Below are 65,339 nucleotides of genomic sequence, written 5' to 3'. Positions count from 1 at the left end.
TACAATTTTCAAAGGTCCCCTTTAGTGCCTAGGAATGGCCAGGGTCAGCAATATCATCAGGGTGGGCTGCCCATAGTACAGAATAAGGTTGGTGGGAGACCAGATCCATGTTTTTCCCCTTCAAGAGACACTTTGAACCTCTAGACCCTTACCACCCCTTCATGCTTGGGGCCCACCAGATACCCCAAGGAACTTCAGGATTCTTACCTATGGGATCATCTATGGGACTCTCATGCTTGGGACCTGGTTCCAGGAGGGCAGCATGGCAAGTGGATTGATCCACTAGCCAATGCAGTATTTCTTTGACACAACTGCATGAAACTGGGCGATCAGAATGGTACCGACACACTGGTTTTGGATGATTCAAATAGTGTCTCTAGACAGGGGCCATGCAAAATGTATTTACCTAGGCTCTGAGCTCCCTAGGAGTGGCCACTGTAAAACCACCACTGCAATCAGGATTTACAACATTTTCCTCCTGGTAAAAAAATTTTCTTGAAGACCTTTGCAATGAATCTCACTCCCACTGTCCATCCCTGATACCACTGTCTTGCTTTCCGTCACTACAGGTTAGTTTTTCCTATTCTAGGATTTCAAATAAATGGAATCATACACTGTTTAGCCTTTTGTGTCTGGCTTCTTTCAGTTAGCATAATACTTTTGAGGTTTTCCATGTTGTAGCACATATCAGTAGTTTGTTCCTTTTTATTGCTGACTATCCATTGTATTAATATACCATTGTATCGATATACCATTGGTCCATTGTATAGATATACCACAATTTATCTATTTACCTGTTGCTGGGCACCTGGGCTGTTTCTAGTTCAGGTTTTTATTTTTTTGATAAATAAAGCTACTTTGAACAAGGCTTTTTGTGGGCATATATTTTAATTTCTCTTGGACAAATACCTAGGAATGGAATTACTGGGCCAAAGGATTGGCTTATGTTTAATTTTATGACAGACTACTGAATTGATTTCCACCATGGTTGTACCATTTTATACTCAATCAGCAATGTAAGAGAGTTCCCATTGCTTCCACTTGCTATTGTTATTTTTTAAAAAAATTTCAGCCATTCTAATGGGTGTGTATTAGTATCTCATGGTGGCTTTAATTTGCATGTCACTGATAACTAATGATGTTGAGCATCTTTTCATGTGTTTATTGGTCATTTGTATATCATCCTTTGTGAAGTGTCTGTTCTTTAGGTATAATGCACAGACAATAAAATTCACCCATTAAAAGTGTGCAATTCAATGAGTTTTGACAAATGAATACAACCACATAACTAGTACTACCTATCTAGAAGTTTATCAATAGTACTGATCTTTTCAAAGCACCAGCTTTTGGTTTCATTGATTTTCTCTGGGTTTTTTTTTTGGCTATTTCATTGATTTCTGCACTTACCTTTATTATTTCCTTCCTTCTACTTACTTTGGGCTTAATTTTCTCTTCGTTTTCTAGCTTCTTAAATTTGAAGCTGAGGTCATTGATGTGAGGCTTTTTCCTTTCTAATATAGGTATCGAGTACTATAAACATCCCGCTAAGTACTGCTTTAGCGGCGTCTCACAAATTTTTATATGTTATTTTCATTTCTTTCATTTAAAAATACCTTTCAATTCCCTTTTGATTTATACTTTGACCCATGGATTACTTAGAAGTGTGTCATCTAATTGCCAAATAGTTAAGGATTTTCTGACATCTTTTTGTTATTGATTTCTAATTTAATTATGTTGAGGTCAGAGAACATGTTCTCTTTGATTTCAATCCTTTAAAATTTATTGAGACTCATTTCATGGCCCAGCATGTGGTCTAGTCTAGATAATGTTCCATGTGTGCTTGGAGAGGAATGTGGGTGAAGAAGGCAGATGTTGGGTGTAGTCTTCCATTCATGTCTATTAGGTCAATTTGATTGATAGATAGTGTTGTTCAAGTCTTTTACATCGTCATTGGTTTTCTGTTTACTTGTTTTATCAGTTACTGAGAGAGAACTGTTGGACTCTCCAACTATAATTATGATTTTATATATTGTTTCAGTTCTTCAGTTTTGGATTCATGTATTTTGAAACTTGTTATTAGGTACTTACACATTTAAGATTGTTGTATTGTCCTGATGAGGTGACCCTTTTATCATTATAAATGTCTTTATTCTTGGTAATATTCTGTGTCTTGAAGCTTACTTTGAAATTAATATAGCCATCATTAATATATCTTTATTCATCATTTTAGTTTTTTTTAATAAATTTATTTATTTATTTATTTCTGGCTCCATTAGGTCTTCATTGTTGGGTCTTCGTTGCTGTGTGTGGGCTTTCTCTAGTTGTGGTGAGCGGGGCTACTCTTCGTTGTGGTGCCCGAGCTTCTCATTGCGGTGGCTTCTCTTGTTGCAGAACTTGGGCTCTAGGCGTGTGGGCTTCAGTAGCTGTGGCACACGGGCTCAGTAGTTGTGGCTCACGGGCTCTAGAGTGCAGGCTCAATAGTTGTGGTGCACGGGCTTAGTTGCTCTGTGTGCATGTGGGATCTTCCTGGACCAGGGCTCAAACCCGTGTCCCCTGCATCGGCCAACCACTGTGCCACCAGGGAATTCCCCATCATTTTAGTTTTAACCTGTGTCTTTATACTTAAAAGATGTTTCTTATAGACAGCAAGAAAAAGGCCAATTTTATTTTTAATACAGTAGGATGATCTCTGACTTTTAATTGTCTTGCTTAGAGTACATTTACATTTAATGTAGTTGTTGATATCGCTGGGTTTAGGTCATCCATTTCTCTAATTGTTTTCTATTCTTCCCAACAACTTCATCAACTTTTCCCTTTTTTTCTGCCCTGTTTTGGATTGAGTATTTTCTTTATTTTCAAGTAATTTTAGATTTACAGAAGAGTTGCAAAGATAGTACAGAGTGTTCCTGAATACTTTTTATCCAACCTTCTTTACTGTTAACATCTTGCATGAACATGGTAGTGTATTTATCAAAACTAAGAAATTCACATTGGTACAGTATGATAAACTAGACTACAGACTTTATTTGGATTTTTCCATTAATGCTTTTTCTGTTCCAGGATCCCATCCAGATACCACATTTCAGTTAGTCATCATGTCTCCTTAGGTTCCTCCTGGCTGTGGCAGTTTCTTAGACTTTTCTGGGGTTTGATGACCCGGACAATTTTTAAGAGTACTGGTCAGGTATTTTGTAGACTGTCCCTCAATTTGGGTTTGTCTGATGTTTTCTCTTGATTAGTCTGTGGTTATGGATCTTGGGGAAGAATACCATTGAGGTGGTGTGCCCTTGTTATCCCATTATATCAGGGGGTATGTGACATCAACATGACTTACTGGTGGTGTTAACTTTGATTACTTGGTTTAGGTGGTATTTGTCAGATTTCTCAACTATAAAGCTACTGTTTTTCCCTTTTCAAATTTTATTCATTATATGCAAGTCACTAATTTCAGCCTACACCCAAAGGGAGGGGAGTTAAGCTCCACCTCCTGGAGGGACAAGTATCTAGGAATAATTGAAACCTTTTATATTCTGTGTTATCTACACCATGGGCTGATTAGCTATAGCTGTATTTTTTGCTTTGTTTTTGTTTTGTTTTGTTTGCAGTTGCTCTAGGGTTTAAAGCAAACATTTTTATCTGAAAAAAACCCCAAAATAATAATTCAAAAAGACACATGCACCCCAATGTTCATAGCAGCATTACTTACAATTGCTAAGATATGGAAGCAACCTAAGTGTCCATCAAGAAATGAATGGATAAAGAAGATGTGGTGTATATATATACAATGGAATACTACTCAGCCATAAAAAATGAAATTTTGCCATTTGCAGCAACATGGGTGCACTTGGAGGGCATCATGCTAAGTGAAATGAGTCAAAGACAAATACTGTATGATATCACATATGTGGAATCTAAAAAATACAACTAAAAAAATACAACTAACCAGTGAATATAACAAAAAAGAAGCAGACTCACAGATATAGAAAAAAAACTAGTGGTTACCAGTGGGGAGAGAGAAGGAGGCAGGGGCAATACAGGGGTAGGGAAGTAAGAGGTGCAAATTATTAAGTGTAGAATAAGCTACAAGGATATATTGTATAACATGGGGAATATAGCTAATATTTCATAATAACTATAAGTGGAACATAACCTTTAAAAATTGTGAATCACTATATTGTACAGTTGTAACTTATATAATATTGTACAACTATACTTCGACCAAAAAATAAAATAAAATAAAACAAGCATTTTTTGCTGGAGAGGGTGTGGAGAAAAGAAAACTCTCTTGCCCTGTTGGTGGGAATGTAAATTGATACAGCCACTATGGAGAGCAGTATGAAGGTTCCTTAAAAAACTAAAAATAGAGCTACCATACGACCTGGCAATCCCACTACTGGGCATATACCCTGAGAAAACCATAATTCAAAAAGAGTCATGTACCACAATGTTCATTGAAGCACTGTTTACAATAGCCAGGACATGGAAGCAACCTAAGTGTCCATCAACAGATGAATGGATAAAGAAGATGTGGCACATATATACAATGGAATATTCCTCAGCCATAAAAAGGAACGAAATTGAGTTATTTGTAGTAAGGTGGATGGGCCTAGAGACTGTCTTACAGAGTGAAGTAAGTCAGAAAGAGAAAAACAAATACCATCTGCTAACACATATATATGGAATCTAAAAAAAAGAAAAAAAATGATCGGAAGAACCTAGGGGCAAAACGGGAATAAAGGTGCACACCTACTAGAGAATGGACTTGAGGATACGGGGTGGGGGAACGGTAAGCTGGGACAAAGTGAGACAGTAGCATGGACATATATACACTACTAAATGTAAAATAGATAGCTAAGTGGGAAGCAGCCGCATAGCACAGGGAGATCAGCTCAGTGCTTTGTGACCACCTAGAGGGGTGGGATGAGGAGGGTGGGAGGGAGGGAGATGCAAGAGGGAAGAGATATGGGGACATATGTATATGTATAGCTGATTCACTTTGTTGCGGAGCAGAAACTAACACACCATTGTAAAGCAATTATACTCCAATGAAGATGTTAAAAAAACAAAACCAAACCAAAAAATAAGCATTTTTAACTTACCACAATCTATCTTCAAATTGCATTATATGACTTTATGTACAAGTAAGAACCTTAAAACAGCATACTTTGATTTCTCCTATCCTTTGTAGTATTGTTGTAATACATTTTGCTTCTACATGTATTATAAGCCTCCAAATCCATTATTATTTTTGCTTTAAATAGTCATTTATCTTTTTCAAAATAATTTATTCAGGTGAAATTCACAGAACATAAGATTAACCATTTTAAAGTGAACAATTCAGTAGCATTTAGCAATTATCTTTTTTTAAAATTAATTTATCTATTTATTTTGGCTGCGTTGGGTCTTCATTGCTGCGCGCGGGCTTTCTCTAGTTGCGGCAAGCGGGGGCTACTCTTCGTTGTGGTGCGGGGGCTTCTCATTGCGGTGGCTTCTCTTGTTGCAGAGCACGGGCTCTAGGAGCGCAGGCTTCAGTAGTTGTGGCATGCGAGCTCAGTAGTTGTGGCTCGCAGGCTCTAGAGCGCAGGTTTCAGTAGTTGTGGTGCACAGGCTTAGTTGCTCCGCGGCATGTGGGATCTTCCTGGACCTGGGCTCGAACCACGTCCCTTGCGTTGGTAGGTGGATTCTTAACCCCTGCGCCACCAGGGAAGTCCTTTTTTCCTTTTTTTAAAGGAGTATATTGTTTGGCGGCTGGGTAGAGTGGAGTTGCTGAGTTCAGTTGTGGACATGTGGACCTTGACTTGTCTGTGAGCTGTCCTACTGTAAAGGGCACTTGGATACGTAAACCTGGGGTTCAGAGGAGAGCTGGTGGCTGAAAAAATAAATGTGGAGTTTATGGCATATACATGGTAAGTAAGGCCATGGGAATGGGTGAGACTGTCCGGGAAGAGTGTGTCCTAAGGGAGAAGAAGGCAGCCCCAGACAGAGTGAACATCCTCATTTCCAGCAGAGAGGTTGGTACTGAGAGAATGGGCCACAGTTCAGGGAAGTCATGATGGGGGAAGAGATAGCAGAGAGTGGGAGCCCTGTTTGTCCTGTCCATGGCAGATAAGCCCTGGGAGGGACTGCCTGGAGGCTCAGGCCCCAGGGATAGGAGTAGGGGGTGCTAGGAGAGAAGTCACCAAGCCCCAGGGCACATTCTGCTGACTTCACTGTTCTTTTGGCTTCTGCCCTGCCCTGCCTGTCTCACCTCCGGGCACTACCACTACCACTAGTACAAAAAAAAGGCAAACTAGGGCAAGCAAAGGCCTAATTGAAATAGAAATAGTTTCTAAACCCCAAAGTAGGAGAAAACCTCAACTGGTATTTTGGAGGCGACAGGCAGCAGTTGCCCCTCCGTCTCTGCAGGCCAGCGCTGTCAACTTGGCCCTGCACCCTGCCACTGGGCCCTGCAGGCTGGCCACACTCCAACCAGCCCACACATCTTCACCCCCCGCCTCTGGCACTGGGAACCATGCCAGTGCCTCCCCAGGCGGCCAACCATGTGGCCAAGCCTAGGGAGCAGAGTAGGAGGACTCCGAAGCAACTGGGACATGCAAGGAGAGTCAGGAAGGGGACGACTCTGTGTGGTGGTGCAGGGGATGCCTGAGCCCAGTCCTGGGTGCCCACACTCAGTGGCCTCCCTGACTCTTCTTGCCTAACCTCACTCGTGCTTCTCAGAACTAGTGAACTAGCAATGGTGTCACCACCCAACTATTACCCGAATCCATTCTCTGGGACCTATTGTTCTTCCATTGGCTCCTGTCTGTCTCCTCAATGGGCTCTCCCAGGCCAGGGACCTGCTGCAGTCACTGTTTGCTTGGCTTCTCCCCAGTCAACCCATCTTGGGAAAATGCCCCGGGGTACGTTGAAGGGGACCCTTCATCAGCTTCACTGTCAACTTTGCTGTCTACTCAGATACACAGCGTGCTGACTGACTTTTTTTTTTTTTTTTTTTGCGGTACACGGGCCTCTCACTGCTGTGGCCTCTCCCATTGCGGAGCACAGGCTCCGGACGCGCAGGCTCAGTGGCCATGGCTCACGGGCCCAGCTGCTCCGCGGCATGTGGGATCCTCCCGGACTGGGGCACGGACCCGTGTCCCCTGCATCGGCAGGCGAACCCCCAACCACTGCGCCACCAGGGAAGCCCCTGACTGACTTTCGATGTACTGCTGAGTTCTTTTTAACTGGGAGCCTCTTGGGGCATATAAAGTAGGCTCTGGTTCCCCCCAGTGTCGTTTGCATTCAACTTCTCAAGGACACAGCTTTTGGGTAGAGTGAGGTAAAGCTGGATTTCTTTTTTTGAATTAAGATGAATAGCTGGGAGTCCTTCCAGACCATCAGCAATGAGCCCATGCTCAGCCCCTCCCCCAGACTTTCTGGGCTTCAGGGGGCATGTACATCTCTTAGGCTACTCATCTTGACCCACTGGACCTTTGCCTTCTGTCAGTGGGGGTCCTCTGAGAAGCAGACATCAAGATGAGGTTAGGGACTTCCCTGGTGGCACAGTGGTTAAGAATCCACCTGCCAATGCAGGGTACACGGGTTCGAGCCCTGGTCTGGGAAGATGCCACATGCCACAGAGTAACGAAGTCCGTGCGCCACAACTACTGAGCCTGATCTCTAGAGCCCATGAGCCACAACTACTGAAGCCCGCGCGCCTCGAGCCCATGCTCCGCAACAAGAGAAGCCACCACAATGAGAAGCCCGTGCACCGCAACGAAGAGTAGCCCCCGCTTGCTGCAACTAGAGAAAGCCTGCGTGCAGCAACAAAGACCCAATGTAGCCAAAAATAAATAAAGAAAGATCTTCGTGAAAATGAAAAATGTTTCTAAAAAAAATAAAGATGAAATTAAATGTACAAGCGATGTATTGGGAGAGACACCTGTGAAGGATGCAGGGAAAGAAGTAAAAGCAGGCAGGGAGTATCTTCCCACTGCAGTGCAGGACTGACACCTGAGAAAGGAGAGGAGGAAGGAAGGAGGCGTGGGTGGGAAATGTCTCAGATCACAGCACAGTTCTGAGAAAATCTAGATTGACGGGAAATCCCTCAGCAAGGTTTGCCTGTTGGAGGAGTCCCATGTCCCAGGGATGGGCTGGGATTGGTGTCCTTGCTGGACTTAGTCCTTGGCTGGGAGTAGCCTGGGGGAAACATGGCCTTGATGTGAACACCACCCATGGATCCCAAAGTGGAGCCCCTTGGGCTGTCGGTGAACGCTGCTCCCTGCAGCAGGTTCTCTCGAAGGGAGCTCTGAGCTGTGCAGTGCATCTCCACGCCCGCCACACCCTCCCTGCAGTCTCCTGGCTTCCCTGCTCTGCCACCTTGCCTGGGACGAGTCCTCACTGGTTTGTTCCCAAGGCAATCATTTCTCCCCTTCCAGCCGAACTCCAGGCCAGACGATCTGCCTGGGCCTCGTAAGGCTCCGCAGCAGGGCCCAGGTCCCCGACCCCTGCCTCGCTGGAGTGCCGCTTGGAGCAGGCTGGGAGTGGGGGCCGCTGGGGAGGGGCTGCGCACTTTGATTCACTCACCGGCCAGGTGGTCAGTGCAGGTGGCAGAGACGTTAACAACAGCTCCCAAAGGAAGGCTGCTGCTGCTTCTCTCCTACCTCTGGAAGGGTAGCCACAATGCCGGCCTGGCTGGTGGTTCCTCCTGGCCCAAGCACCAGGTCTGCTTTGGTGGTGTGCCTCCACGACCTGGTCTAAAGCCTGGGACACAGTGGGTGCCCAATATCTGTTGGTGGAACAAGTGCCTTCTCCTGGTTTTCGCTCCCAGTGATCCCCTTTGCCCTCCACTAGAATCTCAGGTTCGTGAGGGCAGGAACTTTGTTTTGTTCCCTGCAATATCCTAGTTCAGAGCCTGCACTCAGCAAAGAGCATCCATTGGGTGCCACAGTCCTATTCCCAGGAGCACAAGAAGGAGGAAAGTGTAGGCCTGGCCCATGAGAGCTCACAGCCTTCTGGGGAAACGCAGCCCCTTAGGCAGCAGATGCGAAGCCAGGATTTACTCTGAAATAGCTAGACATAAGGACCGATTGAAAAGAAAGCTCTAAGCAAGAACATAGGTGACCACAGCTGGTTGGAGAAGACTTTGGCATGGAGGGGGACACTGGAATGACTGAGGTGACAAGAGCTGGCTGGAGACAGCTGCTGCACGTTTCCTTTCTAGGCTTCTTGTTTATGGGGAACACATGTTCTGACTCAGAACTCTGGACACATGGTGTGACCAGGGGCCTGGATGTGGGAAAGTGGGATTGGCCTGGAAAATCCAACAGGACACTTCCTAGTCTCATGCTGGAACTGCTCATGGTAAGGAACAGCCCAGATGGAGGCCAGTCTCTCTGCTGGGAGCGGGGCCAAGTTCCCAGGCAGTGGGTCTTACCAGTAGGCCTATCTTTGGCTCTCTTGCTGGAGGTTGGCAAAAGCCAAGTGTATCGAGGAAGGAGAAAGACTTCTTGGACGCATGAGAGAGCAGCAGTACACTCTCTGTGCCCAGCTCAGCCTGGCACCCCCAGAGGCACATCCTCGCCATGGCAACACACCCCTCCAGGTCCTTGAGTCTTGGTCCAACGAGAGAGAACACCTTTACCCATTCATGCATTGCCTTTGGACTCCTAGCCGTCCTCACTGCCAGCTTAAGAGTGTAAGTGCTCAGAGGCGGGTTCCAAGAACCTATCATTCTTTGGGGGAGATTATTCTGTGCAACTTCAGATTTATTGAAGGCTCATAATTGAGAGAGAAGGAATCAATACACAAAAGCTATTCCCCTGAGACGTCTTCAGGGTGTTCTCCCCACTCGAGGAATGTGATTGGCCTGAGCCTTTCACATTCCATCTTAAGAAGGCAGACTAGGGTTGGGGTTCAGGTTGAGGCCAGGGTTATTGTTCAATTAGGGCTTAGTCCATGGCTAGGGCTAGAATAAAAGAAAGTGGTCTGCACCGGGGTGAAATCCACAGTCTTGGCCCCCAATGGATCCAATCAACCAAAGTTAACCAGCCCAGACATTTAGATATTGTCTGTTGCTCATAAATGACGCACTAGGACCTGCTTTACAAATCTTTGAGGAAAAGCTCAAAGTTCAAAATTTTAGTTGGAACTAAAGGTATAGCGGTCTCCATGCATGCAAGAGTTATGGGTGGACAGGATTCAGCCATGACTGGCCATGAACGTGGCAGTGGTAATTCTTTCAGGAACTGAGGCTTGGCAGAGAGCAATGTTTGGAAAGACTAGTTACTTTTAAGCTGAGGAAAGAATGGGTTGGTCTGGAGACCCCTAGGGGGTAGGTTCTGAGGGGAACGGATGTGTAGGGACACCACGGTGAGGGTTCCAGCAGACAGTCTTTGGTTTCCTCCTCCTCTTCCTGTTGGCTGACACTGTGTGCTAATTGTGCTTATTCCTTCACAAGCATTATCTTATTTTGTCCACAGGACACCGTACAAGGAAAGTCTGATATCATCCCATTTTACAGATGAGGAAACTGAGGCTGAAGAATGTTAGATAACTAGTCTACAAGTTCAGAATGGGGTAGGAGTGGGACCCAGGTCTGTCTGACTCCAGAGACTGTATTACTGCCATCTTCTGCTGACTCAAGTTTCTCCTGGGGTCCAGGCTTGCTGTGGGTGCCCAGGGGACAGGTGGGCACCCGAGATCTCGATTCTCCTAATGCAAAACTGCCCCAAGCATGACTCATTCATAACACCCTTCTGTCCAGTGCCCCTACAGCTCTGCTCCCCTGGAACCCTTTGGTTCTCCTGGACCTCCTCGGAATTCTGCCAGGCCCGCGTGGGCAGGAGCTCGCTCCTTGGGGCATGTGCTGTCTCTACAGACTCACCCCCAAATGACTGGGGTGAGGCCATCCCCCAAGCCCAGCCGCTTCCCGCCCCTCTGCCTCCCTCAGCCCTACTGTTCTCTGCAGCCTTCCTGCCTCCTGATAACTGTGGGAGGATCTGCAGCTTGTGTATGAGGTTAGCTGGCCGCTGTCCAGGCTGAGTTTCACTTGGTTATTTCCTAGCCATATTCCTAACCTCGCAGGCCCTCTAGAGACTCGATCTCAGTCTTGGCTCACTCTGAGCGGTCAGTTTTTAGCTTATCTGTGGATTTCATTAGTGTGCTGTTTATCGGCATCTTACAAAGTTTCTAATGAAGGTGTTCCTGGAGACTGAGCCTGGGGTTGGTCACTCGGGGTGGTCAGAGTTTGGTGTTAATGAGGCCGAGCACGTGGGTCCGGGCTGCATCAAGCCCAGTAAGCCACAGGCTGGGGCTGATCCCAGACCCCGTTTCAGATTCAGGTTGAGTCCTACCCACAGGCCGGCTCTGGGGGTCTGAACTCGGGGTGGCAGTGGGCATGGAAAGTCATACGAATAAATAAGCCAAGGTACTTGCAGAGACGCTGGCTTAGAAGTTTGTCCCAGGTGTCTACCTCCTCCCTCACCTCCCTGACATCCTCAGCACAGGCTTTAACTCAGACCTGTGCCCTCCTGCACTGGGAAGATGGGGTAGTAATGGCGTGCGGAAGGGAGCTGGCCCGGACCCCCCTCCCCACCCTTGCACTGGCCCGGGCCTGGACACAGTGTCATGGTGTCTCATTGCAGGTGGTGCAGGTGAGGGGTGCAGGCAGGCCTGCATGGGAGCTTTCTTCTCTGCACCTCCTTCTCCTCATCCCACCTGAACTGACCCAAACTGGTCCCTCGAGGAGTACAGATGGCTAACCTGTTGTGTCGCTGGCTCCTCTGGTTGGAAAGGGTCACGTTTGCCTCATATCCAAGACGGCACAGGAAAGAGGGACTGAAACCAGGTGACTGTGTTGCCCCGTGGGCCCAGCCATCTCTGCTCCAGTGGTGGAAATGGCTGCGCCGGCACTGAGGGGCCACAAACCCTCTCCTGGACCCTCTGGGCTGATTTACAAGGCCCTGAAGGGTGAAGCCTGTGGCTGGAAAACAGTGACAAGCACCCGGGCTGCTGGAGGGCTGGGTCCACACTGTTGCCCTCGTTAGCCTGGGGTTCTCTGCTAACTAATCAAAGGGACCTTGCATTCTGGGATGGTAACTCTATTTTGCAGCCTCTGCAAGTGTGTAGACTATGCCTTCTATTCTGCTGATGATTTTTCTATTATTTTTCCTCTCTGCCTCCTCCCTCTGCCCATAGCAGGGGCTGAGTATAAGGGAGACAGATACCAGAGGCCGAAGGCCACTCCACCAAGGGCCGGTCAGTCTCGCCTTTGCCTCATCTGTGCTGCCAGGCTGCTGCATCACAGGTGGGGGTAGTGCCTATGTGCAGCATGATGAGTGCTATGGACTGCATGTTTGTGTCCCCTTGAAATTCATACGTTAAAACTCTAATCCCCAGTGTGATGTTATTAGGAGGTGGGGCCTTTTGGTGATGATTAGGTCATGCGGATGAAGCCCTCATGAATGGGATTAGTGCCCTTATAAGAGACAGAAGGGAGCTTGCTTCTTGTTTCTCTCTCTGCTCTCTGCTATGCGAGGGTACAGCGAGAAGACAGCCAACTGCAAACTAGGGACGAGACCTTCACCAAGAACTAGACCATGATGGCGCCGTGACCTTGATTTCCAGCCTCCAGAACTGTGAGGAAAAAATATTGTTGTTTAAGCCACCCAGCCTCTGGTGTTCTGTAATAGTAGCCTGTACTGATTAAACTAGAAGTCTTCACAAAGGAAGTGATTCCTGGCCAGGGGTTGAAGGGCCAATAGTTTTTCCAGATGGGCAAAAGGAGGAGGGCGATGCTGGGGGATGCATGAAGAGCACGAGGAGAGGCACAAAAGCAAGAGTAGCTGAATGGGCTTGGGAACCTGCAGCTATTTCAGCATAGCTGTTTGACTTTTGCCTCGCAGTGCCTGGCACCTGGCTGGTGCTCAGGAGACGTTAGGTGAATGAATCCACCTCCATGACCCTGGGGTACCATATGCATCTGTAGGACTTCTGGTCCTGTGTCCCCTGCTAGACTGCAAGCTGGTTGAGGGTGGGTCTGTGAGAGAAAAGTGAACGCTCAGGGTGATGCAGAGGGTTGAGCAATGAATTGGTCTAGAACCCAGCTCTCCTGACCCCCAGCTCACTGCTCTTTTCACTCCACCTACTTCCCTCTCAGTCAACACCCATCTCTCCCTTCCGCAGCCCCTTCAGCGCTTTCAGGCAGAGCCATGCACTCTCACATGACTCCTCACCTCTCTTGTCTTGCACATGAGCTGTTTCTAGTGTGTTCCACCTGTCTCTCTTCTTTTCTGTGTTCTCTACTGCGAGCTACATATTTCCCAAGCCACACTCTTTCCTCTTTCCCCAAGAGCTTTGTGGGCTCATTTTTCAAGGGCTGGCTGACCCGAACTTAGGAGTTCCTTAACTTTCCATGTACACACCTGTGGCCCTGTCCATGCCATGTGCAGGGAAATCACCATAGTAAAGAACCTCCACCATCCCCTCCTTTGGGAAGTTTGCAGCCGGGTCAGAGAGGGAAAATGGCCCCAAACATAGTATAAAGGTGGATCTCTGTTATTTTGTTAGTGTGTTCCTAAAATGTGCGTGGGAGTGGAATACCCCATTTGATGCACTGGGAAAAAATCACTAGTTGAGGAAGCCTGATGGTGAAATTTTTTAAACTAATGACATTGAATTTATTTATTTCATTTCTCCATGGCATCTTTTGCTTATTAGGGTCTGAGTCTATTCACTTACCAATTATCTAAGAAAAATCCGTCCATCCTAATGAATCCGTACATCTAAGTGAATTCCAATATGGAGAAAAGTAAATACACACTAATTTATAAAAAGGGATACATGTATTTTATTTGCAGTAACTTCTTTTTCAAAATGAAAGACTCACACCCTAACAAACCCAATGTGTTATACTAGGACTAGAAGCTGAATACGATTAAAGGAAGTTCTTACAGTTCTCGTCCAACAGATGGTTATGGAAGTGTGTTTAGATTTGTATTTAAATGTCATTGGGGCCCACCACCTAGTTTCTCCAATGGAATCCATCCATAGGGTGCAGGGAATCAGATAGGCTGTCTTTTGAATCCACTTCTTCTTCTTACTGAGTGACCTCAGGCAAGTGACCTAGCTTCTCTTTTCTTTTTTTTTTTTTAATATTTATTTATTGATTGATTGGCTGTGCTGGGTCTTAGTCACGGCATGCGGGATCTTCGTTGCCGAGTATGGGATCTTTAGTTGTGGCATGTGGAATCTAGTTCCCTGACCAGGGATCAAACCTGGGCCCCCTGCATTGGGAGCACAGAGTCTTAGCCACTGGACCACCAGGGAAGTCCCAGTGACCTAGCTTTTCTGGTCCTCAATTTCCTTAGCTATAAAATGGGGACAATCAAAGCAAGTGCCTTGTAGGGTTGTGATTCAGATGAAATGTGATGAACATCAAGAGTGTGGATCATCTGAACTAGGTGAAGGAAGGGACTGTGAGAGAGGGAAGCAGCTCCCTCCTAAGGTGACCCTGAAGCATAAATCCATTACGCTAAGGGCGAGTTCTCCCCACCATGCACCCACAGTGGAAATGATTTTACCATTCCGAGGCAGGGTGGGGGTGGGGAGCCAGCAAGGCACATGTGGGTTTCAGCAGGTCATCGACAGATTCTCCCATGACACCTCTATGGGCAAGGTGTCCATTGGGGCTGGATGATAAGCATAATCATAAGTATTAGCAAGAGCTTGCTTGAGGAGCTCATGCACTTAAGGTAGATGGGACTCCCCTGGTCACGCAGTGGTTAAGAATCCGCCTGCCAATGCAGGGGACATGGGTTCGATCCCTGGGCCAGGAAGATCCCACGTGTCGCGGAGCAACTAAGCCCGTGCGCCACAACTTCTGAGCCCGCGTGCCACGACTACTGAGCCTGCGTGCCACAGCTGCTGGGGCCCGCGCACCTAGAGCCCGTGCTCCGCAACAAGAGACGCCACCAAAGTGAGAAGCCCGTGCACCGCAACAAAGAGTAGCCCCCGCTTGCCGCAACTAGAGAAAGCCCACACACAGCAATGAAGACCCAATGCAGCCAAAAAAAAAAAAAAAAAAGGAATGGTAAAGACACAGATGACATTCAAACCTGGAAGGCTTCTAGAGTAGATGATGATGACCTCCCTCCTTTCCCCATCCCGGCCTAGCTGAGGTCACCTGCAGCTGTACCGGAAGGTTCTTTCCAACGTGCCCGGCTTCCGACTTCCAGCGCCTGAATCTTCTCTGCTGGAGGGAGGGAGGGCTTTTCTCCAGCACCGGGGCACTTGCCCAGCCCTGACACTGGAACCTGACCCCAGGGCAACCTTCAAATGATGGGGAATGTGAATTGGTGGGAAAATGCTCTAGCCGCCCCCCCATCCCAGCTATCCAGTGGGACAGTTCTGAGGAGTGTCCCCACCCTTTCTCAGCCAGTCCCCAGCAGGATGGAGCCCTGGTTATGCCTGGGACCACCTGCTGTTTAATGCCCTCTTCATGGCTTCTCGTCCTTTCCTTACTTTCCCTATTTCTGCATGAGTTCTTCTCGTGACCACCTCTCCAGTAAACTCCCTAAGCCCCAGTACTTGTCTCTGGGTCTGCTTTTGAGGGAAGCCCAAACTAAAACACTTTTTCTATCTTCTACAGTTCACAAGAGAGCCAGGTGGGCAGGGAGACAGGAGCGTGAGAAAAGCTCACTACAAAAGAAATAGAATAAGCCTACCGGACATTTGTTTTCCAAGCACTTTCTTTCACCTACATCCTTGTTATTCAAAGCACAGAGGAGCGGCCAAGGCATCACCTGGGAGCTCTGGAGAAATGCAGACCCACCCCAGGCTGGCTGAATCCGAATCTGCATTTTAACGAGATCCCCAGGTGGTTTGTGTGCCCAGTACAGTTTGAGAAGCCGTGTACATTATCTTCCTCGACTCTCATGAAGACCCTATGACAAAGTGTTACCATTTGTAGTAAGTTCAATAGTGTCCCCCAAAATTCATGTCCACCCAGAACTTTAGAATGTGATCTTATTTGGACTTAGGGTCTTTGCAGATGTAATTAGTTAAGATGAGGTCATACTAGAGCAGGTGGACCCTGAATTCGATGACTGGTGTCCACATAAGTAGAGGAAAGGACGCACAGAGACACACACTCAGAAGAAGGGCAAGTGGCAGAGATTGGAGTTTCGCTGCCAGAAGCTAAGGAACACCAGGAGCTACTGGGAGCTGGAAGAGGCAAGGAAGGATCGTCACTAGAGCCTCTGGAGGGAGTTGTCTGCCCAGCAGACAACTCGATTTTGAACTTCTAGCCTCCAGAGCTGTAAGAGAATACGTTTCTGTTATTTTAAGCCACCAAGTTTATGGTACGTCATTACAGCAGCCCTAGGAAACCAATAGAATATTATTCCCGATTTCACAGCCACGAAAGTGGCTAAGTCAGGACTTGACCTAGGCACAGTTTGTGTTGCTGCTTCAACGCCCCGCGGTGGGTGCCGGGCCTGGGGGGACTCCGGGAGCATTTCCAGGGCCCTGTTCTTAGCCCTGCCCTATGTTGGTATCCAGGACTTGGAAGCAGGCACGGGGACACGTGGCTCAGGTGTGCAGGTGACGCGAGGCTGGGAGAGATGGCTGAATGGGGACTCAGGAAGATTTAGACAGGTTTAGAACAAGGGCCCCGACACCAGATGATGGAACCCCACCGGGTTGAGAGGAAAGCTCAACGCTTAGGTTACAAAGAACAACCGTACAGAAACAGGATGGGGCGAGCTAACTTGACAGATGTTCTGATGGAAACAAAAATTAGGGCAGGCGTGTTGGGTGGTTTAAGTGACCTCAAGCTCAGCTGGAGCTGAGAGTGTGATGCACTTAGTGGAGCAGGACCATGGCCTTCGGCTGCATCAGTAGAAGTGGGATGCCTTCCCTTCCCCCAACGAGCAGGGACAGCATCTTCTGCTTCTGCTTTGTGCTGCTCTCACCACCCCTGGAGGACTGGGTCAAGGCAGGGGTACCACTTTTTTTTTTTTTTTTTTTTTTTTTTGCGGTACGAGGGCCTCTCACGGCCGTGGCCTCTCCCACTGTGGAGCACAGGCTCTGGACGTGCAGGCTCAGTGGCCATGGCTCACGGGTCCAGCCGCTCCGCGGCATGTGGGATCTTCCCGGACCGGGGCACGAACCCGTGTCCCCTGCATCGGCAGGCGGACTCTCAACCACTGCGCCACCAGGGAAGCCCAGGGGTATCACTTTTTAAAGAGGACTTCAAACTAGAGAGTGTTTGTGGGGCAACCAGAATGGTGGAGATTCAAAAATAAAACGGTGATAAGAGCTGCCATATATTGAATGCTCCCTATGTGCCAGACACTGGGCTAGGTGAGTAAGACAGACACTATCCCTGCCCCGGGGAAGCTTACAGCCTGCTGGCCAATAAACCCGGATAAATACATGTATTTATTTAGAAACCTACACATGCTGCAGAGGAGTGTGGGGTGCTCTGAGACCACTAACCCAGAGAACCTGACCCAGACTGGGGATCCGGGTTTTCATCCTTGGACCAATATATGAAGGCTGACTAAGTGTTACCCAGGGGACCATGATACCTTTGAAATAGAGCACAGCAGCTTCAAAGACCCTGGAGCATATTTGAAGAATAGGGAGAAGGGACGTGACTTGCTTAGGTGAGGGTCTTGGAAACATCATTTTGGCTGCATTGTGAGGAACGGATTGGAGAGAGGCAAGAGTGGAGACCAGCCAGGAGAGGGTTGGGGCCAGCCTGTGTTAGTTTCCTATTGCCGCTGTAACAAATCACCACAAACTTAGTGGCTTACAGCAACACAAATGTCTCCTCTTACAGTTCTGGAGGCCAGAAGTCTGAAATGGGTCTCACTGGGCTAAAATCAAGGTGTCAGCAGGGCTGTGTTCTTCCGGAGGTTCCAGGGAGAATCCGTTTCCTGTGCCTTTTCTTGCTTCTAGAGGCTCATGATGCTTTTCCATCTTCTAAGTCAGCAATGGCCGATCGAGACTTTCTTATGTCCCATCAATTCTGAATCTAACTCTTCTGCCTCCCTCTTTCACTTCTAAGGATCCTCATTATATTAGGACCATCCACATAATCTGGGATAATTCTCTAACCTCCCTGTTTTTTTTTTTTTAACATCTTTATTGGAGTATAATTGCTTTCCAATGTTGTGTTAGTTTCTGTTGTATAACAAAGTGAATCAGCTATACATATACATACATCCCCATATCCCCTCCCTCTTGTGTTTCCCTCCCTCTCACCCTCCTTATCCCACCCCTCTAGGCGGTCACAAAGTAGCGAGCTGATCTCCCCGTGCTATGCGGCTGCTTCCCACTAGCTATCTACTTTACATTTGGTAGTGTATATATGTCCATGCCTCTCTCTCACTTCGTACCAGCTTACCCTTCCCCCTCCCCATGTCCTCAAGTTCATTCTCTACGTCTGTGTCTTTATACCTGTCCTGCCCCTAGTTTCATTAGAACCGCTATTTTTTTTTTTTAGATTCCATATATATGTGTTAGCATACGTTATTTGTTTTTCTTTTTCTGACTTACTTCACTCTGTATGACAGACTCTAGGTCCATCCACCTCACTACAAATGACTCAATTTTGTTTCTTTTTATGGCTGAGTAATATTCCATTGTATATATGTGCCACATCTTCTTTATCCATTCATCTGTTGATGGACACTTAGGTTGCTTCCATGTCCTGGCTATTGTAAATAGAGCTGCAATGAACATTTTGGTACATGACTCTTTTTGAATTTTGGTTTTCTCAGGGTATATGCCTAGTAGTGGGATTGCTGGGTCATATGGTAGTTCTATCTGTAGTTTTTTAAGAAACCTCCATACTGTTCTCCATAGTGGCTGTACCAATTCACATTCCCGCCAGCAGTGCAAGAGTGTTCCCTTTTCTCCACACCCTCTCCAGCATTCATCGTTTCTAGATTTTTTGATGATGGCCCTACTGACCAGTGTGAGATGATATCTCATTGTAGTTTTGATTTGCATTTCTCTAATGATTAGTGATGTTGAGCATTCTTTCATGTGTTTGTTGGCAATCTGTATATCTTCTTTGGAGAAATGTCTATTTAGGTCTTCTGCCCATTTTTGGACTGGGTTGTTTGTTTTTTTGATATTGAGCTGCATGAGCTGCTTGTATATTTTGGAGATTAATCCTTTGTCAGTTGCTTTGTTTGCAAATATTTTCTCCCATTCTGAGGGTTGTCTTTTTGTTTATGGTTTCCTTTGCTGTGCAAAAGCTTTTAAATTTCATTAGGTCCCATTTGTTTATTTTTGTTTTTATTTCCATGTTTCTATGAGGTGGGTCAAAAAGGATCTTGCTGTGATTTATGTCATAGAGTGTTCTGCCTATGTTTTCCTCTAAGAACTTGTCTTGTTTAACATACAGTATGTACAGTTTTGAAGCATATTTTAAATTAATAATTACATTGTGAGTTTTTATTTCTATTATGAATTATTGGAAGTCTCAAGCCACTTATTTAATGCTTAGATATACATTGTAATTCCTTGAGGCAGTAAACAGTCAATGATCTTAATTTTTATTATGTAACATTTTACCTACAACTTATAAGATAGAATTTGGACTCAATTTTCAATCAAAATAAACTTATAAAATGTTTCTCTTTAATAGTTTCAGGATCTAAGACATTGATAAATGTTACGGACTAGGTCTAAGACCTACCTCCAAATTACTACTGTATTATCTGGCCACACACTTTAGGTTCAGCCCTCAAATTATTTATCAAAAGCTCCTTCTCAGTTTTATTGATCACTTTTCTAGGTTTTGGTTTCTTACATATGACTTTCGTGGATATAGAGCCACCTAGTTTCTTTGGTGGCAGACTCTTTTCTCTACCATCCCTCTGTGCCATGCTTCCCAATAAAGTGTCCTTTCTAATTTATTGGCTTCTAGAAGCTTGGGAAGGTTCAGTGGAACTCTCATTTGACTGAGACTCAAAAGTTTTCTCTGGGACTCTTGGATTTTTAAAATGTGTCTGGAGCTACTGCCCAGGGTGATAACCTCCCTGTTTTAAAGTCAGCTGATTAGCAACTGTAATTCCCCCTTGCCACATGACATAACACATTCACAGGTTCTGGGGATGAGGGTGTGGATACCTTCAGGGGGCCATTATTCTGCCGACCACACATCCTGATTTACATATATCACCTCATTCATCCCCCATGCCCCCTCCTGTGAGGTTGGTACTATCAGTCCCTTTTTATGGACAGGACACTGAAGCTCACAGAGGTGATCTGCATAAAGTCACACAGCTGGGAAGTGGCAGAGTCCAGAGTCAGATTCCAGGCTGATACTGCAGATCCTGTGATCTTAGCCCCTGCGCCGTGTTGCCTGTCCATGTGGAGGGCACAGGGGAGCCGACTTCCAGTGTGTAATGGACTGGCTCTTACTGCGACACAGAGCCAAGTTCTGGGTGACTCTGGAATGCAGAACCAGATCAATAGTTACAAGGAGGTAAGTTCTAAGTTTTAGTGACTCAGAATGTTCGAACTGGAGGGGACCTGAAAGGTCATGGTGTCCATTTTCTTCTAAGGAAACCAAAGCCCAGAGAAGGGAAGTAATCCACCCAAGGCCACACAGCTAATTAGTTGCCTAATAAGGAACTTTCTATCACAGTTCTCCCAGCAGTGGTATGGGCTGCAGTATTAAGTGAGGGGATCCTTGTCACCAGAGGGGGCTGAGCCTCTGACGGGGGCCCTGTGCTGGGCACAGGCATTGCTGGCTATTGTGAAGCATGTGAGAGTAATTGGTTAACCACAAAATGCAAAGGTTTGTGAATAATTTACTCCTTTTAATAAGTTAGAGCAGTTCTTCCTACAAGAGTATCAGTCTCACCCATTTGTCCTCTGGTATAAGGTTTATTAAAAGTTGGGCTTTTATTTTTTTTCTTTTTGCGGTACGTGGGCCTCTCACTGTTGTGGCTTCTCCCGCTGCGGAGCACAGGCTCCGGTCGCGCAGGCTCAGCGGCCATGGCTCATGGGCCCAGCCACTCCGCGGCATGTGGGATCTTCCCGGACGAGGGCACGAACCCGCGTCCCCTGCATCGGCAGGCAGACTCTCAACCACTGCGCCACCAGGGAAACCCTAAAAGTTGGGCTTATCAAGGCACAATCTACATACATTAAGAGTCACCCTTTTAAGAGTATCACTCAATGAGTTTTAGCAAATATATACAGTCATACAACCACCACAGCATTCCACATAGGAAAGGTTTCCATCACCTCAAGAAGTCCAAATGTTTCTGTGCCTCCCCTTTCGTTTTTCTCCACTTTGTTCTTTATCTTTTTTTTTTAATTGAAGTATAGTGGATTTACAATGTTGTGTTAGTTTCAGGTGTACAGCAAAGTGATTCATATATATATATATATATATATATATATATATATATATATATACACATTCTTTTTATAGATATATATATAGATATATCTATATATCTATATATCTATATATCTATATATATATCTATAAAATCTATATATATATATATACATATATACATATAAATAAAAAATTTATATGTATATATATATTTATATGTATATATATTTATATGTATATGTATATATCTATATATATACACATATATACATAATAAATAAAAAATTTATTTATATACATATAAATAAATATATATATACATATATACATATAAATAAATAAATAAATATATACATATAAATCTATATATATATATATATATATATATACACATTCTTTTTCAGATTCTTTTCCCTTATAGGTTATTACAAAATATTGAGTATAGGTCCTTGTACTATACAGTAGCCCTTGTTGGTTATGTTTTATATGCCTCCCCTTTCTTGTTTATTTTCAAATAAACAAAGTTATTTTCAAACAATCGCAGACTCACAAGAAGTTGCAAAAACAGGACATGTATCCTTCACGCAGCTGTCCCCAGCGACAACATCTTACATAACCATAGCACAACATCAAGTCCAGGGAAATGATATCAGTACAACATCATCAGCTGGACTGCAGACCTAACTCAGATTTCAGGAGTGTTTCCATGCACGCATTTGTGTGTGCATGTTTTTGTGTATAGTTCGATTCAGTTTTATCACCTGTATAGTTTTGCATAACCACCACCAGAAAGGAGCTGCCTGGTGCCACTTCCTCAGAGTCGTATGCAACCCCTGCCCCTGGCGATCATGAATCGGTTTCTGTGCCCCTTTTCATAAGCTTTTTGTTAAATTGCATTTTTCATTAGAAATGAAATTGGCAAATGAATTCACATTGGAAAAGTCCAAACTCTGCAGGTATTGTGGAAGATCTCCTTGAGACTTCCTTTTCATACCAGACCCTTTCTGGACGGTAAGCACTGTTAGGGTTTTGGGTATCCTAAGCTTTCGTCTCTGCAGTTGCACACCATGATGGTTAATTTCACGTGTCAACTGGACTGGGCCACTGGGTGCCCAGATTAAATATGATTTCTGAGTGTGTCTGTGAGGGTGTCTCAGGATAAGATTGGCATTTGAATCGATGGACTCAATAAAGCAGATCACACTCCCCAGTGTGGATGGGCACCACCCAATCTGTAGAAGACCTGAATAGAACAAAAAGCAGAGGAAGAGACAATTTGTCCTCTTCCTGCCTGCCCGCTTGAGCTGGGACATTGTTTTTCTTCTGTCCTGGGACTTGGACTTAGGCCATCAGCTCCCCTAGTTCCTCAGGTCTTCTAGCTCGGCCTGGAATTACACCACTAGCTTTCCTGGGCCCCCAGCTTGCAGATGGCAGGTCGCGGGGCTTCTCGGCCTCTGTGATTGTATGAGCCAATTCCTCACAAGAAACATATATCTACATCCAGATAGGTAGATAGATAGATAGGTAGGTATCTGCTATTGGTTCTATTTCTCTGGAAAACGCTAACACACGTGCAGAATACACATTACATGCACATGTACTATACCATAAAAATATAGAGTTGTATGTGTGTGTTTAACCTATATATTGCATCATACACGTTATATGAAAAATATATATTGTATGAAAAAAACCCACAGCTGGGTGTTTTCACTTTAACTATATATCTTGGGTAACTTTCTATATCCACACATTTTTAAGGCCTACTGCATTAAAAGAAAAATCTCTGCATAGCATTCTGTACTCTGGTGTCCCATTACTGATTTAACCAATCCCCCACTGGTGGGCATTTAGATTGCTTTTGGTGTTTGCCTATTACAAACAATGTTGCAATGACCAGCCTCTGTGCACACGTGCAAGTCCTTCTCATAAGCTGAGAGAAGTGATATGCTTTCTAGAGTGGAAGATGATAAAGTTCCAGCTGACAGAGAATTGCCCCAAACCCTGGAGTGGCAGTGGGTCCCCCGTGTGAAAGGCATCCGGGACAGTTCATTTTGGAGGCTGACGACGGCTGGGCTGGAAGATTTGGGCAGTGCCTTTTAGCTCCAAGCGTTTGAGGTTCTCTGGCTGAGCCATCTCATGGCCAGAATTGCCTCTCTGGTCTGCTAACTCCTGGGCCCACACTCTACCTAAGCCAGCTCTTAGGTCCCATGAGGTGAAGGAGCCTAGGGAGGCCCCCTTTATTTGGGGGAAACCATGTATTGTTTTGATGAAGGCTGTTCCAACTTAATACTTCCCAGCCCCAGAGAGACCACAAGCCACCCCTGGCCAAAAGATATGATGGAGCCAACAAATAACCAAGCTCTTCTCCAGCAGCAGGGGTGGTGATAGGTTCATTTTCTTCTAAGGAAACTAAGGCCCAGAGAGGGCAAGTAATTCACCCAAGGCCACACAGCTCAATTAGTAGCCTAACAAAGAACTTTCTAACTAGAGGGTGTAGGGAGTACCTCTTTCCAGACCGTGTATGCGCCATAGGAGGTGTGTTGGAGCAGCTCTGTGTCTAACCCTTTGCTCAGCCTCCACTCCTATCCAAGATGAGCCGTTCAGAAACTGAGGAATGGTCATATTGCAAAGCCCCGCCTGCATGAATCCCACCATGTGTGCCTAGGGAAAGGCTGCTTGCCAATACCGCCTCCATAACCATTCACCCACCAACTTACCCGTTCCCCGGGGCCTACCTGCTGGTGAGGAAGGAAGTGGTAGCTGAGAGAAGAAACAAATATAAGAATTGTTAGCATTTCACGAGCATTTTCTGCTCTCAGAGGGTCTTCCCATCTCCTTATCTGCTCATCACGCAGGTAGGAAGGGCAAGCTCTAGGTCTCATATTGCTCAAGTGGGGAAACTGAGGCCTGCTGAGAGAGTGAAGGCTTTGCGTCAGGTCACGCATGCATCAAATTGGCCAGAGAGCTGGTGCAAGGACCCTGGTTTCCTGATTCCCAACCGAAGGCTCTTGTTGACACAGTTTACTTCCACCCCCTTGCCTGACACCAAGGCCTCGTGCTCAGAGCCGGGTCAGCTCCTGCGCTCATCTCAGAAGAGACGCTGCACTGTGATAACGGCTCCGTCTGCCCTGCCGTTTCTGGCCGGATGCCATGTGAATGTGAACCTGAGGCTCTGTGACCCTGGAAGAATGAGGACAGTTCAGCCAACAGAATCCAGATGCCTGGGGCTCGCATGTGGTAAGCATGTAAGCGTCTGTATCCTTTGGATGGGGGAAACTGCTGCTCGTGGGGCTCCTGGGGCTCTTTAGGGAACTTTAAGGAAGGGGCTGGAGAAGAGAGGAGGGCGCCCTGGGCAGGGGCCTGGGGCATCCAAAGTACAAAAGCACGACGGCAGAAAGCTTGTCTGAAGGGCTTGGAGGAGCCCTGCTGGCTGAAGTGGAAGGTTCATGTGAGGGAAAAGTGGGAAGAAAGACTGAGGTGGCAGGCAGTATTCTCCAAAGATGGCTGCAAAAATATCTCCTGTCCCGCATGTGCTTCTACCTTTGACACTGGCCTCATGGAGATGTAGGGGCTATCTATGGTCCTTCCCCCCAAAGCTGGGCAGACTTGTGACCATGGTAGAGGTGAAGCTAGGTGACTTTGGAGGCTAGGTCATAAAAGGAGATATGGCTTCCACCGTGCTTGCTGGAACACTCACTCTTGAAGACCTGAGCTACCCTGTGATTTGCTCAACCGCCACCATACTGTGAGGAAGTCCTAAATAACTCACATGGAGAGATCACATGAAGAGTCTCGGAGACTACGTGAAGAGAGGGATGTCTGGCCTGTCCGCAGTTGCTCTGTCATCTACCGTTCCAGCTCCAGTCACTTTCTAACTGCAGCCTTAAGAGGGACCCTGAGCCGCCCAGCTGATCCCTTCCAAATTCCTGACCCACAGAAACTATAACACACAGTAAGATAACGGCTGTTGTCTTAAGCCACCACGGTTTGGGGTGATCTGTACACAGCAACAGACAAATGAGGTTGGTTAAAGCAGAGTAGTGTTGTGCAAAGAGCGCTAATTTGGGAGTCAGGAGACATGGCTTCCTGGGTCTAGCCTTGCTAGTAACTTGCCGTGTGGCCTTGGCCAGGAAGTTCTCTCTGGGCCTCAATTTCATTATTTGTAAAAACAAGAGGTTAGAATAAAATGATTTAGAAAACCGTTTTAGTTCTAAAATTTCCTTTGTGGTGATAAGCCTCAGAGAAGTTGGAAGTTGATCCTTTAGCGATGGGGAATCATTGAGCAGAAGACATGCTGAGAGAGTGTTCTAGAGATAAGAATGTGTGGATGAAGACAGAGCTGGGAAATCCTCCCTCCTCTTTCTCAGCCCAGTGGAAGGTGGGCACTGAGGTGATGAGAAACCCCCAAGCAGATACCCGACGGGAGGACGAGGGAGGGGGAGGCTGGGTAAGTCAGAGGCAGGCAGTCTACTGGCCAGATTCAGAGCCAAAACCTGCAAGGGTGCCCAGGAGTCCCCTCCCATTTGGGGAAAGGACCCCTCCAGTCCTTTCCACCTCAGACCTATCCATCTCCATCTGTCTGAAGGAGCATCTAGTTATGAAATCTCTCTCTCCTCCGAGTGGGATATTTTATGCTTTCCCACTTCTGGAACAAACCCACAAGGCTCATCACTTTGCTCAAATGGAGCTGAGATTAGACTCTAGCCTTGTGTCCACTGCTCGGATGTCAGGGCCTCTAGCAGTAATCACCACAGGTAGCTCAGTGCAGGGGAAGAGCCCGGCCAAATGTTTTCAGTGACTTCCTTTAGGCCCTTTTGGGGTCTGTGCAAGAACACCTGCCCCTGGGCCCTGTTCTAGGGTCTTGAGCTGTGGGGAATTGGGGTTCTATGACGCTCCCACTGCAATGGTCTCTCCAGGCTGCCATTTCCGTAAGGCAGAGGTAGCCCTCGCTCTTGGCCTGGGATGGTCTCTTGGGAAAACAATGGGCAGGCTGGTGCCAGTGGGGATGGGGAAGGTTTGCTTCTTAGCAACAAAGGGAGCATTTGAATGGAAGAGAAGCCCGGGGGCCCTCTGGGACTGTCTCAGTTGGTTATTTCTCTCTGCTCCTAGACGACTTCAGGCAGCTTGGGGACCTGGACTCCCTTTGCCTGTAGCCTGTGGCTAACACCTCCCCCAGAGTGAAGGGGGGGGGGACCGCATTTCTGCAGCCCTCTGGTGGAGGAGCTGGCCTTTTCCACACCAGCACTGCCAAAGGCTCACAGGTTATTAAGAGAGTTGCACAAACTGGAAGGTCGCAGCTGGGGAGGGGTCGGAAGAAGAGTGTTGGGAGAGCAGAGCTGTCTGAAACAGGCTCTGCTGCTGGCCGGGGGCAGGGCTGAACGCTGTCTCGTCTGGAGGGAGGTCAAGGACACAGCTGGAGCCTATTTGTAGCCCCCTCCCTCTTACAGCCCCCTGATAATAGCTCCAACACTTGCTGAGCCCTTAGTACGAGTCAGATACTGTTCTCAGCCTTTCCCATGGATCATCTCATTTAATCCTTCACAACAGTCCTATGAGGTAGGTCTATTATTATCTCTATTTTAGAGATTAAATAATAATAATTTTAAAACACCCTGAGGCACACAGAGGTTAAGTAAGCTAGTAGTGGCTCAGCCGGGATTATGAACTCAGACAGTTTAGCTCAGGAGGGCGAAACTGACCGCTGGGCCTTGCTGCCTGTCACGTGACAGGCCGGCTACACGGTCGCACCCTCTGGGGCAGCCCTCTGAGGTGTCCTTTCAAGGCTGGCCCTCTTGGGGCCTTCCTCATGCTCTCAACATTACCATAGCCACAGCGTACTGAGCGCTCACGTGCACCACGGATTGTGCTAAGCGCTTTACACGGCTTATGTTTATAATGCTCACAACGACCCTGTGCAATAGGTATTAGCTGCTGTCTCCATTCTACAAGGTGTGGAAACCCAGGCTCCAGAAGGTTTACTAACTTGTTCAAGGTCAAGTTAGGATATAGCAGAACCAGGATTTAAATTTGAACCGAAGTCTGTCTGACTCCACAGCTCTAAGACACATTTTATTCATTCATCTATTCAACCAACCAACATTTTATAGACCGTCTGCCATGCGCCAGGTACTGTGCTTGGCGCAGGTGGGTATACACAGGGACAATATTTCTGTATGTCTTACTCTATCTCTCCAGCTTAGACTGCTCTCTAGAACTGCAGACTCGTGAATCCTACTGGCCGTGTGACATGTACTCTCTGAGACTAATGTGTTCAAAACAGGACTCTTGACCCTTCCTCCAAAGTCGCTCGCCCAAAGCCTTCCTCAGTTCTGCAAATAGCATCACCTCCCATGCAGTCGCTCAAGCCAGGGCTTGAAAGTTGAGAGGCCATCTTTTTTTCTTTTTTTAAATAAATTTATTGATTTTATTTATTTATTTTTGGCTGTGTTGGGTCTTCGTTCCTGCGTGCAGGCTTTCTCTAGTTGCAGCGAGCGGGGGCTACTCTTTGTTGCGGTGTGCGGGCTTCTCATTGTGGTGGCTTCTCTTGTTGCAGAGCACGGGCTCTAGGCACGTGAGCTTCAGCAGTTGTGGCACGCGGGCTCAGTTGTTGTGGCTCACGGGCTCTAAAGCGCGGGCTCAGTAGTTGTGGCACACAGGCTTAGTTGCTCCGCAGCATGTGGGATCTTCCCGGACCAAGGCTTGAACCCGTGTTCCCTGCATTGGCAGGCGGATTCCTAACTACTGCACCACCAGGGAAGTCCCGAGAGGGGAATCTTTGAATCCTCTCTTTCCCTGATCCCCTACATTTAATCTATGTGTCTGGTTGACTTTATCTCAAACTTTTCACTTTTCTCCCTCCCCCCTCCCCGCCCCCCATCAATCCATTGTCCAGACGGAAGTCAGCATGATCTTAAAACATCAATCACATCATTTCCTTCCCCACTTCAAACACTCCAGAGGATTGCCAGGTGCTCTGACCTACAAGGCCCTGCCCGAACTGGCCCCTATGCTGCCACCCTCGTCCCCTGCCCTCTCCCTACATCCTCCCCTAACGTGCCAAGCTCCTTCCCACCTTTGCCTTTGCTCACATACCACCCTCTGCCTGGAATGTTCTCCCCCCAGGTCTCAATTTAAATGTCACCTCCTCAGAGAGGCCTTCCCCACCCAGCTTGTAAAAAGTAGCCACTCTCTTCTCTCTGCATGGCTCTTATTACTGAAGAATATTTTCCTTATAAAAAATTGTCCTCCTTGCCTGTCTCCCTCAGCCAGTAGAATAAAAGCTCCTCATTTTACTATCAGCATCTAAAACAGTATGCGGCACGTAGCAGGTGCTCACTAAGTAAAGTGGCAGAAGTTGGGGGGTACAGCGGGGGGGGGTGTCACACAGAGCGGTGGACAATCCTTGGGAAATGGCAAAGGAACAGTGGCCTGGAAGCAGCAGGAGGGAGTAAAGAACATGCTGACCCTTCTGTGAGCCTGGGCCAGGGGGCTCGGAGGCATGAGGCTTCTAAGCTCCTGCTCTGCCACTCACTAGCCAAGACACTGCGTGTTCTGAGCCAGAGTTCCCTCATTTGACAATGGGAGTGCTGTTGCGGGCGGAAGGGCGGGAACCTGCTCAAACCCTCCAATGGCTTCCCAGCTCGCTCTGGGAAAAAGCCAAGGTCACGGCAATGGCCTCCGCAGTCCTGCACGATCTGACCCCCGTCCTCCACTTCCCCTCTGCCCTCATCGCCCACTACTTCCTCTCACTCCTCTCCTCCAGCCAGACAGGCTTCCTCCACTTTCCAGCCTCAGGGGCTTTGCCTGGATGTCCTCTCTGCCCAGAATGCTCTTCCTCCAAATACCTGCAGAGGCTCACCCCTCACTCCCTCCAGGTCTAGTTTCAAAGGTCCACCTCTTCAGTCAGACGGTCCGTGGTCACCCCGTTTGACACTGTACCCTCTCCGTCTTCTCTGCGTTATTTTCATCCATAGCATTTCCCACGGGCTGGCACACTGTATCGTTTACTTATGTACTTCGTATAACCATTTGTCCTCCCCACTAGAGCGAAAGCTTCATGAGAGCAGGGAGTTTAGCTGTCTTACTGACTGCATCCCAACAGCCCCTGGCACAGTGCCTGGCACCCAGTAAATTTGGACTGAATGGATGAATGAAGTGCTGGCATGGTGTCTGGCATATAAAAAACGTTTGCTAGGTGGTAGTTATTACTAACGGCTCTATCTTTGTGGCCCCTCTTCCTGTGCCCAGGGCTTAGCACAGAGTCCTGAATTCGGCTGACGCGAGTTGAAAGAGGAACCCTACTTGAGGTGGAAAGTCTTCTACCTGTCACAAGAGAAAACCAAAAGACATGGGCTCTAAGAGTGCAGAGGAGGGAAGGCAGGACCGCAGGTGGTTTCTAAACACCCGATCTCCAGCCCCATCCCTGCCCCTGAAAAAGAGACCTCCAGTGAGGGGACTTCAAGCAAAGGGCGATTTCCACAGAGGACCACCAGGAAGGCTACGTGGGTCCTTAACCTGGATCCCTGGTCTTTTAAGGTCTGTGGCTAGAGTTCAGAGGGCTCATGAACATGGATGGGGAAAATTGCATCTTTATTCCTGCTCTCTCTTAACTACCTTTTAGCACTTCCTTCAATCCTGACTGCAGGCAACAACCCGCCATGATCTTAGAGGGCCTGTGACTCGGTCACCAACAGGAACCACACATATTTTCATATCATGTTGAGTGAATCTTAAAATATGAGTATGCTCATCACTACTGTGAAATTTTGATAGTTATAAGCCTGGCTGCTAGATCTTATTATTTAATGTGCTGAAAATGAGGCACATATATCACACATTTAAAAACTACATTGATGGCTGTATTTCAGTATAATTGATTTCCATTATAATCCTCTGTATTTTACGCATTTAAAAACATTATTCTGTGAAGGGGGCCTTAGGCTTCACTAGACTGCTAAGGGGTCTGTGGCACACAAACAAGGCCAAGAGCCCCAGGTGAGAGCGTGCACGTCTGACTGCAATCGGCCCCAGCTCTCTTGGTGACTTCTTCCAAGGGGGACCTACACACTTGCACGTGCTGAGTCGGTCACCATTCCCGGTACACAGAGCACCCAGGTCTGAATTTTAATCTGCAGCACAGAAGCCTGCCTTCGGCGTACTCACCGAAGAGCTCAGCCTTGACCCCACCTGCCCAGCGTCTGGCTGCCAACGCCAATCTTTGGGGAGGACTTAGTCACCTTGGTAATAAAGGGACAGGCCATAGACTCTAGGCTGTATAGTGAGGAAGTGAAGAAAGCAGAGGGCTGATAAAGTGGGGAAAATAGAAGGGTCAGTGGACTGGACAGCCCAAAGAGGTCGAAGAACAGTTCTCATGGGAATAAACAAGCAAACTGGAAGATGTGGAGGTAGCCAAGAGGCGAGGCTTGAAAGAGTGATTTTTATTTTTTAAAATTTTTATTGGAGTGTAGTTGATTTGCAATGGTGTGTTAGTTTCTGCTGTACAGCAAAGTGAATCAGTTATACATATACATATATCCACTCTTTTTTAGATTCTTTTCCCATATAGGTCATTACAGAGTATTGAGAAGAGGTCCCTGTGCTATACAGTAAGTCCCTATTAGTTATCTATTTTATATATAGTAGTGTACATATGTCAGTCCCAGTCTCCCAATATATCCCTCCCTGCCCCATCCCCAGGTAACCATAAGTTTGTTTTCTACATCCATGACTCTATTTCTGTTTTGTAAATAGGTTCATTTGTATCATTTTTTTAGATTCCACATATAAGTGATATCATATGATATTTGTCTTTCTCTGTCTGACTTACTTCACTCAGTATGACAATCTCTAGGTCCACATTGCTGCAAATGGCATTATTTCATTCTTTTCTATGGCTGAGTAATATTCCATTGTATATATGTACCACATCTTGAAAGAGTGACTTTTAAAGTGGTACAGTTGAGAGTGACGTCAAGGCCCAAGGTGTGACTGTGTAAGTGTAGCTTGAGGGGGAGTGCAGAAGAGGTAAAGGTGAGGAAGTTAAGGAACGCAGAGGCCGAGGTGTTGGAAGCCATGTCCGTATGAACACAAGTCATCCATGATAGTGGGGGTGCTTCTGGAAGAGAAGAAAATCATGGACTGTTTTCCCCAAAGTCTTTAATGAATGGGGGCGGGGAAGGTGACAGCGATTAGGAAGGGGAAACGTCAGTACAGCCCTATAGTATGGACCTTGGGAAAGCGAGCCATTCAACGTTGGAGTTCTTCAAGGTCCCTCCTAGTTCTTGTCTCGCCATTCTCCGATCTTTCCCCCAGTGACCAATTACCTTCAAATACCTATCCCGATGGCTCCCAAATGAATATCTCTAGCTCTGATCTCTCTTCTGAGCTTCAGACACCGTATCCAACTGCACACTTGATAGCTCCACTTGGACCAAACTTATGACCTTCCTTCCAAATGTGGTCCTGTTCCAGTCTTCTCTATCTCCATGCTACCAACATCAACTGTCTAAGTCAGAAACTTGGAAATTTTCTATCAAATCCTTGACAGTTCCTCCCCGCCCCTGCCTCTCTATTTCCCATGTCCAATCGATTATTCAGTCCTGCTGATTTCACCTCCAAGGTAGCCCTTGAGTTCATCCACTCCTTTCCACCACCACCGTCGCCCCAGTTACTGTCATCTCTCACCTGGTCTAATGCATTACTTCTCCACACATCTGCCTCCCTCCCATCTGTTCACTCTGCAGCCAGACTGTTTTAAAATGCAAATCTGATCATGTCACCTGTCTGCTTAAACGTGTCAATGCCTTCCCATGCTGCTTCTTCTTTTTTTATATAAATTTATTTATTTATTTTTGGCTGCGTTGGGTCTTCGTTGCTGTATGAGCTTTCTCTAGTTGTGGCGAGCGGGGGCTACTCTTCGTTGCGGTGCGTGGGCTTCTCATTGCGGTGGTTTCTCTTGTTGCGGAGCACGGACTCTAGGTGCGTGGGCTTCAGTAGTTGTGGCACACAGGCTCAGTAGTTGTGGCGCACGGGCTTCGTTGCTCTGTGGCGTGTGGGATCTTCCAGGACCAGGGCTTGAACCCATGTCCCCTGCATTGGCAGGCGGATTCTTAACCACTGCACCACCAGGGGAGTCCCTCCCATGTTTTTTTTTTAATTTAATTTATTTATTTTTATATAGCAGGTTCTTATTAGTTATCTATTTTATACATATTAGTGTATATATGTCATTCCCAATCTCTCCCTCCTATGCTTCTTAAGATAAAGGTCGAAAGCTTTAATGTGGGTCCACGTCAAATGATTCTCATCCTTGACTCAACATTACAGTCACCTGTGGAGACTTTAAGCAAATGATGCCCAGGTCCAACCCCAGACCACTAAATCTGGACTTTGGGATCGGAAGCCAATCTTGGGTATACTTATTGAAGTTCACTGGGGATTTTAATTCTCAGCCAGGACTTGGAACCTCTGCTCTACATATATACACCCCTACCCCTCCAGATTCATCTGGCACACAGGGTCACCTCGACTCTGCACTCTGGCCACACTGCCCAGCTGTCAGTCTCTCGGCCTGGAACGTTTTTCCTTTCATCCAGCCCACCCCCTTTCACCTAGAGAGTGACAATTCATCCTTCCGATTACAGGTAACTAATTGTCACTTTCCTGCTCCCTTCCCACGTACACTTTAAATCAGATTCTCCCTAGCAGTCATCCAATCGTACATTTGCATTTATTTCAGTGGTTATTTGATTACTGTCCATATTCACCACTAAACTGTCAGCTCCGTGTCTGTCATTCACTGCTGAATCCTTACTAGCTAGCACAGTGCCCAGCACAATTTAATGGCTCAAGAAATATTTGATGATTGAATGAATGGGAGGTAAGATGAGGTATATGAAACCATATGAACTAATTATGTCCTTTGATCACAATCTGAATTCCTAATCTAGGTCATGGACGGAACCCTACAGTTGGGCCCAGTATGGAATCAATATCCTTGACTACAGCCTAAGTCCCTCTTCGCAGCTACTTCCACAAGTGGCTCTCAGTCCCGGCTACCCAGAGAGAGAGAATAGAAAATAATGATCACATATTTAACAAATATGAAAAAATACAACAAAAAAAATCCTGGCTGCCCATTATAATCACTGGAGAAACTTAATTCAAAAAAAAAAAAAAAAGGCTGGCCTCACCCCAGACCATTTAAATCAGAATATCTAGGGGTGGGGCCTGGCCTAATTTGTTTTTTTCCCCCAGCTTTATTGAGGTATGATTGACACCTTAAAATTGTGTATAGTTTGGTTGTACAATATGATGTTTTCTTAAAGGTGTGCATCACAATGATTTGATATATGTATACATTGCAAAATGATTACACAATGGAGTTGACAAATCCATCGCTTCACATAGTTACCTTTTTTTGCGTGGCGAGAACACTTACGATTCCTCTCTTCGCAAACTTCAAGCGTTTTGGGCTCCTCAGGTGATTTTAATGTGCAGCTGCAGTTGAGAGCAATGCTGTACCCCTTGCTCCCCCCGGTGTGGTCCAGGGCAGCAGCTGCATCACCCCGGAGCTTGTTAGGAATGCAGAACCTCAGGCCCCACCCAGCTTTTCTAGATCAGAATCTGCACTTTAACGAGGACCCCAAGTGATATGTCCAAGTGATAATGTCTGAAAAGCAATGTCAAGGAGCCAGGCAGGACAGTGTGGACTCCGGATGCCCCCAGTTCCCAGGGGAATGTGTGGCTGTTTGGGTGGCAGCACATCTCCACTCCTCCACAAGTCCACTTAATGGCTGCCTGACCGTTTTGCCGGGCTGCTGGGTCGACATCCTAGTGTAATACTGTAAATAAGGTCTTAGCATGGACAAAAAACCCATCCTGGATAACGACGGCAAAGCAGAGCTCTCCATTTCGTGGGGAAAGCTGGGACTAGCAGACTACGTTTGCTAGGAGCCCTTTCTGATGAGTGGGAACAATAGAATAAAGGACCATCCCTCCCGGTCCCGTCACGTCCCTGCACCCAACTAACTGCGGGGCTGGGCCTAGCGACGACTGCTAGCGTTGCTTGCGCGGGGGAATGGCTCTCGAAGAGACAGCTGCCTGCAACTCTCCCCCAGCCCCCGCCCCGCCCCAAAGCGATCAAATGGGTTCTGAATGTCCGCTCTGTTTTGGCCAGGAGCCCCGATTCTCGGGATGGGCCGGGTGGGTGGAGCCGGGACCCCCTCGTCGCGGGGCTCCGGGCTTCGGGCGTCGGGGGCGGGACCCAGGGTCACGCTGCCCACGCCCACGCCCCCGCCCGGCGTGGGAGACTTGGGCCCGGAGCTCCGGCTGCAGCGCGGGGAACCGATCCCCGGCCCGGCGCGCCACGAGGGGAGGCTGCAGGCCCGAGGGCGCCGGCGGGCGCTGCACTGGCCCCCGGGGACGGAGCGCGTGGCTTCCCCGGGCTGGCTGGCACTGCTTGCGCCGCCGCCACCCGCCCGCCTGTCCGGGTGCCCAGCCAGGAAATGTCTTCTTACTGGAAAGACCGCTGCTGTCTGCTGCAGCGGGTGGCAGAGTCTGCAACCAATTTACACATGCACCTGGTGACAAAAAACTTTGCGTTCGTTTTGGGGAGTGTTCCGCTAGAACCAGCGTTTAAAAAAGCCACCTGTCGGGTCCCTGTTCGTAAATGAGCCCCCCCCCCCAACCTCACCGGAGGAGGATGAGAGTGGAGGAAGCATGTTCACGGTGAGGCTTAAACATCACTGGAGGCGCCGAGTCTCAGCGCCCAGGACGCAGCCCCTCCAAAGCCAGCTGTTTGCTGTGTAACTCAGAGCCCGAGTCCTCTGAGTACACTGGGGCCATTGGGTAAACACTCTGCTTGTCTCTCCAGCAGCTGGGGGAAGCCAGGGCACCCAGCTGTTGCCCAGCCAAAGAGCCAAGGTGCCTCCTTCCAAAAGCCACAGGCACTGGGTCCTTTCCTGGAGGACACATAGCTTCTGAGAAAAGCAGACTGTGGCCCCTTTAGGGGGAAAACATATGGATAAAATCCTGTGCCTGGGTGCTCAACACTGGCTTTGGGGCCTGTACCCACCCGCCTCCATCTTGGCAGTGGTTCCCTGGGCACGGGCATGGTCTCCACTGAGAAACTGGCTCTCTTGTCAGCCCACTCCCACCCTCTGCCATTCATAAAAGGTCACATAGTATACGATTCCATTTATATGAAATGTATGGAAGAGGCAAATCCATAGAGATGTAAGTAGATTAGTGGTTGCCAGGGGATGGAGGCAGGGGTGAACTGACTGCTTATATTGTTTTGGGAGAAAAGTTCGTTCGCGTTTTTCTGTAACATCTTACGGAGATGTTAAGATGTTACAGAAAAACCCGAACGAACTTTTCGCCCAACCCAATAGATACAGAGTTTCTTTTTAGGGTGGTGGAAATGTTCTGGAATTAGATAGTGGTGATGGTTGCACAACTTAGTGAATGTACTAACAATCACTGAGTTGTACACTGTAAAATGGTGAATTTTACGTTATGTGAATTATATCCCAGTTTTTATTAAAAAAACTTTTTTTTAAGTTATTTTTTTGGCCAGGCCGTGCAGCTTGCAGGATCTTAATTACCCGACCAGGGATTGAACCTGGACCCCGGCAGTGAAAGCGCAGAGTCCTAACCAATGGACCACCAGGGAATTCCCTATCCCAATTTTTAAAATGGAATAGATTTGAATAGATATTTCTACAAAGAAGATGTATAAAAGGTCAGTCAATAAGCACATTAAAAGATGCTCATTATCAGTAGTCATTAGGGAGGTCAAATCAAAAGCACAATGAGATATCACTTTACATCGCTAGGATGGCTCAAATAAAAAACGACGTAGAATAAGATGGCAAGATGAGGAAAAGCAGGAGCGCCGTGCCCTGCTGGTGGGTTTGTACAATGGGACAGGTGCTTTGGAAAATAGTTTGGTAGTTCCTCAAAAGGTTAAATATAGTTACCGTATGAAGGTAGAAGCTCATAGGCATACCCAGAGAATTGAAGACATACATATATGCAAAAATTTGTACATGAGTGTTCATAGCAGCATTTTTCACAATAGCCAGAAAGCAGAAACAACCTACTGATACACATGACACTATTAATGCATACAACAACATGAGTGAATCTCAGAATAATTCTGCCGAGTGAAAGAAACCAGCAAAAAAAAATGCAGACTGTGTTATTCCATTTATATAAAATTCTAGAAAATGCAAACTATACGGTAACAGAAAGCAGTTCAGTGGTTGCCTGGGGACGGGGGACTGGGGAGGGGATGGAGTGAGCAGTTACAGTGGGGCAGAATGAAGTTTTGGGGAGTGATGGAAACATGAGAGTGGTGATGGCTTCATGGAGGTATATGTATGTCAAAACAGCAAACTGCACACTTTTTGTATGGCATGCAAATGTGCAGGTTACTGTATGTCGATTATATCTCAAAAAAGCTATAAACAAAAAAAGAAGCAGGTTTTTGAACAGATGAACTGCAAGGTCCTTTCCAGCTCTGGTTCTGTGACACCTATTAGAGGGATTTATCCCAAAGCCTTGTACCAAAATGGTGCTTTGTAATAGGATACCCGAATCATTGAGATAAAACAGGATTTTGCCTGAATTATTGAGAGACAGGCCTTGTTCTTTACCTTTCTGGGACTGTGTAGACAGAGCCTCAAAGCCCAGCGGAACGACGGGGCAGGGAAGCGCACCATCCAGCCAGTGGGAAGACATCCAGGTCAGAGGAGGAAACTGGGGAAACGACAGCCTAATGAGCTCTGCTCTTTCCAATTTCTTTAAGTCTATGATTCAGAGGATCGGCTCGCCATGGACATTCCAGACCAGTGAGGCATCTCAGGGCCATGAATGCATAGACATCCCAGGGGAAGAAACAATGGAAGACAAGATGGAAATGAGAAATGGCCTTTTTAGGTCTCTTGACCCAAATGCAAAGAGCTGAGAGGATATGGAGGAAGAGGTGGAAGTGTCCCTTCCCTGCAGGAAAGGAGATTATGACTTGACAGGGTCTGGGGAAATCAAATGCAAGACACCGAAGAGCTGGAATGTTAGGCCTCCAGGGATGCCTTCTAGATGGACGTGCCAGAGGAGGAGGAGGAAGGAGGTGATCCCCTCCCCGCCTGTTGGCAGTGAAAGCCAAGAAGGCAAGGAAGGGAAAGAATGAAAAGCTAAGAGGCACGCTTCAAAGTCATTTGTCAGCTGGTCAGCGCCTTAAGCCAGTGCCATGGCTGATGGATCACCTCGTGGAAAGCACCTGCGGAGATGGACCCAGCCCAGAAGGCTGTCACCTTCTCCTCAGCCTGCACCTGGAGCAGATGCTTTAAAAGAAGACAAACAAAACCCTAAGTGCCCTGGGTGACTTGGGGCAATATTTATACTTGAGGAGAGTGGCATTTTCTTTTGATCCAGAGGGTGATAAGTTAGGAGCTTCAAGTCTGAAGCAGAGGAATTGAGTGTGCTTGTAATCTTATCCTACACAGCAGAGTTCCTACAGGAGTTTCTTATCCGGAGGAATGTTGACCTCAAGGATCCTTTCTCACCTCCACCCTTGCTTCTCCTGCTGCCCCAGGCCCTCGGCAGTGTACTTTCCTGGCTCCCAAAAGGCTGATGACATCGATCAGTATCAGCATGATTCCCTAAATTAGTAAGCCATCTCATGGTTTATAAAGCTCCTTCCCCTCCATGATCTCATTTTGATTATTATTATTATTATTTTTTGCGGCACGCGGGCCTCTCACTGTTGTGGCCTCTCCCGTTGCGGAGCACAGGCTCCGGACGCGCAGGCTCAGCGGCCATGGCTCACGGGCCCAGCCGCTCCGCGGCATGTGGGATCCTCCCGGACCGGGGCACGAACCCGTGTCCCCTGCATCGGCAGGCGGACTCTCAACCCCTGCGCCACCAGGGAAGCCCTCATTTTGATTATTATTCAACCCTGTGAGATAGGCATTGCTTCTCTCATTTTTAGGAGAGGAACATGAGTGATCAGAACACAGATGTTTGGATTAATTAACTAATTAATTCATTCATTCATATAGTCATTCAAATAATGATTGAACACCTACTATGTGTCAGACACTGCTTAGGTGCTGAGGATACAGTGATGAAACCAGACAGCCACAGGCCTTGCCCTTCTGGAGCTTAGTCTAATGGGATTGGGGGACAGGTAGGTGGGGAGAGGCGTTAATACAATGCAAATGTAATCGCAACCTATGAGGGATGTTATTACTGGGGAATCTCAGCTGGCCTGGGGGCGAGGGAAAGCATCCCTTGAGGAAGTGTCATTTGACCTTAGAGCTGAGCTGATGTATGATGGGTGTTAGCTGAGAAGATGGAGTGGGGTAGAGAGTTCTCCAAGAGGAGGGAAGAGTATTGAGGAGGCATTGTGGCAGGAAGCGACTTGGCCTTGCAGAGAGAAAGAGGGAGAGAGGCAAGAGAGGAGACTGGCGAGGTGGGTGGGGCCTTGCGGGCCACGGCCAAGAGTTGGGTCTTGACCCTCAGAGCCGCAGGGAGCCACAGAAGGCTTGCAAGCAGAGCGGGGCCGGCCTAATCATTCTGGCTGCTTTGGAGAATGATGTGTGAGGAATGACGGGTCTTGAATGAGGATGGGGCAGCAGAAACATAGAGAAGTGTACATATTTGGGAGATATTTGGAGGCAAAATGGACAGAAAGTTCAGGCTCTTACGATTCCAGCATGCTGGGGGTGCGAATGGATGTAGTGTGGTGCAGTGGGTCGAATGGGAGTGCCCAAAAGATGTGGCTGTGTCTTAACCCCTAGAACCAGTGAATGTAACCTTATTTGGAAAAAGGTCTTTGCGGATGTAATGAAGTTACGGATCCCAAGATGAGATCATCCTGGATTATTCAGGTGATCCCTAAATCCAATGACAATTGTCCTTACAAGAGAGGGAGGCAGAGGGAGGTCACACAGACAGAAGGGAAGGCCATGTGAAAACGATGCAGCCCCAAGCCAAGGGATGCCTGCAGCCATCAGAAGCTGAAAGAGTCAAGGAAGGATTCCCCCTTACAGCCTTCTGGATTTCGGACTTCTAGCCTCCAGCGCGGTAAGAAAATACGTTTCTGTTGTTTTAAGCCAGCAAGTTTGTGGTAGTTTGTTACAGAGGCCTTGGGAAACTAATCTGTGGGATTTTGCTGTAAAGTGGCTACTTTTCTTTTACTTCTTTTTTTCTTTTTTCAAAAGTGTTACCTTTTTAAGGTTAGTACATTACTGGGCTCTCTCTTTATGTGTTCAGGAAATGTATGAAAAATGAAGAAGTGAGAAGCCAAGAAGATCTCAGTCTGTGGTCAGGGTTAAGACCCATGTGGTGATGGTGCCAATCTCTGATCAACGTAGGGGTACAAACTTGGATCTGGGATGGAGCAGAGCTGACCAAGGTGATCTCTCTGACTTAACCTCATTATCTCAGAGCTCTAAGCTCACAGCCAGACTGGCAATAGACTCAATACCTGGTCCCTGCCAGTCTTTGCTCTGTCTCAGCACACAAAGGAACCAGATTTGAGATCATATAATATCCCACCTGATGTAAGTCCAGATTAGATTCGCCAGCAAAGCAAGAAGAAAAAAGGTTCAATGGTCCACTGGACCTTGGAGATAAACCTGCTCATTAGGGAGTGGCCATCCTAGTTCACAGGGCTTTGCTGCCTGAGGAAGGAATTCACAGCCCTCTCCTGGGGGACCAGTGTATTTATAGACCCTAGAGGAGAGGAAGGATGAAGACTCCTGGGAGACGTCATAGAGGATGTTCAGAGGAAATGAAACTGCTCTGAAAGACCAACGGGAGGAACGGGGACCTGCGTGGCTCTGGGCGAGGCCAAAGGATCAGAAAGAAACGGGCAGGATGCAGGGAAAAGGGGACAACTCTGTGGGGCTGGGGTGGCGGCGGGGGCTCCGCCTTCTTGGAGGAGCCCTCTTAGGACCGATCCCTCTAGTGAACAGTCAACCCATCAAAAACATTTGAAATATGGCTGGTTATCTGAATTCCATCGCCATAATACCTTTCAGGGACGTAGTTATGTGTCAAGTGAGGTGTATCTGTGAGGGAACCCCAGATCTCTTAAATATATAAGAGAAGCTGAGACTGTATGTAGTTTGCAAAGAAGTTGGAAGAAATGTATAAGTAGAATAAACATTTCCGGGACATTTGGAACCCATTTGGGAGTGGCCGAAATATGCCCTGTGGAAGGATTTAACACGCTGGGGGACTGGGGTATGGTAATCAATGCCAGAGATGTGAATAGAAGTAGTGTGGTTATGTTGCAAAATGGCTACTTCTCTAAGTTTTGCAAAAGTGATACCTTATAATGGTTAGTATTTGACTTTGCATGCTTGGGGAAAGGGCAGGTGTGAGAGGCAAGATCTTAGTATGTGGCCAGGGTTAGGCTCCAGTTGGTGATAACGATTGGCAGGCAATGGACACCAAAGCGAGGGGAGAATCATACAGCTAGCTGAAGAAGAAACCCTAACAATGTCCCCAGATCCCGACGACCAGGTTTTTCCCTCCAAATGGTCATTAGGGTCTTTTGATTTATAGAGTAAGTTTCAGGCTAGTTTCCATGTAATTAACATCATGGTCTCACACTCAAAGTGGGGAAGTTGATCCCTGAGGATGTCTTAAGCATCTACTCTATGGCAAACATTGTGCTGGCTGCTCTGGGGCATATAGATGAGTTAGAAAGCTCAATTCTAGCCAATGGAATTAGAGAGACAAATAGTAATGAGACAGTGAAAATTCATGTTCTCTGCTCGTGCTTAGCCAACCAAAGATCATTTGTCAAGGAGCTAGTTAGTGAGGCATCAACCAGCAGCTGGCCTTTTCTGCTGTTTTTCAAGTTCCTGTTAAGTAGCTCCAGAGACAGGGCAAGCTTTGAGGCTCTTCCTAAAGACTTTTCACCAAGGTCGCTGCTACTGAACTTTTTGATCATTAATTTAGCTTATGTCTTAGGGAACAAATTGGATGAGTGATATTGGGAAGGTTCATTATTATGATGTGATCCAGCAGGCCTGATCGTGGAGAGAGTCTATGCCTAACCACAGCCATCTTGAGTGCCTTCACAGTCAGCTGGGGCACTGCTCAGCAGTGACACCTGTATGCCGAAAGGCACTGAGGGAAACACAGGAGACAGGAGTTAATGAAACCTAGCTCTCTGTCCTGACTTTGCCACTCGCTTTCTGTGTAACCTTGGGCAAGTCACTATTCCTTTCTGGGCCTCAGTTTCTCCATCTGCATAATGAGGCGGTTGGGACTCTTTCTGTTATGAGATTTCTGTCATTACCGACCAGGCTCATCATTCTCCGGATGTCCGCTCCCCATTCTACTTTTTCTTTTCTTTTTTTTTTTGCGGTACGCGGGCCTCTCACTGTTATGGCCTCCCCCCTTGTGGAGCACAGGCTCCGGACGCACAGGCTCAGCGGCCATGGCTCACGGGCCCAGCCGCTCCGCGGCATGTGGGATCCTTCCGGACCGGGGCACGAACCCGTGTCCCCTGCATCGGCAGGCGGACTCTCAACCACTGCGCCACCAGGGAAGCCCCCCATTCTACTTTTTATATTACTCCAGTCAAAACAGCCACTACCAACTGGGAGCAGGGGAGTTCCCATCTTTGTGTTATTTCTGCTAACTCTTGGTGTTGACCCATCTGAGCACCTGTTGGACAAGCTGTGATAATTTTACCCAAATAAGGATACTTGATATGTATCATAAACCCAGACTGATTATTAACATGACTATACAATTCCTTTCTGCATTCAATGAATATTTATTGAGTATTTGCTTTGGGCATTAGCACTGCTGGTGAGAACACAAAAATGAGCAGGACATAGCTTTACTATCTCATAGTATTGGTAAGACATACACAAGTACCTATGAGAATATATAACACTTATACAATGCTTGCCTTACTAGGAGAGCCAAGCACTGTACCAAGTACTTCCTAGGTATTGATTGGTTTAATCCTTCCAATAACCCAGTGAGCTAAGCCCCCTCTTTTTTTTCAGATGAGGAATCTAAGGCTCAGAAATCTTAAATAATTTGCCCATTTATCTATTTAGTAAGTGACAGAGCGGCCTTATTCCAGAACCCATGTGCTTAACCACTGTGCTTCACTGCTTCCTAATTTGATTCAAGACAGTTTGAGTTCAGTATTAGAAGTGCAAATAAAGTGGTATATGGGCTCAAACAAGTGAGAATTTGCTTCTCAAAGTTCAGTGAGGGAAGTGTGTGGGCTTTCAGGTTAGGCAGAGCTGGGAAAATTACTTAACTTCTGTTAGCCTCAGTTGCCTCATCTGTAAAACGGGGATGATAAGGAGTAGGACTACTTCATAGGTGTGAGGATTAAATGAGTTAATGCATGTGAAGCATTTAGAGCAGTGTTTGACACGCAGCACATGCTCAATAAATTTTAACGACATCCTCCTCCTCCTCCTCTGTGGGGACAGGAAGAGAGGAATGGGCTGCAACAGGATTGCACTTTGAGTCTTCAGTGGCTGAACCTGCAGGCTGAAAGTTGGGTTTTAATGAAAACACTAATTCTAAGAGTTATGTGCACCCCACTGTTCATAGCAGCACTATTTACAAATGCCAAGATATGGAAGCAACCTAAGTGTCCATCAACAGATGAACAAAGAAGCTGTGATATATATATAGACAATGGAATACTACTCAGCCATACAAAGGAATGAAATCTTGCCATTTGCAACAACAGGGATGGTCCTGGAGGGTGTTACACTTAGTGAAATAAGACAGGGAAAGACAAATACTGTATGATATCACTTATGTGTGAAATCTAAAAAATAAATGAATATATGTAGCAAACAGAAACAGACTCACAGATACAAAGAACAAACTAGCGGTTACCAGTGGGGAGAGGGTGGGGGGAGGGGCGAGATGGGGTAGGGAATTAAGAGGCACCAACTACTGGGTATAAAATAAATAAACTACAAGGATATATTGTACAGCACAGGGAATATAGCCAATATTTTATAAGTTTAAATGGAGTATAACCTATAAAAATGTTGAATCACTATGTTGTACACCTGAAACTAATATAATATTGTCAATTAGCTATACCTCAACAAAAAAATTTTAAAAAAAGAAGTTTCGGTTGTAAATTGCCAGAGGGGATCCCTTTTCGAGTTGACTTGGAAGCAAGTTGAGCTCTATGTAGAGCAGCCAAATGAAAGTCACTAAAATATCTCCTTGCTTGAAAGGGCGGAGCTTGCTATTACTTTGGGGAATAGGACATACCTCATAGGACTACTATCATAATACCATACCTGGGAGGCAAAACCTCAAAGTACCATCATGCATTAACTCCCTGGATCAAGTGCGTTCATCAGATTAGCCCCAGCAGAGATTGGTGCTTTGGGGGAATAAGATAGTGAACAGTTCTGATGGCTACTAAGAAGACAGGTGTGGGTGGAACAGGGCAAAGACAGAGCCGTTCCTTCCTGATCAGTTCCAAGAGGTCAGAGGCCAGAGCCGAAAGGTGGGTGGGTGGGGGAACATATCAGGAAGAGGAGAAAACTAACACTGAATGAGCAACTACCGTGGGCTGGGACCTGTGCTAAGTACTTTACGTGCATTATTTTGTTTAATCTCCCAACATAATAAGGTAGGTACTATTATTACCCTCACTTAGTAACTGAAGAAACTTAGGCTCAGAGAGGTTAGATAACTTGCCCAAAGTCACACAGCTGAGGACTGAGATTGAGGGGCAGGATTTGAATTCAGTTATTTGAAATTCCAAAAGTTGAGTTCTTTCTAATACACCACACTGCTCATTCAAACCCAGAGGACAGGGAGCCAGACGAGTCAACCAAGCAGCAGTGGCTGGTGGTGATGACGTACATAGGACACTAAGCAGAACTGAATAGCTTGTGCGCAGCGCAAACGAGGGCAACAAGTCACAGGCTGGCTTCACATAGGTCAGCTATCTCATCTCTGTCCCCAACAGTACACTGAATTCTACCCCTTGTCCCCAGAATTGCCCCTGAGCTTGACTGGAAACTGAGTCTTGCCCCTCACCACAGGCCTGAGCCCCAAGCGCAGCAATGCACTTTACAGACACTGCTGCCTCAGGGCAGGAAGGTGCGGATGGCTTCCTGCCCCTCCTCCCCACTCTTGGAGACACACCTTTAAACGTTGATTCTGCTGATATTAACTCAATGGTGTCATCTTCCTGAAAAAAGCACACAGTTCTACCAACAGTTACTCATCTCTTCAACAAGCAGTCTCCAAGTGCCAACTTTGTGCCAGGCACTGCGCGAGTTGCTATCATTCCTGTGACCTTCAAGTCTATAGCGGGTGGAGACAAGTATAAAAACCGGTCATTTGAATATGCTATTGAGATATACGGGAGCCCACAGGGATTTCAGAGTGACCAATCAGAGTTGCATCCCTTGCCTCACAGGCCTTGGTTCCGGAATGGGTACCCTGGTGGTGGACCCTCTCTACGGGCCCACAGAACATGGCGTGCAGATACACAGGTGCAGGCCAGAATCACTGCCAATGAAAGTTACAGCCATAGCTGTTATGAGGAAGACAGTCACCATGGGCAAGAGCAGCCTGAGAAAGGAGAAAGATGAGATCTTGGATCTAGGACTGGAACAATGGATGCAGTTTGGTTAAATGGAGAGAAGGATTAGATTAAAACATAATTCTCCCACATGGTCAGCTCTTTAAATCTTGTTTTAAATACATGCCTTCTGTTTACTAAGAGTTGCTTGCCTTAGGGGCTTCCCTGGTGGCGCAGTGGTTGGGAGTCCGCCTGCCGATGCAGGGGACACAGGTTCATGCCCCGGTCCGGGAGGATCCCACATGCCGCGGAGCGGCTGGGCCCATGAGCCATGGCCACTGAGCCTGCGCGTCCGGAGCCTGTGCTCCACAACGGGAGAGGCTGCAACAGTGAGAGCCCCGCGTACCACAAAAAAACAAAAAAGAGTTGCTTGTCTTAAATTTGTATTGGGTTTGCCTTTGTATGTTGTTCCCTTGCACATTTTGAAAACTAAGCAAGGTGGGAAAAAGAATTACAGAAAAAAGAATGACTGGGGTGCTCTCCCCCAGCATTGTCCAATAGAACTTAGTGCAATAATTGAAAGGTTCTATTCTGTGCTGTCCAATTCAGTGGCCCCTAGCTGCAGGTGGCTACTGAGCAATTGAAATATGGCCAGTGCAGCAGAGGAAATGAAGTTTTCATTTTATTTTAAATGTTGTTAGTATCAGTCATACTGGAAAGGGCAGCCCTTAAACCACTTAGCAAATAGCCTATACACAGCCTGGTAAAGGAGCGATTAAATATGAACGCTTCTAGGAACCTACTTATGGGGGCGCTCGTTTGCAAATGTATGGGCTTGTTCAGTCAGGGAGTGGAGGATCATGGTTCCTAAAAACCACCCCTCAAGGGTTGATACCTTATTTACACAGTGCCTTCAGATACATTATCTCATTCAATCCCATAACAACCCTGGAGGGGGTAGCACGGAGATCATCATGCCCAGGAGATGCAGCAAACTTAGGTGACAACAGCAAGGCCCTGAGGCAGGTGAGGGTGGAGACTAGAGGTCCGGTGTTTCTCCTCCTGGGTGGAAGACTCCTTCCAGGGGGCAGCAGAGGGGGAATGATCTCATGCTACTAATGCCCACTGCTCACCGCCTGGGCCTCACGGGTGAAGAGAGATGCTCTGCCTTCCATGCCACTGCCTTTTTCCTACTGGACTGGGGCTAATGCGGACATAGGCTATGAACAAGAACCCTATCTTATCCCCTTCCCACTACCTTGATGTAGGCAATAGGAATGGTTTTGAAAATTGCATTTATATATTCAGAATTATGTCGGGAGCACCAACCATGCCCCAGACATTCCTCTAGTTCTGGGGATACAGCTGTGAACAAAGCAGAGATCCCTGCTATGGAGACTGATAAAAAATTGTGCATATGCTGGATTGCTGTAACATTTCAAAAACATGTTAAGTCTACTGTGGGCTCTCACATCTTTAATGGTACACACACACTGTCCAATGTAAAATTTTTTGTGTAAATCTGGACTCGCACTTCAAGCAAACTGCCTGGCTGGCTGAAATGTGGAAACACCTTTCAATTCAGTCTTTTAACATGTGTTGAGTGCCACCTATGTGCAGAGCCCGATATTGGGGACTTTGGAGAGAGGCAGAAGAATGAGAGACAAGGTCCTATCTTAGGGGCTTCCCCGTGCGGTGAAAGAGGCAGCTCCTTCTCTTGGGAGCTCCCAGGCTGTAGGAGCTGACAGCCTAGTCTGGGAAGGCAAACAACTTCAGGACCCACTTTCAGAGGGGAATCCCAAGTACATGCAAAAATGAATCCAGCCTAGACTGTTTGGAGTTGGGTAAATGGTCCCTTGTCGTGATGATGGGGAACAAGAGAGGGGATGCTATAGGAGCTGCTGCATGTCCCGACAGCGAGGAGGAACCCAGGAGCAGCCTCTCCTGGATTATTGTTATCCTGGCAAGTCTTCTGGATGAGATGGGATTGGAGGTGCTGCTGTAAGAATGAAGAGGTCTGTGGAAGGATGGGGTGGGGTGGGGGCATTCCAGGTAGAGGGTGCCTCCTGGGGGATGGTAGGAGAAATGGGGGCGCTGGGCACAGTTCAAACCCAGCTGAAGATGCAGAGGAGAGAGGAGGGCCAATGTGTGAGGGTCTCGGCTAAGTCCTTGCGGCTGCGGAGCGGCGGTGGGGAAGGACCGGGTCAGACGTAGCGGGGGTGAGTGGGGGCAGCGCCCAGGTTTCTTGACAGCTGTTAAGGAAGCGTGGCGACAAAGGGTTAAGTGTGCCCCTCCACCGCCCCAAATGCTTCCTGTGTTTGAAATCCTTCAGGTCTCCAAAACCCTCTGGCCCCCGGCCAGGCGGGCATTGTCCGGGGAGCGCTTGTGGGCTGTCAGAGTGGCCTCGCAGCCTTTGTTGTGGACCACCTCGAGGTTCCCTCTCGCGCCCTGGCTGCGGCTGCCCAGTGCGTGCCGGGAGGGGGGCGGTGCGGGAGGCTTGCTCCCTCTCCCTCTTCCCGGCCCCCCCTCCAGCCCTCCCGATGACCACATGACCAAGTGGGCTCGCGGCCAAGCCACAGGCTACAAAATGCAGCCCCTGGAGTGAGCGGGGCGCATTCCCGCTGGCAGTCTGAGCCACGGGCCGTTGGAGCCGCAGCCGAGCCGCCAGCCACTTGGAACGAGCTCGCCGCCGCCCCCGGAGCCGCCGAGGCCAGCTGGGCGGCGCTGCCCCGCGGCGGGAGAGAGGAGGCTGCAGGAGAGAGGAGGCGGCGGCCGGCCAGCCCGCGGCGCGGCTCGGGGCGTACCGTCTCGCGGCCCGGGAGCCACGCGAGCTTCGCGCCCGCACGCACGAGCCGCGACTCGCGCCTCCCTCGGCCTCCGGCCTCTCCGCCCCCGCCCCCGCCCCCTGGCCAGGGCCGCGCGGCGGCGGCGGCGGCCAGAGGAGCAGCATGAATCTGCGGCTCTGCGTGCAGGCGCTCCTGCTGCTCTGGCTCTCCTTGAGCGCGGTGTGTGGAGGTGAGTGCGCGCCCTCCCGCTCGCCCGCGGCCCCCTCGCCGCTCTCCAGGGCTGCAGCCCGCGCGCTCCCCGCCCTCCGCCCAGAAGATCGCGCTCTCTCCGCCTCCCGGGAGCCGGGCGCGAGCCGTGCAGAAGCCGCCACGCGCCGGGCCGCCGACGGACAGGGCGCCCGGGGCCAGGGACCCGCCGGCCGCGGGCATCGCTCCCTGCGGGGTGCTCGGCTCGGCTCGGCCTGGGGCATCACCTTCCGGCGCCTGGCCCCTCCCGGCCGCCCCTCGCAGTCCGAGGAGCTCAGGGCCGCAGGCGTGCGCTCCGTGTCCCGCGCCCCGCTCCCCACGTGGTGGAGGGTATGGGGGGGCACGTCCCGCTCCCCTCGTGGATCCTTGGAGGGAACTGACCTGAGGCCGGTGGGTTGGGCTCCTGCGTGGAAAGTTAGGGGCCGCCGGCCGGTCCGGGGGCGCGGGCCACTGGGGGATGATGATGTGCCAAGATGCAGACGTGACACTTGTTGCATAGGCAGGAGCGCGCCGCGGGGGAGGCGGCGTGGAGCCCAGCTGTGGTTCCTTTCAGCCTGCAAGTGAGCAGAGGCAGCCTCCCCCGGGGCTGGGCCGGGCAGGGCCAGGTCAGGCTGGCCTCCTCCCTCACCCCCAAGTCCTGTCTGGTCTGCTCTCCTGCTCCCACACAGAAGGCTCTCCCAGAGGCCTGCGCCCCACCCCAGGGACTTCGTTCTTTGAGATCCTGGCTCCGGTCCCCCCTCTGACCCAGGCATGGTCATGCTTCACCTCAGTCCCCTTGTCTCCAGGCATCAAACCAGGAAACAGCGCCTGACCCGATACCTCCATGCAGCTGGCCCTCACCTGCACCACACCCCCACCTGGCATACTTGGCACTGACTGGTGCTCCCTTGCCCTCCCCAAGCCTGGTCCCCACCCACATCCCAGCAGTCCCAGTCCGGGCTCCCTGTCCTCTGTGCGTCAGTGTCTCCTGTGGCTGCCAGCTCCCACCTCCAGCTGCCACAGTCCTGTGATCTGACTGTCACTGCTGCCGGCCTGGCAACACAGAATAGGAAGGCCAAGACCAGGTGGACTAATGCCAGTGCCAGGCTTGGACTTATGGGGAGGTGGGAGCAGGGGAAAGGAGAGAGCAGGGCAGCAAGTGTCCTAGAGGAAGGGCCCAAGGCCGTACTTTGTTCCAGACCCTCCAGAACAGGATGCAGCCCGGGAGCCTCTGAGGGGCCTGGTGGGGCTTCCACCTCTCTTTGTAGGTCACCTCCTTTCTCCGCTCTTGCCTTTGGCACTGCCCTGGCCCGGGGAGCCCTGCCCGGCTTCTTGGGAAGGCGCACTGGCTGGGTCTGGCACTACCTGCCTTTAGCTAGCTGTCCAGTGATCTCTCTCTTCAGGCCCGAGCCCTGGCTCAGCCACCTCACTGCTAAGAAGGAAGCAGGCTTTTTCCTCAGAAACTCCTGTCAGGCAGGCGATGGCAGAAAGAGAGTCAAAGATAGGAATGAAGGACACCGCACGGGCCTGCCCTCCTGGAGCCTGCCATCCAGGGCAGTTGGCGAGATAAGACACCCACGGGACACCACCACTGGCAAACAGTGGTGCAGAGAGGGCATCCCAGAGGAAGCTGGGCCTACCTGATCTGCACACTTGCGGCTCCCCCAGAGCCTACGGGGAGACCTTTGCAGGGTCCAGCTGTTGGGGCATTACGGGTAAAGGGGGAGCCGGTTTCAAGGGGAGGGGACGCCGCATCTGGCTCAGACCCTACCGCGCCCTGCTTCATTCACCCTTTGCATTGGGTCACCTAGCTCCACAGCCGGATCTGGGTAAATTCGTTGCCCTCACATTTATGCTTAAGCCTAGCACTGGAAACTTCCAAAGCTCCCCCTGCCTCTCCACCTCCCCCTGCCACGTCCCCCCACCCCACCCCCGTCCTGTCCTGGGGCCAAGGGGGCTACCTCTGTGGGTCTGGGGACACATGTCCTGCTCCTCCTGCCTCCTGTCCTGGCTCAGAACAAGGGACCTTTTCGGAACCACCTTGCCCTTGGCCCGGACTTGCATGCTCTCCCCAGCCAGAGTCCCCGGTCAGCTCCAGGCCTGAAATCCGTGCTTCCTCATGACGCGCCGTGTCCTGACTTGGAATGCGCTCCCGCCACCACACACAGACCCCTCCACTGCCTCCTGACCTGGGATACACTTTGCTCTTGAGTCTGAGAGCTGCTGGACCAGGGCCAAGTAGCCCTTGGTCTTTGTCTGAGCACCTCTGTGTCCTTCCTTGTCCCCCTCCTGCCCTTCCCCGGCCCCAGCTGAGGCCTGCAGCCACAATGACAGCGTGAGGACAGCTTCCTGGACCCCTCCCACTCAGGGAGGGGGCATCTCCACTCCATCCCCAATGCCTCAGAACTAAGCACCCAGGTAACCTGAGTCAGGCCTCTCAGCGGCAAAGGACTAATGCAGGTGAAGCGGATGACCAGGCTGCCAGGGCGTGATGTGTCCACAGCAGCACGGCTGGCGTGGGAAGACGGCTCAGGGCACTGGGCTGGGCAGACAAAGGAGGGGCGCTTCATCCTGGAGACACATGCAGGACCCCAGAGCAGTGGAGGGGACATGGCCAGTGCCACCAGGGCACTTGTATGGGCTTTGAAAGCAATCACAAGACAGGCCGGACGGCAAGAGGGAAGAAAAAAAGATGTTTCATTCCTAGTGAGGATGCCGTGTTCCTGAGAAGCGGCACGCACCTCTTTGTGAACGGGCAGGGCTGGCGTTTAGATTGTGTGAAAAGCAAGCCCTGTTTACCCCTGACTGCGCTTCACGGTGGAGATGCTGTGGCTTCACTGCTGATGGCGCTTCGGTCCCTCTAGGCTCGCGACTCTTTGCGGGATTGCCCCAGCCTTCCCGTAAGTAGCAGATGCGTTAGAGAAAATATTTAAGTACACTGGGGATGGCCCGTTTCTACAGGGGAATTCTTTTGTATCACTGCCGGGACCTCTGCAGTGATGAGAATCAAAAGCCTCTGATTTGTCCCTTTGGACAGGACAAAGCCAGGGTTTCAGGTGTCAGCTTATCTTAGGGTGAACCAGACTCAGAATCAAAAGTAGGAAACAGGTGGATGATGGAATCAGGGTGGGGGAGGAACTGCAGACTTCCGGCTACAAGGAGGAGAGTGAGCCCCCCCATCCAGTGGGATGCAAGGTGCCAGGGGCTTCTGGGTGACTGCTCTCCAGGGCCTGGCTGAGAGCTCGGTCAGCTTAGGTAGCTCTTCTCTGCAGCCCTAGAGTCCAGACGTCCCGCTGACCAGAGTCTGAGCCCACCAGCCGTGTTCCTCATCCTGGCTCTGGGCCTCCCCTGTCTCTTAGGGACCCCTCCCCCCAACAGCCCGCCCTCCCTGACTGCCACCACCACTCACAGTCCTGGGTCTCAGCATTTGCAGAGGATACCCTCCCCATCTGGGCACTGTGCCTCTCTTCTCATGCCTGCTGTTACCCCTGGGGCCATAGCCTGTGCCATTGGCCATCCCTGCAACACAAGAACCAAGACCTCACTGATACCTTCAAGGCCCTTAGGGGCCTTCCTTTTGCCTGGCCACACCCTCAGCACAGTCCTTTTCGTCCTGAGAGTTTCTCTGGTACCAACTTCTCATCAGTATCATTCCTGTCCTCTTGAAAGGGCAGAACAGCCTTGAGGGGCCTCCAAAACACAAGGCAGAAGCTGAAGCAGCTGCGGTGGGGAGCTTAGTGAAGGGGCTTCCCTCCTCTCCCTCCCCGGCGCAGCCCCTTTGCAGATAGCACTCAGAGGGTAGCCCTATGACAGGCGAAAGCAGCCTCCTTGCCCCTGTCCGTACCTACTGCCCCAAAGTGCAAACACAACTCGTGTTTTAATTTACATTAGGTGATGGGTTTAGGGGAGGAACTGACACAGTAACCCACCCCCGACCAGAGGAAGCATGAAGGGTGGCTGGTAAACAGAGGGGTCCTAATGGGCCTGTGACGTTCTCTCTGGGAGGGAGGGTGGAGGGCTAGAGAGTGTGTGCGCGCGTGTCTGGGCGAGAGAGCGTGGACAGCAGCAGGCGCCAGGGGCCTGGGCAGGGAGGGCCCTAAGGACAATCCTTGCCTGAGTTTGGCCCAAGAGGAGGATAAATGCCTGGAAACTGTGTGCAAGTGGAGGAGGAATCACAAGAGTCAAACAGCCAAGGAAGGAACCGGAGCGTGGGGATGCTGGAGGCAGGGAGGAAGGAAAGGAAGAGCCGCCAGGGGTATGGTTGGGGGGCGAGCAGCCAATGGGTGGTTATATGGAAACTGTGAGCTAGTGGTGGAGACTCCTGGATGGATGGAAACAGGTTTCGAGAGACAGGGATATAGCTGGAGGCAAACCCGATGGTGTGGGGAGAGGGAGGCTGGAATTCATGATCACTGGCCTCAGAAGCTGTATTTCTGCAGACCAGCCCCATCCCGGGCATCGCACAAGCACTCTGCCTGTCTGCCTCCTGCCCAGCACCATCGCATCTCCCTGCTCTGCTTGCCTCCGGCGGCTGGCTTGTCTGTGAAGCACCAGCTCGCCTGACCTGGCTGGACTGCAGCCTCCATGAGAGGTGGCTGAGAGCTCAGTCAGCTTAGGTAGCTCTTCTCTGCAGCCCTAGAGTCCAGACGTCTCGCTGGCCAGAGTCTGAGCCCACCAGCCGTGTTCCTCATCCTGGCTCTGGGCCTCCCCTGTCTCTTAGGGACCCCTCCCCGCAACAGCCCGCCCTCCCTGACTGCCACCACCACTCACAGTCCTGGGTCTCAGCATTTGCAGAGGATACCCTCCCCATCTGGGCACTGTGCCTCTCTTCTCATGCCTGCTGTACCGCTGGGGCCTCATCGTGTGTCTTTCCCTCATCGCACCCAGGAACACCCAGCGCCACTTGGATTCTATTGGCAGGGCCTGGTCTGGCATCAGGAGGCTTCTCCTCTAAGCCAGATGTGGACAGATGTAGAGAAGAGCCCCCTAGAGCAGAAAAGGAGCCAGCTGGGATTGGAATGGAAGGAATTTGCATGAGGCACAGGATGAGGGTATGATCTAGAGGTGAAAGGAGTAGGGCAATGGGGGGGCAATACTAGCAGCCCACCCCCTTCCCGATGCACTTGCTGCTTCAGGTGACGTTCACTCATTTGTTTACTCATTCATTTGTACAATATTTCTTGGCCTCTGAATCTGGTCACGGGCTGACTAGATCCCAGCATAAGGCACAGAGTCAGAGATTCGCCCCCACGCCCCGCAAACAGTCCCCCAGCCACACCCACAGGGAGGCCACAGGAACAAGTGAGCCCCAAGATGGCCAAACACTGATGAGATGCCCAGGGGTGAGCTGTGAGAGCTCTAGTACTCAAAAGTGGGTCACCTGCGTATCAAAGGATGTACAATGACATCATGTTCCAGATTTGCTTTAAAATATCTCTGCAAAGAAAGAAACAGGAGAACCAAAGCATATGTAACTCCATCTGGATAACTGTGGAATCTGGGTGATAGGCACGTGGCGGGGGGAGTTGTTTTCATTGAAATAGTGTGTGTTTGAAATGTTTTAAGTGTATCAGTCACAAGGGTGCAGTGGGAAGTTATTGTCTGCTGTGCCCCAGCCTGAGTGCAGGCATGATACCCCAAGCTGCACCCCCCGATGATGTTCTGAGCACAGAACATGTTTGTGCCCATCAGAAACATGATAGGACTGTCAAAAGGACATCTAGTCAGGTGTATAATTTCTAAATGTGAGTAGTGGGCTCTGTTTGCCCCAGGACAGTGTAAACATTGCAAGTGGTTCATCGGTTCACTGATTGGAAGAGGAAAAACAAAAGCTCTGAGAGCGCCACCTCATGAAGAGGCTGCCCCTCCTCTGGGGCCCTGGCCCATCTGCATCAGCCTTTGGGATGACAGGCTTTCTCCTTCCTGCAGGGCCCCTGCTGCAGACTTCTGACGGGAAGGGGATGGAGGAAGGCACCATCCGCCACCTGGTGCAGCCCAGAGGGCCGAGGAGCGGCCCAGGGCCCTGGCAGGGAGGTCGGAGGAAGTTCCGCCGCCAGCGGCCGCGCCTCTCCCATAAGGGCCCCATGCCTTTCTGAAGCAGGTACTTGAGCCTCTGGTCAGTGGGCGGCACAGAAAGGGCAGGGGAGGAACAGCCTGGAAGCCGGGTGGCCCTGCTGCTTACCGCTGGCCAGACACCTGCACCAGGCAGTGCCGGCCCCATGCATAACACCGGGGCTTACAGAGCACCTTCAGTTTAGACAGGAGACCAAGGCCGGAGAGGGGCTTGACGCTCCCCAGGAGTTAGGTGCTGGCTCCCCTCCACGCTGCTGCCTAGGGTTGGGCTGGCTGGCCCAGCTGGAGTGTTCTGGAGGGCCTTGACGAGCTGGGGAGAGGTGCCCCAGGGTATCTGTGCAGGTGTGCAGTGTGGACCCTCACCGGGGCGGGAGGGAAGGCAGGGATCCTTGGGGGTAGCCGCTAGCAGAGAACGGGAAGAGAGCTGCCGGGAGATGTGGGAAGGAGAGAGCAGGGCCTGAGCCTGCCCCTGAGGCCTGGCCTGCTGTCCTTCCCCCTGTCGCCGGGACAGGGTGGCACCGACTCAGTAGCCTGGGGCTTTAGGTTCAGGCTTGTGGGGAGGGCGGGTGAAGGCCGTCTCCTCTCCTGTCCCAGGCGGTTCCTTTGACCTAGGACACGTCAATGACCCCTCTCTGGTCATTTTTCCTCTTTAGGACTGAAGGGACCACCACGTGTCCGCCCCCCGTGATTCTCTCTACCCCTCCGTCGATCGGCCTGCTTCTCTGGAGCCCTCCCATCCGTTCGCCTCATCTGGCCCCTGTTCTAGCTGCTGACGGTCCGGCTCTTCTCCCCCACCAGCCTCCCCGAATGGATTGGCGTGCTCCTGCCCCTAGCAAGGACCCATTCAGTGCCCCCTCGTGACTTGGGAGACCCTGCACTGGAAGGCCGTCCTTCCTCTCCGCAGCCCTCCCTCTGCTCTAGTCCCTACCTCTTGTGTCCAATACCCTAACATCGAACCCTTCTCTCGGCCCTTCCTGCCTCAGGTATGCCCTGGGGGCTGGGTGGAACCCGCCCTTCTTTAATGGGCTTCAGCAGATTCCAAGGTTTCGCATCAGCACTTCCCCCCCAGGCCTCCAGAGGGGCATAGAGAGCGGAGCAATGAGAGACTCCAGTGAGAGGGACGGGGTCATTGGGATGCAGACAGGGTGCCTTGGGGGCATGGGAACGGGGGCTTGGCGATCTGGCGAAGGGGGAGTGAAGCAGCGGAGAAGAGGAGGAATAGCTACTGTGGCCTCTTCCTCATCCCCATGTTTGGCCCGGTTGAGGAAGAGGTGAAGGAGAGGGGCCGCGAAGTACTTTGTCACTTCTCTTGCCTCACTGTGCCACCTAGCAGTCCCTCCCACTCACTCCCGCCCCCGCCCCCCCCAGTTGGTTCAAGCTCCAACTCAGGAGGGGAGGGTATGCGCCTCAGGTGGCTCTGTACCCTCCCAGGAGCAAAAGCCAACTAGGATGATTGGTTTTGCCAAGAATCACAGACGATCAGAGCCAAAAGGAACTTGGAGTTCACTTAGCGCCACCTCCTTATGCAAACTCCTGCAGAAACGGAGGCTCGGAGAGGGATGGTGACCTGCCCAGTGCCACTGCAGAGCCAGCACGAGGGCCCAGGTCTCCGAACTCCCACGTGATGATGGCCTCTTCTTGACGATGTCTTCCAAACCCATTAAGTGCCTTTTCCCGGGGTTGGGGCTGGGGGTGGCCAGGAAGGGAGAGGGGGCCGGCTGTGAACTGCCCCATGGTGGGACGGAGCTGTTCCCTCCTCCCTGGCCTGCCCCTTCTGGTCCATTCCCCAACCCGGCCTGGAAAGTTCCATGACTGGCCAGCTGCCCCAATTCCTTGCAGCACTCCCAGACCCTGGGTATTTTCATAGGGGCAGCTCGGGCACCGAGACTACCAGGAATCAGGAGGTGGCCTTAACCAATTGGACTCAATGGCTTTCCCTTCACGTTGACTGGACCTTCTTCTCCCAGTGGCCTTTCCCTGAGGAGGCAGGGAGTGGGGAGAAGAAGAAGGAAACAAAGAAGGAAGGAAGGGAGGGGGGAAGGAAGGAAGGAAAGATGGGAGGAAGTGTAGATCTCAGCAGGCTTTCTTCTCAAGGCCTCGTGGGAGGGAGAAAAGGGAAGACAGGAGCCTGATGGCCACCTATGTACGTGTGGGGCAGGGGGAGTCACGGCCCCCGGAGTCCCAGAGCAACCCCAACGTTTGCCTACCCGCCCCTCCCCCTTCCCTCCACTGCTGCTAACGCTGCTGCTACTGCTGCTTTAAGGCCACCCTGGGGAGCCAGGCTGGGCACCTGCCACCCCCCCAAACGCCCCTCAGCCCAGAGTGGGGTCTGGCCAGTGTCCAGAAAGCCTCTTCTGCCACGGATGTCCCCACTGGGGCTGGGCCTTCTTCCCCCTCTTCCTTTCTGCATCTCCTGTCGCATCGGTTGCCCGGCCCAGGGGGAAGGGCGTGGGTGGGCTGTGGGCAGCGGGAGAGGGACGGCTGGGAAAGTCTGGAGACGCAGGGCAGTGGAGGTGCTGAGGGGCCGTCTTATTTAAAGTGGTTGTGTATGATTCTTCTACTAATTTATACAAGGTTATTAAGGCGCTTTTCATTAAGAAATCGTCCCTTTCCCCTAATTGTGTTCACTGTGTTTGTAAAGATTGTTCAGTGTAAATATGTCTTTATAATAAAGAGTTAAAAGCTGACAATTCGCCCTTACTCTTGGAGGTCACGTTCAGGAAGGGCACACGTCTCTGCTGAGATCCATGGCCGGCCGCCCCCCCCCCCCCCCCCCCCCCGCCCCGTGCCCATGAACTTCATGTGCAGGGAGGGAAGTGTCTGCCTCCTAAATCGGTTCCAGGTCCAATGGCTTCAAACTAATTTGCCGCAAACTCACAAAAGGAATCCCTGTGCTTAATGACCAGTTCACATAAAATGCAGTCCACTTTTAAGTGTTTTGGCATCTGAGTGTCCTAATTTTGGTTTTTTTTGCAGTGTCCTTTGAAGGATCTTTAAAAAAATTTATTTAAGAACATTCTGATTAAAGGTGGGATTTCTACTAAAAATTGTTTTATATCTTTGGTGTGTGTCTTCTTCTATTTTTATCTACTTTTGAACACTCTCGGGACTTTGTAGCCAGTTACCGTTCTTGAGAAATGTTCTGTTTCCTGCAATAAATACATTTGGTAATGACTTCGTATGTGTTTCACAAAGTAGAGTTGCTTGATGCACGAGATAGCCTGAGAAATAAAATGCAAGGAGTTCGATGCAGTTCTGCCCCATCTGTCTCACCTCTTCACGCTTGTCAAAACGCCAACATCTTGGAGAACAGGAAGGAACGTTGCGTACATGCTAATTTGGTTAATCGACTCATTAGGTGCACACAGGTATACACGGTTCAGAGTATAACCCAGCAGAAAGGAGACAGGAGTGATCCAAAAGGTGCATTCGCTAAGTCTTGTGGGAAATTCTACAGATCTGACGAGTATTCAGTTCTAGAAATATACGATTTGAAGACAGGGTCTTCAGACACTTGCTAAAAAGTCATGAAACTGCTCAATGAAAGATAAGATAGAAAATGCCGCCCACAAGCTACACAACAATCTTATCATTGACAAAATGTTGCAGATTGTGACATAGTGATTTAAAAATATGACATTGTGTTGGAAGTGCCTCTTAGGAAAATTGGTACAAAAATGCCTTCTTTCAAAATTACTACTTTGACTTTTAGGCAAACTGGTTGTCAGAGGAACTGGTTTTAGGCAAGGAGGTTTTGGGTGGGCTGGCTTTATGCTGATTGGTCCGTTATGGCCCTAATCACCCCCAAAGCTCTAATTTCACAAGAAACCAAGGAGAAGGGGGCGGAGGCAGGGCAGGGCAGCTTAATACCGATCCGTGAGTGTGTAGCCCTTTAACAGTTTACAGAGCTCTTTTTAAAAAATATCAACTCATTTTATTATCCTAACAACTGAGCGACACAGATCCCCATTTTACAAATGAGAAAACAGGCTAAGAGAGTTGAAGCAACTTGCCCAAAGGCTCACAGCCAGTGAGTGAATCTAAAATCTGGACTTTGAATTCTAGAATGTAAACTCTTTCTATGGTACTATGGAAGGTCCCCTAATTAGAGAGAAGACTTAAGTACAAAATGTACTTAAATCCCAGTAAGTGCACTGGAAATAGATGGCGTGGTGTGGACTGGTGGGATCAGAGAAAGGCTCACAGAGACACCAGCTTTACACCGGCCCCAGAAGACCCAGTTGCCTTTGGTTAAGTTGGCAGGAGGATGGTGCACAGTAGATGTGGGGACAAGGAAGGGGAGTTGCCACCAGGGTTCTCCAGGCATATGTAGTCACGGTATGCAAGTGGGTGGAGGCAAGTCTGACCTCCTTGGGGCAGAGGATGAGGGGAAGGAAAGCTGGTGGCTTTCTGTAAAGATAATTAGACATCAAACCAAAAGAAGGCAGGACATATGGGTTGCCACCATCTGGAGATATCTTGACCAAATAAATACAATAGAATCAGAGTAGGGGGCTGTGGTTTTTTTTGTTGTTGTTTTTGTTTTGCGGTACGCGGGCCTCTCACTGTTGTGGCCTCTCCCGTTGCGGAGCACAGGCTCCGGACGTGCAGGCTCAGCGGCCATGGCTCACGGGCCTAGCCGCTCCGCGACATGTGGGATATTCCCGGACCGGGGCACGAACCCGTGTCCCCTGCATCGGCAGGCGGACTCTCAACCACTGCGCCACCAGGGAAGCCCCCTAGGGGGCTGTTTTTGAAAATACAGAGGGAAAAAAGAAAAAGGAGTTCACTTTTTGTTCACTGATTACTTCTGGACCAAGACCTGGAAGGGTTAGGGGGTGGGGTGGGCAGATGAACCTGAAAAACAACAGTGCTTCAAATCCACCTAGAAATTAGGCAGCCCCTGAAATGAAAGAGATAAGGGAGGCAAACAGACTCAGGCCACACACAAGGCTTTTCAGGACCCCAGGCCTGGTATAAAATGAGCCATAGCTACTTAGATGCCTAACGTTTCAGATTCTCCCACAAGTCCTGGCTGACCCAAGCAGCCATTCTGAGGTGCTTATAGAATTCTATTTTTCAGGACTGAAGGTTATTCAGCTGAAATTTCTCAACCCCAGATTTCTGACCAGAGTGGGCCTGTACCAGCTGACTGCCAAAGGGAATGGCAGAGAAGACTTACCATCTTCTTTTCTGGTCCTAGAAGGGGCTACTGACTCAGCCAGCGTTTCTCTGGAACCCCCGCCCCCCCCCACCAAATGGAAGATGTCTCCAGGGTTCCTTTGAAAAACCAGTTTTCCTACATACTGACCAGTGCTCAGAGAGGGACTCCCCTGGCTTGCTGCCTTGGACTTCAAAAGCCGGAGCTGCATCTAGGACATTTCCTTGCATGCTTCAAATCAGGGATCAGCAAGCTTTTTCTGTAAATCGACTTTGCAGGCTGTGAGGTCTCTGTCCTAAGTACTCAAGTCAGCCATTGTCTTGCAAAAGTGGCCTTAGACAAAATGTAAATGAACACTGTGGCTGTGTTTATAAAAACAGATGGCGGGCCACAGAACCCTGTCTCATGCGAAGCATCGGCAAGCCCTTCAGCTGAGCCCTTGAACCCTTGCCTGGGGCCCGAGGAGACTTCCTTTCTGCAGCAAGGTCTAGAATTAAGAGAATTTAGTAAACTGCTTATGAGCTGCCTTCTATGCCATGCTATCTGACAGTAATTATACTAACAGAGGGCTTTCCGTGGAGGGGGACGTCTGGAGTCAGATCAGGGTTCAACTCCCAGCACCACCGTTTACTTCTCTGTGAGGCCTGAAAGCCGGTGTCTCCATGAGCCCCATTTCCGCAGCGGGCAGGATACGCTGGCTGCTTCTGAGCGCTGCGGTCAGGACCAAATGCGATGATGCAGGTCAAGTGTTGGGCACGGTGCCTGGCCCATGGTGCGCGCTCCCTGGTGGGAGGTAATATCATCCCCACTAAGCCACACTCTAACCCTGAAAGGTGGACAGGGAAGTCATCATTGTTCCCAATTTATAGATGGAACGACCGGCTCAGGGAGGTCAAGTCACTTGTTCAGATTCACAGAGCCACTAACTGGCTAGCGAAGCCTCAAAGCCGGCTCCATCCTCAGCTCGGGTTAGCTGCCCCGCTCCCGCTAGGAGTCTGCTTCCCCAATCCGAGTGTGCCTGGGGCACTGGAAATTTCCAGTCTCCTAGACAGCCCACAGGGCCTCCCCAGGGACAGATGGCCCTCAGCACTCTCCCCCGTGGCAGCGTTAGCTTGGGCAGCACCCAATCCTGGATTTTGGGGCCAGGCACTTGCTCCAGGAGACCGGCCTGGCCCTCAGGTTCCTTTCCACCCGAGGCCAGGTGCCCAGAAAGCTGAGTTCAGTCCTGACTCTGCTTCTGCCCAGGGCTGGCCGTGGAGGGGCCCCTTGGCCCCTTCTGGGTCTCAACCTCCTCACCTGCCTGGCCGCCTGGAAGGAGTGGGTGGGTGGGAAGCAGCTGCTTGTGCACAGGGCTTTGCTGCGGTTCCAGCAAACAGTGAGACTGCTTCAGGCCACTCTCCAGAGGGAATCAGTGCTCTGGGAGAAGAAACAGAAGAAACGGTGGGAAACGGGACCCTTGGCCAGTGAGGAAAGCCACCACTGGGTTACGTGGGTCTGCCCAAGCTTCTCCTGGCCCCAGAGGCTGCTGGGACCTCCATTTCATACTTCCCCCATAACCAGATGCTTTCTGACCTTCCCTGGGTGTGAAAGAATTGGCAGGCTGCATAGCCCAGTGGCCTGAAGCTAGTGGCTCAGCACTCGGGATCCTAAACCCAGCTTGGCCTGTAACTGGCTGTGTGACCCTAGGCAGGTCAGTTCATCTTTTGGGGGTTCCAGTCCCCCCTCATCTATTTTCATAGGACAACAATCTCTGCTTTCCCTACCTCAGACTTACAGAATCCTAGAAGGGCAGAGCTGGCAGGCTCCTGGGAGGCCATTCAGTCTCCCGAGCCCCTTAATTTTTACAGACCTTTTACAGAAGAAAGTCGGGCTCAGAAAGGGAAAGTGACCCACTTAAAGGGACATAGCTAGACGAAACTGGCAGACACGACACGACAGGTAGGGAGCAAGTGCTTCCTGTGTGCCAAGCACTGTTCTGAGCACATCGCCTGTCCTGGCTGAATTAGTCCCCATCGCAAACCCATTTTATAGCTGAGGAAACTGAGACACAGAGAGGCTAAGTTCATCTGAGGATCTTCTGTGGAATGTAATGGAACGAGGGGACCAAGGTGACATTGCTTTAAAGCAAGGTGAAGGCAGTACTGAAGCGCCAAGCTGTCACTCAAGGGCTGCCGTCCCCTCCCCGCTACGGCAAGGGCTTCACTCTGGCGCCCTCAGTCTCAGGGCAGCAAAAATGCTTGTATCTGTGAGACCTGGGAGGCCGGCGTGGCCGGAAAGAAGCCTTCTTTCCATCTAGGCAGGGGTGTCTCTGGCTCCCTCCCCAGCAAGTGTGGGGATAGGAGCCGGTGACCCTGGCATAGTTTCATCCCCCTCTCTCTAGACCCCCAAATTTCTTCACAGCCTAGAGTCCTCTCACCTCCTTGGGAACTCCTAAGCCCTCAGGTGTGAGGGGTGTGAAAAGATAAAGGAACGTAAAGTGGGAGGGGAGAGAGCACACAGGGATGGGGGGGAGGAGGTGTCTCAGGAGGGAGGGCTCACCTCTTGGTCCCTTCCACCTCCATCACCTCAGAGATCTCAGACGCTGCTTTTCCCAGGAGTTTCAATCTCAGTTTCCTCCTACCCCACCCCAAGGCGACTCTGGGTTAGCCCCAGCCCAGCTCCATAGCCCTCTCCACCCCCACCCCTGCTCCCACATTGCCTGTCAAGTTTCAGATCCCATGCCTTAATGCAAGTTTCAGAAGTAGCTCCGCCTCCCCTCAACCTAGGCTAACATTTTCAGAACCCAAGCACAAGAAAAGGGCGTTCTGCCTGCACAAAGACCGATTCAAAAGAATCACTCACCTGGACCATAAGCTAAAAAAAAAAGCACCTACTTTTTGTAGGACAGTATGTGAGAGACAGCAGAGAAGACTCGCTCCTCACCTTGCCTCTGGGAGGCTCAAGGGACGGGTGCGTGGCGAGGGTATGACAGCCCTTGCTGCCTGGTGCCCTCTATACCGGTCCTGGCTGCTGCCCTGGCCCCAGCAGGAGTGTGAGGGGTGAGCATCATACGTATCTTTCAGGAAGCAGAGGCTGGGAAAGCCTCAGCCCAAGTCACCAAAACCCCATTTCCCAGTGCACCTCTAGTATCCTCAGCCTTCCCTTCCCTGGTTCTCTGCCTCCCCTAATTCCCCCAGTCTTTCAAGTGCCAGCTAAGGCCGCCTCCGCCATGAAGCCTTACAGGATGCTCCTCCAGCTCTGAAGGTCACAGGCAGGTGATGCCCAGATGGGAACCCAGGCTTGTTCCCCCACCAAAGCCAATGTCCTTGCCAAGCATACACCTTGCCAGACTGAGCATGGCCTTCACCACAATGGGGGTGACGATGCCCAAAGTGATGACTGACGGGGGAATCTAATGATCACAGCTTCCGGCCAGGGATCTGGAGGCTTAACAATCCTGGCTCCTCCAAGTACTAAGCCTGGGTCACACTTCCCCTTTCTGGGCTTCAGTTTTAGTGTTTGTAAAATGGAAATAATAATCCTTAGCTTTCTCACAGTCTGGTTGTGAGGCTGAAGTGAAGTTTCTGAAGTGAAAAGGTTTGGTACAGTAAAGAAGTGATGCAGGTGTGAACAATGTCGACCTCAGAGGGTGCCCAGTTTGCATGTGAAAGTGCTTTGTCATCTGCAAAGGGCCATAGAAATTCATTTCTCAACATTCAACAAACGCCTTTGATCGCCCACTCTGTGCCACATTGCTTACAACCTGGTGAGGGAGATCCGATGTCATTGAAAAGCCACAAAGGCTGGTCTGACCAGGACTGTGGTCAGGGCTCTGGGGACAAGCACAGGACTCTCGGAAGTTTATCGCGGGGAGAGTGCAGGATCCACATGGGGAGGAGAATCAGAGAAGCTTCCCTGAGGAGGCGTGTGTGGCGGGAGATGTCAGGGTGAATAGAGGTAAAGCAGAAGAAGGGAAGTCTTAGGAGACGGAGCACATGGCTAGGGTCCAAAGGCCAAGGAGGGAGTAGTGAGCATGTGTGATTTCTTCTTCTTCTTCTTTTTTTTTTTAATGGAGATATACATATCTGCTTTGTTTTGTTTTGTTTGTTTGTTTTTTTGGCCAGATCTCAGTTCCCCTACCAGGGATTGAACCCGGGCCACAGCAGTGAAAGCACCGAGTTCTAACCATTGGACCACCAGGGAACTGCCCATGTTCTTTTTTTAAAAAAAATACATTTATTTATTTTTGGTTGCATTGGGTCTTCGTTGCGGTGCGTGGGCTTCTCACTGCGGTGGCTTCTCTTGTTGCAGAGCACGGGCTCTAGGCACGTGGGCTTCAGTAGTTGTGGCTCCCGGGCTCTAGAGCGTAGGCTCAGTAGTTGTGGCACACGGGCTTAGCTTCTTCGCGGCATGTGGGATCTTCCCAGTCCAGGGCTCAAACCCGTGTCCCCTGCATTGGCAGGCGGATTCTTAACCACTGAGCCACCAGGGAAGTCCCCCATGATTTATTCTTAAACCCATTTCACAGACAAGAAGTGGGGCCTGAGAGTGGCTATGACTCGCAAAATGAGAGATTCCATTCAACTCCTGTGTGCTGGCTGATTCCCTTCTGAGCTCTCGGCTGGGCAGAGAGACAGCCCAGCCCTGCTATGGTAACTAAAACATCCTCTCCTGGTAACTTGCCCAAAGCTCTATCGATTTCATCAGCTGGGCAGGAGGGGTTGAGGCCCCACACCCACGGGACTGGGTGGCTGGGTGCGCCTGGGCCAGCTCACAGGCTGGCTGGACACTGTACAACTTCTTAGATGTTCCACTTTCCTTGGGCTCCGCCTCCCTGTCTCCAGGCCCCTTAGTCTTCCGGTGAAATTCAGTGTGGCGTGAGAGGCTTCCCCCTGCTGGCTGAGCCTGGGAACGGCAGGGACTTCTCACGGGCCACCTCAGCTGTCCTGTTCCCCAGGAGGTGTGAGGAAGGGCAAAGACCAAGGTGTGTGTGGAGGGGCAACCGACTGGAGTTAGTCAAAGCTGACTCTTTTAGTTGCTTGTGCTTCAGGACTCTGAGTCTGGGTGTGAGTGTGGATGTCCCATGACTTGAGAGGGTGTCTATAGGTCATGGGCACACGTGGGCTCTGTGTGTGAACACTGACTGGGCACGCATGTGCATTTGCTCCACGACGTGCGCTGTGTTTGCAGCCTGTGTGCATGCTACCTGCTGTGCCTGGTAAGTGGCTGGGGGAGGAAGAGAAATCGCCACCCAATGTGCCGGGGTGAAATTCTCCAACTTGTGGCTGCAAAGGGCAGCAGCCAGCTCTCTGAGTCCAGGCCAGGCCCTGTTGGCATCCTTACAAGACTTTCCTAGGCTGTCTGGCTCTCAGGCTGTCCCAAAGAGCATTTCCTTCCGTTCTGCCACTTTTCCTCCTAGCAGGTACTCCCCGACACCCCCGCAGCTACTGGGGGAATCTCCTATAGCCTCTGGAGGCAACGGCAAACCTGATTTCTGCATGTGCTCCCGGGAGAGGCCCAAAGGAGCACCCCGACGCTTGCCAAGGCCCGCTCCACGGCTGCTCTTTTCCTGTGTGTGCCAGTGCAGACTTCCTGGGTGTTTCTGAACAGTCTGATCAGTTGGCGCCCATGCCATGCTGGTTATTAAAGATTTTCAATCACCCCTGTCTATTTCCTACACTCCAGGTTATATATATATATATTTTTTAACCTGGAGCTTCAGGAGACCATGAGTTAGGGTATTACTCTTGTTCTCCAGCCTAACAGAAAGGTTTTTTTTTTTTTAAACAGTCCTCTTGTTCGTCGCCTCTCCAAATGGCATGAAAACACTAGTCCACCTTACTAGTCTCAGCAAGCAAAATCCCTTGGTCAGGCCATCAGCCATCAGTGAAATACTTGTGCCATTAGGTTGAGAACAGAAATGTCAGATCAGAGTCTAATGACTCCCTTGGACTTTGCCCAAACGCCCAGCTTTCTGAGTGAGATCAAAGGGATGGGAGCTCTGGAGGAGTCAAGCTGAGGTTCCAGTAAGTACTCACGAGCAGGCCTAGCCTTGTCCTTTGCCCATGGGGAGTGAGCAGCAGCCACACCCACGGCATTTCTAGGAAACACCCTCTTCTGCTCCCTGGGCTTTGGCCTCAGCTCCTCCTGGGAGAAAGGCAAACAGTGGGGAGCTGCTCTCCACAAGTTACTGCCGGGCAG

At 49.7% G+C, this 65,339-nt stretch overlaps 1 protein-coding gene across 1 annotated transcript; it reads left to right on the top strand.

The window, feature by feature from the left end:
• Positions 1 to 47,710: 47,710 nt before the first annotated feature.
• Positions 47,711 to 54,954, top strand: APLN (apelin). Its single transcript, XM_079911788.1, has 3 exons — positions 47,711 to 47,930; positions 53,855 to 54,026; positions 54,652 to 54,954. The coding sequence occupies exons 1-2, from the start codon at positions 47,864 to 47,866 to the stop codon at positions 54,019 to 54,021; spliced, it is 234 nt and encodes a 77-aa protein (XP_079767914.1). The 5' UTR covers positions 47,711 to 47,863; the 3' UTR covers positions 54,022 to 54,026; positions 54,652 to 54,954.
• Positions 54,955 to 65,339: the final 10,385 nt, after the last annotated feature.

The sequence above is a fragment of the Stenella coeruleoalba genome (assembly GCF_951394435.1).
Source record: "Stenella coeruleoalba genome assembly, chromosome: X".
In the NCBI taxonomy this organism is placed as follows: domain Eukaryota; kingdom Metazoa; phylum Chordata; class Mammalia; order Artiodactyla; family Delphinidae; genus Stenella; species Stenella coeruleoalba.
Note: the sequence above shows the minus strand (reverse complement) of the source record. Positions and strands in the feature narration are given on the sequence as shown.

Coding starts and splice junctions, on each gene's coding strand:
- APLN (XM_079911788.1), top strand. CDS start 47,864: ATGAATCTGCGGCTCTGCGTGCAGGCGCTCCTGCTGCTCTGGCTCTCC. Junction 47,931..53,854: donor CTTGAGCGCGGTGTGTGGAG/GTGAGTGCGCGC, acceptor TCCTTCCTGCAG/GGCCCCTGCTGCAGACTTCT.